The 72,089-nt window shown below is 35.9% G+C and overlaps 2 protein-coding genes across 3 annotated transcripts; one reads left to right on the top strand and one right to left on the bottom strand.

Moving 5' to 3' along the window:
- Positions 1–16,926: 16,926 nt before the first annotated feature.
- On the bottom strand, positions 16,927–55,139 carry LOC116178838 (protein gooseberry-like). Of its 2 annotated transcripts, XM_031498464.1 has the most exons (5): positions 54,919–55,139; positions 39,289–39,602; positions 39,126–39,240; positions 27,618–28,248; positions 16,927–17,144 (listed from the first exon to the last, which is right to left on the bottom strand). In XM_031498464.1, exons 1-5 carry the CDS (start codon positions 54,962–54,964, stop codon positions 17,042–17,044), a joined length of 1,209 nt encoding a protein of 402 aa, XP_031354324.1. In that variant the 5' UTR covers positions 54,965–55,139; the 3' UTR covers positions 16,927–17,041. The 2 variants fall into 2 exon arrangements, with proteins under 2 accessions (XP_031354324.1, XP_031354323.1); XM_031498463.1 differs by having other exon boundaries at positions 39,126–39,602.
- On the top strand, positions 22,493–23,377 carry LOC116178839 (acyl-coenzyme A thioesterase 13-like). Its single transcript, XM_031498465.1, has 3 exons — positions 22,493–22,680; positions 22,726–22,916; positions 22,958–23,377. Exons 1-3 carry the CDS (start codon positions 22,582–22,584, stop codon positions 23,109–23,111), a joined length of 444 nt encoding a protein of 147 aa, XP_031354325.1. The 5' UTR covers positions 22,493–22,581; the 3' UTR covers positions 23,112–23,377.
- Positions 55,140–72,089: the final 16,950 nt, after the last annotated feature.

Here is a 72,089-nt window from a genome sequence, read left to right as displayed (position 1 = left end):
TAGAAACGAGTATAGAGACACAGATCATACAATGCTGTACATAAGTTAGTATTACTCCACTTATTAAATGAAAATTAACAACAAGGAAATGGATGAAAATGATTCAAATTTAAATTTTCCCAAAAATACTATTATTGCCTTAACCATCTTAATTTAATCCACAATTACCACAATTAACTAACCGCTAACTTTGTATCAAAGATGTCGACACTACTCAGAAGAGGTACTGTTACAATCTATGGAACATTTGTGCGACACAATGGCAAATGAAAAGTAGATTTGTTTCTAAATGAAGAACGACTAATATTAAATGTAATATTGTTATGTAACGTATTGCAATCTTTTTTATTGTGTAAAAGGTCATGCAAGAATTTTACGGCACATTGTTTTATTCTCAATGCTAATGGCGTTAGGTCCAATCTTTCTAGCATATTGGCCTACGAGCAACCCCTTTCAGGGTAATATCCATCTTAACGAAAGCATACATACCTTTACTAAGAACGCTCAATCTTTTCCAAATTTTGAGTTTTTTTTACTGTTCCAGTTGTGCGAAATTTTGCCTATGATTACAACAAAATTGCTTTTAAATTTCTGTAATATTTTCTAAAAATTAAAGTGGTAGATTATAAAGGGCGTCCGACAAGAAGCTGGGTCAATTATTATACTGAACACTAAAACTTGTGTGATCACATTCGAACGGCAGATGTAGAGCTTTCCGATATAATCTTTTGAAATAGATGGGCTTTTGAGAAAATCAGGAGAAGTATTTTTGGTCCCCTAAGATATCGGTTAGGAAGCGCAATATGCGTTCCAAAACAGATAGTCGCCCTGTACGTGACAATTAGTGAAAATAGCAACGGGTTTACATAACAAGGGGTTGAACTTCTTCCCGAAATCAAATTTTTGGAACGTATGCAGGGTATTATAAAAAATGCGGGTTGACTAATATGAAACCGGCTATAAATAAGAAGAAAAATTTTTAAAAAAACATCTCCTAAAGTGACTCGTGACAGGCTCAAAAATTCCTGTTGTGTTCCGAATTTTCTGGCACCCGTCTACGATTCTATGTCGAAGATTCACTCTTAGAATCCGGGCATTATTTGAGGTCGATAAAGTTAGCACCCTCACTTTGGACAAATCAAGTACAAATATGCTTATAATTTAGGACGAATTATAGACTAATTTTTAGCCACAAATTAGAATCTGTACCAACTTAGTTCTGTCGGAAAACCGATTTTTAAAGTAGGGGTGCTCAAGTTAGCGTCCCCACTTTTCTCGATTGAAATTTTATTAGTTGCATCAAAAAGTGTGAATTCAAGACTAATTTGTACCCACATTAGATTTTCATTGTTTAAAGAATTTATACATTATTTTTTTCCAAAAAAAGGTAAATCTTGCCATTTTCCTTTTGTAGGTACCTCCCGTCGATGCCCCATTTTCAAGATATTCACACTAAGTAACGTCCCCCGACACTTCGTTCTGCAGATATTGGCAGTGAATGTTCTAACATCACTATTAGATGTGTCTCGGCCAGACGTTCCCTTTGCCCTTTATTAGTAACCTCTTCTCACACTTCTCGAGATATTCGCTTTTAAAGATTTGACATCACTAATGGATATATTTCTTACAAACGTACCAATCGCTCCTTGTGAGTACCCTCCTCCGACACTTGGCTCTAGAGATATTAGAACCAATCACGTTAAGGGATCGAGGATTCCTTTCGTTGAGACATTTCATTAGAATACCATGAAAGATAAAATAAATGTCTAACCCCCTCTCCCCATCATCTTAAAAAGGAGTCGTGGATGAAAGTTTTAGTGTGTAGAAACCAATTCCTTTCGATGAGTTACAATTTCCTCGCGGATGCAAACAATACATGTATAACAGTCTTAAGTCATAGTTATCACTCACAACAAAAGGGCTATAACTTTTGAACTATTAGCCCAATCTTGGAACTGTTTGAAATTATGGATTCTACAGGTCACATTGTATAAGAAAATTTTTTTTCCGGGTCGATCTGAGACAATTTTTTTTTCGGGCGTCAAAAAAAGGCAGTGTATAACCTTCCTTTTTTACAAAAAATCGACTACACCAAAATTTCTCGGGAAAACACTTTTTCTTATTAATTTTGGTGCGTAGAATCCAAAACAATTCGTACTTTTTCGATCAGACTTCTCAATCAAAGTTATAGACTAGAAACCAATTTCGAAAGAAAATTCAAAGGGCTGTAACTTTTGAACTATTAGCCCAATCTTGGAACTGTTTGAAATTATGGATTCTACAGGCCACATTCTATAAGAAAATTTTACTGAACACTAAAACTTGTGTGATCACATTCGAACGGCAGATGTAGAGCTTTCCGATATAATCTTTTGAAATAGATGGGCTTTTGAGAAAATCAGGAGAAGTATTTTTGGTCCCCTAAGATATCGGTTAGGAAGCGCAATATGCGTTCCAAAACAGATAGTCGCCCTGTACGTGACAATTAGTGAAAATAGCAACGGGTTTACATAACAAGGGGTTGAACTTCTTCCCGAAATCAAATTTTTGGAACGTATGCAGGATATTGCAAAAAATGCGGGTTGACTAATATGAAACCGGCTATAAATAAGAAGAAAAGTTTTTAAAAAAACATCTCCTAAAGTGACTCGTGACAGGCTCAAAAATTCCTGTTGTGTTCCGAATTTTCTGGCACCCGTCTACGATTCTATGTCGAAGATTCACTCTTAGAATCCGGGCATTATTTGAGGTCGATAAAGTTAGCACCCTCACTTTGGACAAATCAAGTACAAATATGCTTATAATTTAGGACGAATTATAGACTAATTTTTAGCCACAAATTAGAATCTGTACCAACTTAGTTCTGTCGGAAAACCGATTTTTAAAGTAGGGGTGCTCAAGTTAGCGTCCCCACTTTTCTCGATTGAAATTTTATTAGTTGCATCAAAAAGTGTGAATTCAAGACTAATTTGTACCCACATTAGATTTTCATTGTTTAAAGAATTTATACATTATTTTTTTCCAAAAAAAGGTAAATCTTGCCATTTTCCTTTTGTAGGTACCTCCCGTCGATGCCCCATTTTCAAGATATTCACACTAAGTAACGTCCCCCGACACTTCGTTCTGCAGATATTGGCAGTGAATGTTCTAACATCACTATTAGATGTGTCTCGGCCAGACGTTCCCTTTGCCCTTTATTAGTAACCTCTTCTCACACTTCTCGAGATATTCGCTTTTAAAGATTTGACATCACTAATGGATATATTTCTTACAAACGTACCAATCGCTCCTTGTGAGTACCCTCCTCCGACACTTGGCTCTAGAGATATTAGAACCAATCACGTTAAGGGATCGAGGATTCCTTTCGTTGAGACATTTCATTAGAATACCATGAAAGATAAAATAAATGTCTAACCCCCTCTCCCCATCATCTTAAAAAGGAGTCGTGGATGAAANGAATACTTTTCAATGTATCTGTATCTAGTATTCGCTTGTGCTGGACGTAAAAGTATTTAGTATTCAAATACCTTTGATTTGTGTAAAGTATTTACTATTTAGTGTTCAAATACCTGTTCTTGAACTGGATTTGCTGGTAATCGATACGCGATTGAGTGGGATGTGGAGATTCAGTCCTCTAGATTCATATTTATCCATTGACTTATTTAATAAGTCAATGTTTTTGTTCCAAAATAAGACCGAGAGATAACGATAGATTTTGTGCGATGATTTTTCAACGTCTGTCACCGCAATTTTCTCTTTGCATATGCTAGAACTGGCCTGTAAACGTATATCATACGTCTGTTGAGCTCTCCGTCCGTCCGCGATTTTGTTTCTCTAAAAAAAAATTCAAAAAGCTGTCAAATCGTTAAAGTTTTGGGTATATAGGGGTTACATAAAAAATTTCCACATAAATTCAAATAAAATGAAAGTTGGTTACGCCACTGAAATACAAAATCAAAAATATTTTAGAAACATGATGACGGCAATTGCGTACAATTTTCTTTATTCGATATCTTTTATGGTATGATTCGAAGGGTCTTAGATGCTACACCCTGTATAGCCCCCTGATCCAAATTGGATAATTTTGCATGTTTTACTCTTGGGTTTTCCAAAGGAAGTTCAAAATTGTAAGATAACTCCAATATTTCATACGCTATAGGATTGTAAGTTGATGAAGTTGAAGATTGCAGTTTTCGTAAAACTATAGAAATTACGTGGTGTAACATCCTAAAGTGTCGATATTACTAGGTTTCTTTAAATAATTTCAAAACTGACCCAAATTTAAAAAAAATTCTGAAATTTACTAATTCGAAAGTTACAACCGATCTGCGAAACCTTTTCGTGATCTCGAACAATCCGAAAGACAATTACCACTCCAACCGATCTCATATGACAAAAATCTAAAGCGATCACAGTCGCAGTTCTCTTGGTCCACGTTGGATAATAATATTTTGCAATTTTTGAACGTTTTCCAACATTGCATAGGAACTCGAAAATTTTAAGATTCCAAAATATTAGAGCTTGTAGCTCGTAGTAGCCCTAAAATTAGAACTCGGCTAATGCTGACGAGCTTTACATTTCTATGGGATTTACTCCTATACTATAAAAAAATACTCCTAGTTTCGAAGATGGAAGTTTCATGGTATTTGATCAAATATAAAACTTATGTATGGTTTGTAGTCAGGAAAAACTCGTGGTTGATCCATGCCCTAATGGGGTGATGAACCATACAGTCGTTCAGTCGTTCAGAATCGTTTATTTCCTGTATGGTTTGTAGATTACTAAAACTTAGCTCTGAGCGATTTCACGAATCCTGGCATTATTGGAAAAGTCATTTTAACTGTGTAATGTTCTTGAGACAACACTGTCGGGATTTTATACAAGCTTAAAGAATTCTCCAACTTCGGGAATTCATAATTTAAAGGACTTGGAGTTGTTAAAATTAAAAAAAAGCCAGTAAGTGAGAATTTTTTGGATTTTAACACCTTCATAGACTCAAAAAAATCTTGAATTTGTTGGTTAGAGGTTTGTTTTCAGTCTTTTAACTTGAACAATTCGAAAGTAATTCGAAGGATATTTATTGCTTTATCGACCGATATTATAATCCTTTGCTTCGGCTCAGATGGCCGCATATTACAGTCCCAGGCACTATACTAAATATAGCAGTCTATGAATGGGACCTAAAGGATTTAATTTAGCGTAACAAGTTAGAAACTTTTGAGAACATAAAGCCGCTTTAGTTTAGTCCATCGTTCCGCACAAAACCTAACAATGCAGCGCATAGCAAGTATAAATTTGTTGAAATTATTGCCTTTTATTGCGTGCACTTCAAGAGCGGGGGAGCGTGGAGCAATTTACCGAAAAAGTGAGCAAAAAGTAAACAGGCCAGGTTTAGTTCCGCTAAATTTTCTACCAAATTCGCCCTTTTCAAACCCGGGACCACATGTCCGTCGCGGTAAATCTCAAAGAACATAAAACGAAATCACTTCCTTGCGTTACGCCAAATTTACATTTATTCTTAGCCCGTTTAAAATCAAACGATGGAAATGGAAAGGGAAAAAATCGCAGCTGCCGTTGTGAAATCAGTTACAATGGTGTCAGAATTGTCCCTGCGAAACGCTACTTGCCAATGGGATTTCCGAATTAAAATCGGGGTCGTTTACGTCCCATTGTTGGTACGATTATATTTTAAACAGCATGGCGGATAAATTTATATCTATTACTAACAAAAACGTAATAGTTTAATCAACCTGTTATTGTCCTGAGCGAAATTTATATTTTCAATTGCTCGACTCTAACAATGGAGACGTAGGAAGTGTTAGGAAAGGAATTTAAGAAATTGTTCTATTGATTGAATTATAATAGTGCACGCTACACTAATAAAACTTTATTACGTTTTAGCTCGAGCATAAGTATAAAATATACAGTGTTGTATTTCATTTTGATGGTGGAACATAAAGTACTCAATTTAATGATAATCGATAGGTGTTAAAAATCAAACAGGTCTCAAGAGTCGTTCCGTTGTTAAATTGTATGGTAGAATAATGATCCTTTACGTAAACCGAAAGATATTCTAACATTGTGGTTCCTAGTGATCAAATGTTGACGAACAGTGTGCCCACAGTAACTTCTTCACACCTTGCGCTTGAAAATTAATTTGATTTACATGTTAACGTCAATAGTTGGTTATTGGCGGTAGAATAAATCTAAACTTGAGAGTTGAGATCTTGTCTAATTTTCTCCATTGGATCCAAAAGAAATCCCGAAACCTCGAGGAGAATCTCGTGGCTTGCTAACTCAACGTTTATACAAACGGACAGGCTCTCAAGAAAATGAGAACCCCTAACAGAATTCGAGTTTTTTTATTCAAAGCGTTTGAGGTAGCATAATAAATTTTGAACGCAAAATTTCAATCAAAACAACAATTAAAACTAAAATCGGTTGAGCAAAATGAAACAAAAGAGAATATTTTAGCAACATTAAAAAGAACCAAAAAGACAGATGTCAAAAACCGTGTATATCTGAAAAATGTGTTTCCAGTTTTTTGAGATTTTCTCGAAGTTTTCCTATTGGAATAAGACTTTTTGTTTTTGTTTATTAAAATATAAGTCTTCCCGAAAATTTTGCTACCCCGCGCACCTCTGTACGATGAGAAAAAATAGATTTTTTATCCCCTTGAAAACGAGGTGTTTTTTTCAGAAATCGTTCAACTCGGAAACGGTTCAACTTTACAGGCCCAAAAAAATTGTGTCCTTTTTTATCATAAAACAGCTGTTTCCTTCAAATTTCAAACCTAACTTTTACATTGAACATTGTCGTCTAAAATTAATAGTTTTGCCACAAATTGCAAAATACCACTTTCCACCCCTTTCAACCCCCGCGATTTCACCCGCGGAAAAATTCAGATGTTTTGATTATTTTTCCCCAATTTTGCAACTTGCAAAAAAAATTGCAACTATCCAAAAGAAATTAAGATTAGCCGAACAAAAACCACGTTGACAATTTTTAACGCAGTGTATCGAAATTTTGAAGTTTTTAGTCCTTAAGGATCACAAAAATAGTGGTTTTAAATCTCCAGATTTTATAAATTGTATAAAATGAAATTTCTTGTCAGTTTTAGAACCAAATCCATAATCTTGATACGTGAAATTTTAAATTAAATAATAAATTGAAAATATCTAGGCCCAAATCGACATTTGGTATCGGGTCAAACATTTGGTTTCTTGGGTCTCAACTTGCTCAGAGATTCTAATAGCAGAATTACGTAAGTTTAGTTGAACATAATAATTTCCGCCAAAAGAAAAAATTGTAAAATTCAAAGAAAAATTATCCCCCTCCCTCCACATATGTGTACATGTTTACATTTTTAGGCTTGCTGATTTCTGGTGTGATTGGTAGCTATTCTAAAACTGTATGGGTATTTGGTATTAAAGAGGTAATCGAAGAGATCATCGCTCGTACTGAAAAAGTATTGTATCTTAGAATATAAAACTTACGAATTTGGCGGCAATTAAAAATCATCCAACAGAGGAAGAAGTGTCTTAGGGTCTTCCAGTTTCCAATTGTTCATGAATTTCAAAATTTCTAATGTTAAGATTCTGAAATATCGCAATTTAAAGATTGTTATTGAAAATCTTCCAGTCTCTTATTTAGATTTAGAATCCGCAGACTTTAATACTCAATTTTCATGACAGTCGTGGAAAATCAAAATTTTAAGAGATATAAGGTAGTATGAAATACGTCTCAAACCCTTAACTTACTCTAAACCTCCTGCCGTTCTTAACCGATAATGGAGTTTAGCGAGCTATTGACTAAAATTCATATTTTCTACCAATTCGTTTACAAATTTATACATTTTGAGATCTTGTTGATACGCTTTCATTACACTAAAAAACTGCTTGCCTTAGAACTGGGGCAAAATGAATAAGAAATTCGTGACGTCTTTACTGGCGCTTTGAAATAACTTCCTTGCAATTTCAAGAATCTTTTGATGCTCATAATGAAAACCTCCGATTTGGTATCTGTTCCTACGTAAATGAAACATCTAAGTCGATAATTTTTAAATTAAAACACGCATAATTTAGCTTTCCTTCAAAGGGTTCTTTGAAATCTATTTCGCTTTGGACGTTTATTTTGCCTCAAGGCAACATTCTGTTCAACCTGATGAATTAATCCTTAACAGAAAGGATCCAACTAAATGCGCGAAATTTACTTCACCTTTTGGTTACCGTAGCATAAAGACCACTTAGGACTCTATAATTAATATCCCCGATGTCAATTAAAAATTTGAATGGTTCATAAAGTCAAAAGGATTTCTCGATCGCACCGATCGCAGTTCAACACGAAAGTATTAAAAACAAGACGATACTGGGGACACAATAATGGTATCAGTAACGAGGGTGCTACCTATTTTTCATAAAGCACAAAGCTCATACAGGGTGGCCCCTGACATCCGTGTTAATCAACATTGAAAAGAATATCCGAATACAAAATTTCCGATCAAAATTAAGCGTGAAGCGTGCAGACCGGCAGCTGAACACTAAATATACCATCTTTCTTTTTTCATCATTAATAGAAGCAAATACGACTATTTCTCTAACATTATATTTGTTCGCGTCATAGTAATTGTACGAAGGGCATGAGAAATTTCGTCTCTCCTTACATGGGCATCGTGCGCGACAAGGACGAGGCTATTTAAATAATGGAGACTAATAGTTTGCCTTTTTCCGTTAAGTTTGCGTACAAAATGTGGATGAAAATTATCATACGTTCTGGCTACGGTTTCTTTAGAAAACCTGTAGTTAAGTTACGACCTACTTTTCGTAGCTGCAGTACGAGATATGGGGGGTTGATTAGGGCGACGTCTTTCGGATATTGACGATTTTTTCCTGAAACAGGATTATACCTTGTCTTAAGTGTAGCAATTGTATTTGTTCTGCCTTTTTAGTGGGTTAAATAATCACATATTTTACACGTAATTGCTATGTCCCTTTAGACCTCAATTTTTGCAAGTTTTTTGCTACCTGTAGCGACGCGTTATTTCATTACGATTTGTTGCTGTACGATTACGACTGCTTCAGCTCTCACCTACTTAATTAATAAAATTAATTATGTCCGGGAAAAACTAGTTACAGGTTTTTCAGACGTCGGGAAACTAGAGCGTTACCTTCTATATCCTCTATACTGCCACTTTCCACGCAATTTAACCTTAACTAATTCTGAAGCTTTTTTCAATGTCCATTCAAGTACCGCTCAATATTAACTCAAATTACTTTTATGTTCACTATAAGCTTCCCTTAACAATTTCCTTTCAAGTACTTCTGTCATGCTCGTCTAACCGTAATTTCCTTTTCAACTTTTATCTTCACGTCAAATTCTTCCCCTCAAACCTCCCTCAATTTCTTTTTAGGTATCTCTCAAGCTCCGTTCAATTTCTCCAACCAAGATATTCTCGGGATCCTTTCTTTCAGGTTCACCTCAAGTTACTGAAGTTAAGTTTTAATGGGGTATGCTTTCCCGGCTAAGGGGGTGATATAAAACTTGAGAATCCTATCAATCGACACTTCAAGCATTTTTTTTTAGCACATTGAAGGGAAATTGATTTAGTAGAGGGTGCAGAGATGGCTAGATTGTAAATACAAAGATCTTTATCCTACAATTTTTTGAAAAGGTATATCCATGGTAAAACCAAGAGCATTTGGGGGTATGAATACTCCTCATTAAGGGAAGATTTGATGGTCTTTAGGAAAATTTAATGGGATTTTAAGAAACAGTATCAGGGGAATCCTTAATGCTGAACGTGGGCACCGCGAGGTTTGGGTACACCCACCAGTATGCGATGATCTTGCAATAGTTGTAGAGAAAGGAACGTTGACTCTTTTTTCCTTGGGGGCATGCGATGGGAAAACTACCATTCGATCGTCCACTACCACGAGAGTGACTTTTTGTGGGAGACCGTAGCAAGGATTCTATAATAGTTGTATGGAAAGGTACACCGCTGAGGCTATTCGATGGTCCTTTATGAAAGAGTCCTTAGGACTGAATGTTTTGAGGAGGAATGTATAGCCCCAATCGGTTTAGCTGTTTAGCACCCCACATACTTTGGTAAAAGAGACGGTTTACCGCCTTACATTCTACCCCAAATTCACTCATTCTCATATCAAGATTGAACGCAGTTCGTCTTGCCAGATTGTAATTTTTGTAAACGAAAGTTAGTCAGAGCTTTACGAGATATTTATTGCGCCATTCAAAGTGAATGTTTAAGTCAGATTAAAGAAGTGAAGTGTAGGCAGAAGTTTCCAGTACACATTAAGGGGAGTTTTTTAACCATCAAAGAGCCAACTTTACATCTGAAATTACAACGACCCAGTGTCTTCTAAATCGAGATTCATTCAATCAAAGAAGTGAGGTCTCCCCCCTCCCCCAGTTGGTTTTTGCGTTTGTCCGTGCGTCATTTCACGAAAAGCGCAGTTGTGAGTGCCTATTTCTATTTCAGGCTTACGTTACTGTAAATGTTCTAGAAATATCAAAATACTTAGGATCCGAACACACTATTAAATATTTTTAAAACGTTGTTGAAGCTTCTTACAAATAAAGGTTTTTGAAACGCCTCAAGGGTACGATTGCTTAGAATTTGTATTGGTGCCAAACAAAAACTAAACATTTTGAAAACTGCAGAACTAGTTTAGAAAAGATGAACGTACATTGCATCACTTATGTTTGCGATTTGTGACATGTGTGATATGACGCTATAACCGAAATGTTCTGAAATTTCCCATTTTTTGAACTGCAACTCTAAAATGGAACTTTTTGATTCTCAAAAATTACCAGATTTTTAAATTCCAACTCTTCCGTCCCGTAACTACTTCTCTTTCAAGATATTTTCTCTTTGTACTTCCGTGGGCGAACTTTTGGGATAAATACTCCGGAGTTTTCCCAACGTACATATTTCGAAAACGAATTTTGCTTCGGTGAACTTCCCCTTAGGCAGAGTTTTCTTGCAGGGCTGAATTTTCCTGCAGCCCTGTTATTAAAATCGCACGACTTCCTTGACCAAATCCTTTAATAAATTTACTTTACCAATGTTTTCCAACCAACCAGAACGTTCACATTTCCGTCCAATATAGGGCTCTGTGACAAAGGTGTAGGTAACCCGAAATTTGGAAAAATAGTCATTCAGAAAAATAAACAAAAAGACACTTTTAATGGAACAGCCTATATCTAAACTGATTTTTTTGCGAAAAGCTATAGTTTATTAAGTTGTGGTTAAGATCTCTTTGCGGCGTGGTAAGTAAATCACGTATCTAATGGCAACCTCGTTATTGAATGAAGAAGGAGTCCATCTCTCACGTTTTTATCACTTATCCATAACCAACCGTTTAATTTCTCAAATTAGCGAGGTACCGTAGATAATAGAAATTTAATGACAATTCGCTTTAAGCTCGCCTAATATTTAATCAATTACACGGTTTCTAATTGCCTCACAATCTTTTTGCTTCTAGAAGTTCTACGATTTTTAATTGCATTTTAAACTTCCGGTACCCAGAGACGTTCAACAATGGCATCGAGTTCTTTTACTTTCGAGGATTGTACCTGTACGCTGCACCGTTCGTGAGGCCTCCCATCGAGGTATTCCCCGGGAGACCTACAGCATTTTTATTGTCGTTCACAGGTTCCACCTCATTGTCCTTTTTATGTTGTCACCATTGTTAAAGTTTGTCAACTACACCACTGTCTACGCTTCTATATTTGGTTGTTGAAAAGTTAAGATATATTTCTTTTTAAACAATAAACGCACGCGAGTTTTATAGATGAGGTAGGTATGTGACAGACGGCTATTCTTGTAGGTGATAGAATACCGTTCGTCTCTATATCCTCAGTGGTGAAATCAATCACTGCATTAAATCTGCGGGGATTAGTCCAAGTACGAAATTCGTAACAGATAAAACTTAAACTGCGGGGGATGAAACCTTAAGTGCCGATTGTAGATCAGATTACAGTGGAGATCTCTTCAAAATACGAAGACGTAGAAAGGCAATGTGTAGAATTTATTTTGTACTTATGCACGTTTAAATTCTAGTCCTGAATTTAGATAAGAGCATAAACTCTGAATTCAGGTTATCTAAATTCAAACTTTGAAGCCGAAATTCTGCCCCTCCGCTTTAGCCTCATCTCCTAGCTAATTACTTCTTTGATAAATTGTTTAGATACTCACATCTACATTCAGAATCTTTATTCTTTACGTCAACCTTTCAGAAAAGTGAGGGTTTAATGACCTAGATCGACTGAGGACTGAGCATTGGCTACGGGAAAGGAGCTGTTAACGTAATTTTGTTTGTTTATTTACAAATAATCAACAATAAATTTACAACAATCGTAAATTGGATTAATTTATAACAGTAAATAACATTTATCATTCACAATTTATAACGTAAAAAGAGTGCATCGATGTTGAACCTGAACTGAATTTAATTACATACCTATATAGTAAACGACAATTGTTCTAGAATGTTCTTAGAAACATTCGGAACGTTCTAGAATAAAGAATTTTTCCTGGTAAGATTGCTCTTTACTCTTTATCTCCGATGATTAATCTTTCATTGGCGCCTCGATGTTTTTCGGGATTTCTGGAATATTCGTTACAGTGCCCCCTCTTAAAACTGTTGTGTCTCGCAACACGGACGACGGTTCTAGCGGATAATTGGGCGTAATTCACTTGCTGAAAAGACTTATTTCTATATCAAGTTTCTAACCGTGATACAATTTGCTCAAAATCTTGTTCCTGGTGTTCAGGACTCGTACGCAAAACGTCCTACGTGTCTCCACGTAACGCAGCTTCTATCCTGCTGTCCATCTAATTGTAGCAGCGGCGGCGACACCGTTATTTCGGTTTAAACGCCAAGAATAATGATGGAGTAAATCTGGGGGGTGGCGGTTATTTAGGAATAAGCACATAATTGTTTATTTCATTTGGGATTTTATTTTGGTACGAGCAGTCTTCTTTATTTACGTAGATTTGTTGTGTTCAATTGTAAAACGGGAAATTGCGTCAGGGACATCTGGTTGTGTGTGGTAAAACGTTTTGTTATCGAACGTAAGTTAATTAACGCTCGTGTTTTGGTGCTGATAACAAGAGAGCCACGTTCCTTCGTAGCTGGCGATATCTAATTTAATTGAAATTGCTGCATTTTTTTGAAAATACCGGAGGAAGGAGATTATTTTATTATGGAAATGGTGTCCCTTTAAATACTTGAGACAAGGTAAAAAGGGGGCTGCTGTTGTTAGTTCGCGACGGTTAGAAAGGGTACGTTTCTGCTATTTTTATTCGGGCGTTCCGTGTTGCCGATTTGATTAGTTGAAGACGTAGCTTGTATTTATTATTAAGCAAGTTAACAAAAGTTGTGGGAATTTTAAAGCGTGTTATCCGTATTCGGAAAAAATTAGTCAAGTTAAGTAGAAGGAGTTTTATGGCAAACATTTGGAAAAAAACTCTCAGTAATTTAAGATGTTTTAAATTTTTTCACTATCGACCGTCTGCTGCGGGGTACTATGCAAACATTTTCGGAAATTGAATGAAGCCACTGAGTCTCAATTTTTTTTTAAATTTAAACAATAGGGTTTTTCTTTACAACAGATGCCGGAAGTGTAGTTCCAAGTCTAGAAGTCTCAATTTTGATTTGTTTGACCTAGCTGGAAGGTATTTTGTGGAATACCTTAAAATTTTCCTATATATCGAATTGATTTCTTTGAGAGTTCCATCGTCCATCCCCAAATATCGAAAAACAAGCACTTCTTTTTTTGATTTCTTCTTGGCAACCAAAGCGGATAGAATATCTATGTTTTCGATTGTAAACAGGTTTTTTTGTTGACAGATAATGGTTTTAAACGATGATACGAATCGAAATTAATCAAAAATTAGTTTTTCAAAAATCAAAAAGAAAATCTAACTGCAATTTTACCGAGCCACATCATATAATTTGCGAGATGATCTGAATTCAGGGCCTGAAGCCACGAAGTGCCTAGGCATATGGATTTAAGAATACATAAAAGAAATATGTACTAAAATTACCATTTATAATTTTTTTTAACTACATCTGTTACGTTTTTTCAGGGTAATAAAGATTATTATTATTGTAATGAGAGGTATCTGCTTCTTTCCAACTTTTCCCTTTCGGTGAAATGTGAGAATAATCTAGAAATACCTGCGAAAACTACCTACACCTCTGAATTTTTTCGTTCTCTCGGTCTCTGGAAAAACTATTTTCCGACCTATTCAGTGATTTACATGTCTTTCTTTACATTAAATGTGGAAATTTTCTTTGATTAAGCCCAAAGGTATAAGTATAATCTTCATTTCTTTTTTAACGCTGATCTGGAGAACCGCTAAAACTGCTAAAAGTGCGGAAGAGGGTAAAAATATTTTGGGAGGACGCTTTGAGCAGCATCCAAAAAGCTCCAGGATGCTTTCCATAGTGCTCCAGGGCCTTATACGGAATTCCAGATTTCTTTATCGCATTGTAGAAATTTTCATAAAATATTACGCCATTTCGGGAAGGCCTAAACGCATAAACGACCACTTTTTAATACGAGCGCATATTAGAATTCACCTAGGTAAAACTTTTTTTGAAAGGGGGTATATTCAAAAGCGGTTTGATATAAAATAAAATAAATGAGAAAAATTGCATAGGTGTAAAAAAGACTTCAAAACAGTTTTCCAGAAAACAATCAGAGATATATTAAATTTTGAGTTTGGTTAATTTTATCTTTAATTACTATTTTTACTATAGTTGTTTTTGTTCATTATTTTAGTTTTTATAGTAATTTTTCTGGTTTTAGTGATGTTTACTTGATCGCCTCTATTATCTGTGTTAAATGTCCCGTAATTGGAAGTTGTTTTCTGTTGGGCATTACACTATTATTATTATTAAAATTAAAGACAAAGAGGGATTCAAGAAAACTATGAAATTGTGGAGACATTGAGAAATTCAATTGGTTGCGGGAGGGAAGGTCAACCACCCAACCCACAAAATTTCTTCTATAAAAACATTTTCACTTAATGCTTTTGGTGCTTCGTTTTGCTTATTGGATAATGACTGAGAAATGTTTTCAAAAATTGGAGCATTGGGCAAACAGTTAACAAGTTAAAAAGTAATCGTAAACGATTTACATAAAGCGCATTTCCACTTGCATTCATTTCCCATTTGTAAGATGCAACTTCTGAAAATCGTCAAAATCCGGCCACAAATATGAAAGATAGCGTTGCACATGGGCAATCCATTTTTGACGTGCTACTTCAATTTCAGTTTATAAGAAGAATTTCATTTCAATGCTTTTCTAAATAAGAAAGTTGGAACTGCGCATGCGCAAACCTAAATTTTGAAACTAATGTTAGATTTTCTTTTGTTCCAAGCGCCAAAGTATCAAATTTCACTTAAATGCTTCCATAGATAAAAAAAGTTGGCACTGCGCATGGGCAAAATAAAATTTTTAAACTGGCGCTAGATTTTCCTTCATTCCAAGCGCCTATGTATCAAATTTCGTTTAAATTCTTCCATAAATAAAAAAGTTCGCACTGCGCATGCGCAAAACCAAATTTTGAAACTGGCGTTAGATTTTCCTTTATTCCAAGTGCCTATGTATCAAATTTCATTCAAATACTAAAAAAAGTTTGCAATTCGGTTTATAAATGGCCGAGATGCGAAAAGGGCACTGTGAATTTTGAATCGATTCGACTCAACTTTTGGCATTGCGTATTATATGGCTAAGACTATGCCCATATTGAATTTCATGCAATTCAGTTCGTAACTAACGGAGATGTAAAAGCAAAGCAAAAGCAAACAAAATTATCGTGCACACGGACAGATAGAGGGACAGACAGGCACAGGAACAGACGGACAGACCAACAGACAGACGACAGACAACAATACAAAATTATAAATGATCTCTAGGATGGTTAATAAACGGCAAAAGTGTAAAATTATGGAACATGTAAAAAACGGTTTGTTGGTTTTTTTACAACAACTTTTTTAGCGATAAACGCAGAAAAAATTCCTTCCTTGGTGCAAGCCTCGACACCATAACAAACCAAATAGCGAAAAAAGTAGAACGATAGCTCTTAAGATAAAGAACTATAGTAGTAGCGTCGCAAATGTAGCGGACGGACGGACGGACGGACGGACAAAGTGGCCACAATAGCGCATTTTTTTTATTTTTGTGGAAATGCGCTAAAAAGCATCTATTATTGTAGTTTCGAGCTTACCGTGTAAAGGTCAATGATTTACTTACTGTCTTATTGTCTTCTAATCATGAATATTCGCTTGGAAGCATTAGGTGTTCCATGATATCAAGCCCCACAATTTGGTGAAAAAAAAATGTGGTGAAACACTTTCCTGATAATGTTGCATGAAAAGAATACGCATTCAAAATGTGGATAGAAATAATTTTGGTATGCACTTCGCAACGTTTTATACGTTTCGACCTATTTTCAGCTCGTTTTCACATTTCACCTGCAAAACGTCGGGAAACCTAATTATTCCTGCCGCAATTATTTACTGGATTAAGCACTTTTAATCCTCCGCAATGCATCCAATCTAAGTACTTACCTGTTCGCGTCCATCCATTTCAGTTTGAACTTCGCTTACGTATAATTCAAATATATACCTACATTAAATTTCCTTTTTTCTTGTTGCCATAATAAAGCTCTTAGGCTTAGGGACCACCTCGAATGATTAACTACCAAGTTAAAAGTCGATAAACAGCAGTTATTAAGTGTTTATTAAAGACAGCGGTTTAATATTAACTTTGATGGTAATCCCAGCGTAATTGCCTCTTTTTTCCAATCGCCTCGTCTCGTCTTGCACTTATTAATTTATAAAAAGCTGAAAAAAATTATCTGCTTACTAATGGTTTTCGAATTAAAATTACAACGCAGCTTCGATGTCTATTATTTACAAGATAAATATACTTAAACTTACATTGGCTTAAATATGTAAAAGGTTTTTTTTTCTAATCATCGAGAAAAGGTATTTACAATTTATTTTTTTTAATGAACACGACTTGCACACATTTCCATCGTACCGAAGTAGGGGTAGCCGGATTTCGCTTCGCCCGGCGAGTGGGCACCGTAGTGGCTTCCGGCGAAGAAACTGAAAACAGAAAGGAGCTTATTAATATTTGTGAATTACAAAGTGCTCATATGTTAGTTGCGCGAATTTCAAAACGCAGTGTCAGTTGTACTGAACAGTAACGGTCGTAATAGAGAGCCCTGCGGAATACCTCTGGCACGACATAAACTGAGTGAATTTACTAGAGTTACTGGGAAACGTAGAAAGATGGATTGCAGAAGGCAAATCTAATCCGTCCAAAAATCTCCCACCCATTTTTTCTCCCCTTGACTTTTAGAAGTACAGAGTTCTGCTCTTGCATTGCTCCATTTCTTTATACATTTTTGTTCTTCTGTTCAACATTCATACTATAGGCCCAAATGGAAATGGGCTTGCAATTCTAATTCCTTTAAAAAATATTTTGCACCTCCTCTTCCTGTTCCTCTTTCTTATCTTTTTGAAATAAAATGTTCAATCCATATAAACCTGTACACAAGTTCTGCAGAAAACTATTCATATTAGCGACTGATTCTTTCCAAAAAGAGTACTGAATCAGTTTATACCTCAAATGTCGAAATTATACATTTATTCGTGTTCCGCATCCAAATTTAAACGAACCAAAGCTGCCTACATTTAGGAAACAAAATTCGGAGCAATTGCAACGTTTAAAGTCGCCTCGATTGTATGATTGATGATGCAGGTACCCCTACATAGCCGTTACATCATTTTTCCATGTAAAAGCGGCATCGGTCCATACACAAAGTTATAATAAAAAGCCTAATACCGTATTATTTAGTCGTTGCACGATCTTCATATAGCATTCAATGATTGCGTACTTTGGTAGTAGAAATTTTATAAAAAAATTTAAATCTGCCTATGACCTGCCCCTTACCGGCCGTCCCGTACGAAATGATATCATTTTCGTATTGCAAGGACGAGGAGGACGTGTCTGCTCGACTGTATAATTGGCAGTTGCAGCAGCACTCAAAATAATACGGTAGTAGGTGCAATTAATTCGAGTCGGTCAGCTTAATGAAAGCTTACCTCATTTTACTTGACTTAAATATGGTTTGAGGTTATTTATTAAGAGATGTAATTAATTTGAGCAGTAATTCGATTTAATTGCCACTTCTGGGTGTTTGCGTTTTGGTAAATTTTATTTGCCAATCGGCCGGTCCCGAATATCTACGCGTTTTTAACAATTAAGATTGGGCAACGACGCTTCTAATTCACCATCCTAGTTTCGCTTCAAAAGTATCAGATATAATTAAACATTGAGAAGGTGCAATTAAGTGTTTGCAATTTATTTACTTAAATTATTGATCTGTTTTGTGTGTGTCTGTGAATGTATGCGTTATTACAGGTTGCTCAATTTTTAATTATACACTTAAAAGTGTTCTTTCTTTTACGAAATTTATAATTTTCTTAATACACCGTCTGGCATATCGTTTTAATGACATCTCCGAAAAGTTGAATTAAACCTTTCATTTATTTTTTCATTCCATTTCTTTATTTTTTAATTATCTAGTAAGTTATTTTTTACCGGTGATACATTGTCTTCTGTGTTCTTCTATGTCCATGTGTTATTAAGTTTCTTTTCCAATAATTCTGCAAATGCTGCGGTTTGTCTTTGTAGGAATCCCCTAGTTTATAAGTTTCCTATAATTTCGAGGGGATCTTTGAAGAGTATCTAAAAAATGTCTTAGGGATTCGTGAAGAATATCTGGGAATCTCAGACTAATTTCCTCTGGAATAAGAATAAGCTGAGAAACATGAAGAATTTGAAAAATTCTGTGAAACACAAGAAGTACCGTAGAAAAAAAATCGAAAGCATTTGCAAAGCCAGTAAAATTAGACCTGAAAGGACGCTCGCACGAAGTGACTGGAAATCATTTAAAAACCGTAATATAGTCTTCACAAGTAATCTGAGTTTGTACACCTCCAAGGGTTGAGCGTAACTTTCGGTGCTCAAAAATCTTCGACATTTTCGTACTTTCTTTAGTTTTCCACTAGTAACTCCTAAACAACGTATCCTAGCGAAAGCCCTACAAAGAGCCAAATTGAAGAGCACTAAATTTGCGTCGATTGACACCCCCAACTTTAAAACTGGACCAATTTATAAGGTACCTAGTAATCGACGGATAATTTTTCCCATATTCGCTAAATTGTACTATTTGACAACTTTCTGTCGTCTGTAGCATTCAAAGTACTAGTCATATCAAAACATTAGTTGGAAAATTCCAAAAAGAGTTTTGAAATATCCTAATAAATGTTAAAACTTTCTCGGCCTCTTTGACGTGGTTGGAGTCTCATTGTGCTGTATCCCATCATCTTTCATCTCTTCCATAAATTGGCTGCTAAGGTCCTCCTCTTCTTCCTCTAATGGATGATGGGTGGCGAATGCTTCTTCCCCAGCGTTGGAGAACGCCTGGACTTGCATTTTTAATAGAGAGGTCAGTCAAGCAGTCTTCCAGTCAGAGCTGGGCAGTATTAGATTTTGTAAATACTTTTTAGTATTCAAATCCTTTAAAGTATGCAAATACTTTGTAGTTAAATACTTTTATGGAAGCAGTATTTGTATTTGTAACTCAAATACTTTCACAAATATTTCGTATTCGAATACTTCGCAAAGTATTTGGATACTTCGTAAAGTAAGTATTCGAATATTTCGCAAGGTATTTGAATACTTTGAGAAGTATTCGAATACTTCGCATAGTATTTGAATATTTAACCTTCCTTTTTTACCAAAAATCGACTACTCCAAAATTTCTCGGGAATACAATTTTTTCTTATTAATTTTGGTGCGTAGAATCCAAATCAATTCGTACTTTTTCGATTAGACCTCTCAATAAAAAGTTATGGACAAAAAACCAATTTCGAAAAAAAATTCAAAGGGCTGTAACTTTTGATCTAGTAGCCCAATCTTCAAACTGTTTGAAATTATGGATTCTACAGGCCAAATTCTATAAGACAATGTTTTTTTCCGGTCGATCTCAGACAATTTTTTTTCCGGCCTCAAAAAAAGGCAGTGTATAACCTTCCTTTTTTACCAAAAATCGACTACACCAAAATTTCTCGGGAAAACACTTTTTCTTATTAATTTGGGTGCGTAGAATCCAAATCAATTTGTACTTTTTCGATCAGACTTCTCAATCAAAAGTTATAGACTAGAAACCAATTTCGAAAGAAAATTCAAAGGGTTGTAACTTTTGAACTAGTAGCCCAATCTTGGAACTGTTTGAAATTATGGATTCTACAGGCCACATTCTATAAGAAAATTTTTTTTTCGGGTCGATCTGAGACAATTTTTTTTTCGGGGCTCAAAAAAAGGCAGTGTATAACCTTCCTTTTTTACCAAAAATCGACTACACAAAAATTTCTCGGGAAAACACTTTTTCTTATTAATTTTGGTGCGTAGAATCCAAAACAATTCGTACTTTTTCGATCAGATTTCTCAATCAAAAGTTATAGACTAGAAACCAATTTCGAAAAAAAATTCAAAGGGCTGTAACTTTTGAACTAGTAGCCCAATCTTGAAACTGTTTGAAATTATGGATTCTACAGGCCACACTCTATAAGGAAATTTTTTTTCCGGGTCGATCTGAGAATTTTTTTTCGAGCCACAAAAAAAGGCAGTACTTTTAAGTTATTCAAATATTTGAGAACAATTTAGAAATGTTTAGGGAAAGTTTCCATTGTCACAAAATCAAATATAAAAATCCGATACATCTGAATACCGAACTCGATAGTCTACGTAACTTAAAAACAATAGGGGCCTTTCTTATATCCTTAAGACCATGTGTACCAATTTTCAAAGCGATCGCACGTTTCTAAACAAGTTATCATGCACACGGACAAACGGATGGTCAAAAATGGATCTGTTCCAAAATCGCTAGGATTCATTTCAGAAAGGCGTACGTATCATGTGCACGACGTACGATCGCTTTGAAAACTGGTACACGTATTCTTAAGGATATAACTGGTATAAGAAAGGTCCTGGTAGGTACCTCCTATATAATAATATAATAATAATAATACGCTTTTACTCCCCTTAAATTTGTATATAACAATAGAAATATAAAAAAAGTTAACCCCATACAAAGTATAACTTGATTTTTTAAGTAGTATTAACACTTTTATCTAGTATAATACCATTTTAAATTTTTAATGTATTTGAGTGACAAGTATTCGAATACTTTTTATAGTATTCGAATACCTTTGATAGTATTAGAATACTTTTTAAAGTATTCGAATACGTTTGAAAGTATTCGAATACATTCAAAAGTATTTGAATACTTATTTTTTAAAGTATTTGAGTACTTTTCAATGTATCTGTATCTAGTATTCGCTTGTGCTGGACGTAAAAGTATTTAGTATTCAAATACTTTTTGAAAGTATTCTGCCCAGCTCTGCTTCCAGTTACAAGCAAAGAGATTCAAAAAATGAATCTTTGGGGTATTTTATATTTGAGTAATGAAATTTCGTTGCAAATTTTCAATGGTTAATCCTTCCAAGCATTTTTTTTTTTTTTTTTTTGATCCATCGTTCCTCGAAATGGGGGTTGAAATATATTATGTTATCAAAAATCTCTAAACCTTCCCCATATAGTTTTATTCGTTGAAGTTTTTTAAAAATAACAGCGACTATAGTTTCGGCGTACTGCCATCATCAGGCGATGTGAAAGTTAACAGGAAAACGGTAAATTACAAACGTTGAAGACGAATAAGACGAACATGTTGTTTTTTTATTAATTATTAACTGGCCGAAGCCAAGTGAAAAAACCTGAAGGGTGGTTAAAACGGAAAGGTTGTCCTAAGTTTCAAGATGAATTAGCCTTGTTAAGACAACCAACCGGAGGGTTGAATTTGAAAAAAAAAAAAAAAAAAAAAAAAAAAAATTCAACCCTCCGGTTGGTTGTCTTAACAAGGATTGATAATAATTCGTCTTGAAACTTAGGACAACCTTTCCGTTTTAACCACCCTTCAGGTTTTTTCACTTGGCTTCGGCAAGTTAATAATTAAAAAAACAACATGTTCGTCTTATTCGTCTTCAACGTTTGTAATTTACCGTTTTCCTGTTAACTTTCACATCGCCTGATGATGGCAGTACGCCGAAACTATAGTCGCTGATATTTTTAAAAACTTCAACGAATAAAACTATATGGGGAAGGTTTAGAGATTTTTGATAACATAATACCTTCCAAGCAGTCAATACTTGCAAAGTTGCAAAGCCGTCTATTACAAAAAAAAGTAAATATTTTTGGAAAACAAGAAAGGAAAGGAGGAATTGTTTGGAGAGCAGCTATAAACGTAAAATTTGCGCGTAAACATTTGAAATAAACTTAGCCTTGTCCCCATTACTATCTAGGGATTTATCAGAAACTTACTGTTTGTGCTACGTATCAGTAATTTCGTCATGCCACCGAAATCGGTTTATGAAATTCGAAACAACTACGAAATAATGTTTTGGTTGACGAGAAATGAATCCGATCTGGAATGGAATCCGCAGATTCGGCACCCTGGAGGGCAATCAGTACTTTAGGAACCTAAAATCTGGTTACGACAAAATTCTGCAAACGGTACGTGGACATTAAAAATCTGGGTTCTCAACGGACAACTTCTAGATGAATGTAATTGAACTGCAAAATGGCGACGGTCTTGCGGAACTTACAATTTCCAAAGACCACGTCGGTCGTCGAAATACAGCAGAGGGTGGTTTCCTGACAGGTCTCGTCGATACGTTCACCTCTTTGGCGCACTTAACGCACAGCAACTGCTGCTTTCAGGCGAATGTTACCGCGGATATTCACGTGAGGTAAGCGAAAATCTCTGTGCTGATCTAGTTTTCGTTTTTAGCTTCGTGAGGGATATTCCTTTGGGGAAAGTAATACAGATTGAAGCCAAAACGGTTAAGTGCGGACAAAACCTCGCGTTTTTGGAGTGTAGGATAACCGACAAGGAGACGGGGGAACTGTGTGCAAAAGTACGTCATACGAAGTACATGTTGTAGGATGTTGATTAAATTAATTTAACTGACAGATTTCTTGAAATCGATTTTTGAAGCGTGTTAAATTTGATTTTTCGATTTTTTTTTGATTCCATAGTTCAAATTCTATCAGATTGTACCACTTCTTGGTGGATCTATGAAAAGTTGTGCTTTGGTTGAGTCAAGTGTGCTTTTTTTAATTGATAAACATTTTTTACGACGTCACATCTTTATAGTAAAATGATTAGGCTTATATTTGAGAGATTAAAGAGTTTTTTTGTGTGTGGGAGTATATGAAAGGAGGAGAACGTTTTGATATCTCTTCTGTGAGCATAGTTTTGCGTTTATAATTTTTTGGAATACTACAGGCCAGAAGAAAATGTTTCTTGACCTGCGATAATCTTTTTCTCGTCCCACTTTTGGGGACAGAGAGAATCCGCTTTGTTTTTTGCAGGTCGTTATGCTGGCTATACGTAGACAAGGTGCTCAAACGGAAACTTGTACTACAACAAAGGATTATATCCGAACCTCATGAGGTAGAGAGAGAAATCAGATCTAAAAATTTACGCAAATGCCACGAAGGAGCTCAGAGACATTGCAAAAAACCTATCAATGCTATTTTTTACAAATGGAACCACCGTTGGGACAAGCGTGTGCGTTGGAGAGGAGAGCTCTAAAACGTCAAAATAGTGGGTGGGGGGTCACTTATTACCCCAATGCAATACTTCCCTTACTAACGTGCAGTCGGTATTCACAGTCCTACAAACCAACTTAAAAAAAACCGATATTAACCACCACCAAAAATTCCCTCTAACTCAACAGTTACACATTGCAAGGGGTGTTTTGCAGCGCATTAAAACTTTTTAATTGTTTGATTAGTTACACTTATCACTGGACACCCTGTAAATATATCACAACCAAATTCAACTACAAGACGGATTATTTTAATGAAAAATAATCTCTTGGTCGGCACCGTACAGGGTGTCATTCTTATCTGTCATCTAGTATTTTTATATCATAAATTGAGTATGATTACAGCGTTCAGGGGCAACCATGCAGACATGAACAAAAAAATTTCACCCTTAGCTAAATTGAAAATTTCAAGGAAATTGCTTTCTTGTGTGGCACCGATCTACTGCAAGAGGTGCAAGGTGCATTTTATCTCTTTGATTAATTGTGCATAAAAGGTTCACTCACAACCCTGTAGATATGAACATTTAACCCCTAGCCGTTTTAATATTAGGTACCTAATTTTAAAAAAATGTATCCTCTAAATTAGCACTTATACTCTGCAAGGGGCGTTTCATTTACAGAGCATCAAAATTTTTGTTTTTTTAATTGATTATGCTTAAGGGGTTCTCTTACAACCTTGCACCACTAGACGTTTTGATATTACGAAATTTTTTTTAAACTCACGCACTTATCCGTACAATGGGTGTTTATTTAGCCACGCATCAATTTTTTTATTCATTGTGAGTGAACATAAAAATTCAACCCCAGAAATTAGGTATATTTCAGTGACATTTCTCTTGCAGATGTCACTATCAAGGGGTGCAGTTATACCATGCATTTGGTGTTTTTATTTTTTTGTTTGATAAATAAATAAGAAATGAACATAAAAAGGCAATCCCTAGCCCTTTTTAAATTAGGTAAGTTTATTAGTAGTAAAAATTCCTTCTTAGCAGGCACTAGGGGTGTCAACGTATTAAAATTTTTATTTCTTGGATTTATTTATTATTTATTAAGTTTAAGGGGTTCACTAGCAACCCTGTAGATAACGCCGTACCAATTCAACCACAATTTGTAGTCATGAACATAAAAATTCAACCCCTAGCCGTTAAGAAATTACGCATTAGTCCAGAAAACAGAGACAAATATTATATTTTTATTAAAATCCTGTCTAGCACTTATCAACTGCAAGGGTTGTTTCTTCAAAATTGTTAATTCCTGTGGATTACTGGCCAAGCTGTAGACATGAAGATAAGAATTCAACTCTTACCCGTTTTGAAAATTTCGTATCAGCATTGTAATCATAGGCCATTCATATAATAAAATTAATTACTTACGTTAAAAGTAATATAAAGACGACGGTTTATTTTGTCTTTAGGACTACTTTCCCCCGACAAAGCGTTTTCGTGATATTCGCTGTGAAAGTTTTGACATCACCAATAGATATATGCTAGGATATATGTCTTCCATCGCCCTTTGTGAGTACCTTCCTCCGACAGTCTGTTCTTGAGATATAAGGCATTATATACGATCTCGATAAGGAGTCGAAGAGGACGACTATTTATTGTTGGTAGAAATTAATTACTTTCGTTGAGACTTTTCATTAGAGTAGCATGAAGGATAAAGCCCGCTCCCCCCAACCCCCTCTTTTGATAAGGGGCTAGAATGAGGGGCGGTAGTTGATAAAAAACCTCCTTTTGTTAATTAGAATTGTTCCGTCTCTAACGTTTTGAAGGATACGTAGAATTCCAAAGAATTTTAGTAATTGAAGAATACGGAATATCAAAAATCAAATTTGAACATGTGAAGAACTGGACCAACATGAAGGGATCGAATCTGCTGAAATCGATGAAGGAATGTAGGAATAGGAATTACCATCTGAGGAAATTGGAAGAAAGTGAATATGAAAAATGCATTTAAGGATTTCGAGCAATCTTAATAACTAAAAAAACTTGAAAGTCAAAGGAATTTGATAAATCAAAGAATCCAGAGCGATGTAAGACCATATACCGAATACGCGCCCTGTGAAGGATCCAAGTAGGGGTAGAAGAATCTTAAACTTACTCTTAATCATATTTTGAAAACTCTAGCAGAGATGTGGAAGAATGCGAAAGAAGTGAAGGTGGTGTTTTAAGAGATTTTGAAAAACTTGAAGAAATGGACGAATTGGAAAAATGCAAATCTTCCGAACTCACTTTAGATTCCGTGATCGTGAAATACGATTACATAAATTTAATTCTTCAAATCCGTGCTTTAATTTTAAGATATTCGAGGATTGGTAGAATCTTAATTATTAATTGAGGTTGTGAAAACTTGAGAAATTTGAGCAATACGAAGAAATGTAGTTTGAAGAATTCAAAGAAGACGAAAGAACTGAAATAGAAAATATCCGAAACATCTGAAGGATCGCAAAAATCAGAAGGGTCCAGACCTGGGTCCAGATAATTGTGGCAAATGAAAGAATCCGAACAATGGAGAGAATGCGACAACTACGAAAGTAAAGAATTAGACGAACCTGAAGATTTCTAAAAAAGTACAGGGTACAGGTGGTTCGAAGTATCCGAAGCATCCGACAAGTCCAAATAACCTGAACTCTCAAGGAATCGAAGAAAGAGAAGAATTCGATCAATTTTAAGTAAATAAAGTATCTGATGGACCTAAAGATGGGAAATACTAAGAGAACTAAACAGGTAATTTAAATACCACGAAAAACTTAAGGGATTTAAAGAATATGAAACTGAATGGGAAGCATATTAAAAAGTAGAATTAAAATGGCCTAAAAAATCTTAAGAAACTAAAAACGATCAAGAATAATTCGAAGAATGAGACGAATCCAAATAATCGAAACAGGTGAATAAGAAGAAGGTGAGGGAACAGAAAGATTTAAAAAGACTCGAATACTCTCAAGAGTAAAGGAAGCCGAAGGGCGAAATGGAAAAATATGTAATGGGACATTGAAGAGTATGGAGCGTACGAAGAATTCAAGTAGTTCAATCTAAGAAATTTAAAAATCTGTTGGATCTAAAGGATTTGAAAGATTAAAAAATGGACGAATCTCAAGCTTCAGATTGAACATCTTGGCTGATTTCAATAATAAGAAGAATCTAACACTCTGGATCCCAAGAATTTGAGTGATCTGAAGACTTGAAGGCATAATGTACTAGTTCGAGGATTTAATAAAATAAACGTGTCACTTGATAAGGGGTGCATATTATAATTTACGGTAGGTGGAGGTGCCGGAATGAATGGAAGTGATTTTTGATATTTTATCAAAATAATCAATTTGCTAAATGCTCTTTCTTTGATTAAACAAAAGCCCAAGTTTTATGAACATATTATTTAAACAATAGCCACCCTCCTTACAAATAAGCAGTTTTCCAATAAAATTTTCAATCGGGGGTACGTGATGTTTAAAATATATGAAAGCAGTTCTACGAAAAAGGACTGAGGCCAGTCATGATTTGTGCTACTTATTGACTTTGCAGTAATCTAGCAGGCTTTTCAACCCGAAATTAATTGGCAGAGTTATTCATTGAAAAAACCAAAATTACTACAACTATTTCATTAGAATAGCGGTATACATGTACGCACAAAAAAGGCATTTCTATAAGTATTACGTAGTCATGCTTCCTTTACGAACTACATATTTTAATGTGAGCACACGGTACCCACCTATAAAGTTCAAAGTCACGTACAAACTCGAACACAAAGCAACAAATAACGTTTTAAATGAAACGTACGCGATAATTCTGAATGGTAACGTTACTCTCGAGCACTTTTCTACTTGAAAAAAAAACGTACCTGTAATTCTCATGCCAACTGCTTAAATTTTCGGCCATTTTGTTGTTGGATGAGTGTCGATTCCACACCGCGGACTGTTGGGTTCCTACCCCGTGTTGGTTGGGTGATATTTGCGACATGTATCCGAGCTGATTTGTGGGGTTCAGCACGTTGGGCTCGATCGATGTGGAATTGTAGGTGGTGTACGAGGGGGTGCTTGTCGCGGTCGTGTTGGTGGTAGTCGAAGAATGCGAAAGGGTGCTCGGCGGCGTAAGGGTTGACGCGCCGAGGGCGTACGACTGCTGCGGCCACGACGCCTGATTAAACGCGGGGTCGGAGTACTGATGCTGAACGGGAAAGGCGGATTGGAGGGACATCGTGTTAAACGCGTTTAATTGTTGCGAATTTAATTGTTTACGTAATCGCGCCCTTCGATTCGAAAACCAAACCTGAACGCGCGCCTCGGTCAGCTTGGTTTTCTGTGCGAGCTCCTCGCGCGTGTACACGTCCGGGTATTGAGTCCTGCCGAAAGCCCTTTCGAGGGCTTCCAATTGTTCACCGGTGAACGTTGTCCTGGAGCGGCGTTGTTTTCTTTTTAGCGGGATTCCTGGTTCAGATTCGGTGTCGCTTTCGTCTCCGGAACAGTTTGGACCTAGAAAAATTAGAAAATGTTATATTGAGACAGTAATCCTTCTTGGGATTAGTAATTAGTCGTATAGATTATAGTGGCAGTTATCAAACTTTCATACTTCAGGGCGCCCTTCATATATAATATATTAAACCATATCAATGTCCCCCTCCCCCTCCCTTCAATAACCAAAAATCAACCCGCGGTCTAGAAGCTAAAAATATAGAACTCGAAGAAGTACCAGAAGAGTAAACGCTCGGGAAGGCAAATGCTGTAGTAGGTGCTTTAGACCTTTTAGAGCTTTGTAGACTCATTCATTACACGTGTGTAGCCAGTTTTAGAAACTACATACGAAGAGCGATTTGGAAAGAGCTTACTGCCTTGAAACATAGATAATGCTTTAGACAGGGCTTTGAAAAAATATTTAAAAATCTTTGGAGAGGAGATTTGGAAAGGGCCAATACAATTTGGGAAATACGCCAGATGACTCTAGAAAGACTTTAAATATTTCTGAAAAGAGATTTTAAAGGACTAGGAAACCTCAGGTTTCTCGAGAGCATTCTGACATTTTCTGGCGTATCTTTAAGGATTGGAAGTCCTCCAGAATTTCTCATTGCTTATTTAACGATTTTTATATTCGTAATAAAATGTTTCTTCGCTTACATACCTTTAAAACGCATTTTCATCGCCTTTTCACGCCTTTTTTGGCCCATTTCTCTGAGCTGAAGAATGAAATCTGGGCATACAAAAAAAAACCGCTAAGGACCTAGGCGGTATTTCACTTTGGAAACCTTTTTATTGTCTCGAAAGCCAATTCGTTGCACTACAAGGCATTGATACACTTCGGAAAGCATTTAGCACCCTCTAAACTGTTTTCTAAGCCTTACCACAGATTTTGGATTCTTTGGATCTTCTGGAATTTTCGAGAGCAATTCAGGTTAGAAACGCTGCTGGCGGAAAGTTCGTTTTCTCTTATGTAAAAGGCGGCGAACGGCCACGTACCAAGTCACGTTTTCAAGAATACGACATTTTAAGGTGAACCACGTCCACTTTCCGGAGAATTTCCCCTCCCAGAAATTCAAGAATACCGACCCAGCGAGAGTTGCATGAAGAGAAGTTTAAAAAGGACAAAGGGACAGGGAATGTACGTTCGAACTCGCAGATCAGAAATCTCTGGGATTTAGTAACCCTTGAAGATGAGCTAGAAATCGTTGCATGAGCTTTCAAGAGTCTGTAATGAGTCGGAAAATATCTGGGAGAGAAGTAGTGTGTTCTGTAAAGGTAATAAGAAGTTTGGGAAGGTACTTATCGGTGTTCAAAATAGTAGCGCTTCAGAGTAGCAAGCTACTAAGTTTAAAAGCTCTGCATAAGTTCTCAAAGGTCTCTGTGAGGGTAGTGGGGTGTTCTGGAAAGCACCTAGAAAGTTCTCAATTGCTCTGTAAAAAAGTTCAAAGTTACTCGTAATCTTGGCACAGATTACGGGTAATTTTGAAGTTCATTATCGAGCCACATATTTACAACCATGGATCTTTTTCAGTTATGCTGTGAAAACCTGCTCAGAACTCTGCTTTGAAATTTTGTAGTGTTTTCCACCAGAGACACTTTTGATTTTTCTGGAGCTGTCTTATTTCATAAATCCCTAGGGACTTTCTAACCTAGATGAATCAAGAAAGATCAAAAAAGTTCTGGAAGAACACGCAAAGATGCATACAATGATTTTGAAATGCCTTAGAAGGTTTTACAGAACAATAGTGGAAGAAACCAGAAAAAATGTCAGTTTTGCGAAGAAGCGCTTAAATTCACGTTCAATTCTTAATTTCTTTTTCAATTTCTCTTTCAATCAAGATCTCGGTCTCCATTTATTTTCCTCAAAGTCCCATACAATCCTTCGTAAGTTCATTTCAAGTTCCATCAGGTCTTCCTAAGACTCCATGAGCTTTTAGAAAAGCTCTTTATAAGCCTCCCAGGTTAATTTCCCCATAAGCCATTGTCTGTTATAATCTGTTATCAAGCTTCCCTAAATATATATTTCATCTTTCCCATCAAATACCGCTCACTAAATTCCCTTTTAAATTTTATTTGAGTCCCCCCTCATGCACCTTTGATCATCCCCGTAAAGTCTCTTTAAATTTATATGAAATCTTTCTCAGGCTCTCTTCCATTTATCTTCGTGTTCCCTTTGGATCTTCTTCCCTCACGTTGGCATCCCATTATTTTGAGATTCATCTTGAAGTTTTTTTATTTCTTTTTAGACTTTCCTCAAATCTTGACATCTCTCTAAGAAAATCCTCTCGAACAAAAACACAAAAAAAAAAAAAACCTCGCATCTTCGTTAGAAATCCACCGAAACAGTTGTTGACGGACCGAAAACTGTGAATTCTTATTTTCCCAGTGGATAAGCACGGGCAAACTTGTTCGGCTTCACTTAGAGTTTGTGCTCTTTTTTCGTCTTAGTTCTTTTCTCTTCATCGTATGGTCTGTTTGGATTTTACCCGTGTAGGGTCGGGAAAGAATAACCCTACTGCAGAGACACTGCATGTCGTAAGAGGCGACTAACCAACTGTGGGTTGGCCCACGATAGATTTTTAAGGAGGTTTAGGGTGCCCAGTCTGATATGTTGTTTGAGAGGAATGCGTCGGAACAACTTCATACTGATTATGGTTCGTTATCTAGATTTAGTCATTTGAGGTTTTTTTTGCCGTAAATATGAAGACAGGGAATGAATCTGTGCGCAGGATGTGAGAAGGTGTTTTCTGACCACCGAAGAATTTTTTTGTGTTAACCCACAAAGATTATTTTAAGAGGACCGGATTACCTTCCATAAAGGAAGGAAATAATCGAACCCATACGGTATGTTTGAGGTATCTCACCTTCTTCGCAATTTTTTTCGTAATCTGTTGGCTAACGCATGGCACTTTAACTACTAGTTTGCGTTATAAACCTAATTTAAATAACTGACAACTGTAAATAATAAAATCGCAGGTCGTTATATAGTATCTACGCTTTAATTACGATAATATTAAATCGCTCTTTATTACTTACTAATAATACCTGCAGAACTATAAACGAGCTATGCAAATTTGATAAAAAATTTCACCGCGCCGTTTAGGTTTATGTATTACTCGTATATTTTATAAACGCTTGGATTACTGACTGCCTTAAAGAGCACTATAACTTGTATATCATTTGAACAGTTCTCTCTCATTGATGTAGTGCATAAACAGCCTTTTTTTTTATGACATTTCACTATTCTGGTGCATAATACATTTCCTTTTACCCTTCTTTTGTATTTTATTCTATCGTTCAAAATAAAGTAGAGAGCAATTTGGTTAATAGAAATTTCATTTCCAGTGCTGGAATTTCCTTAGCAAAAAAAGAAAAATTCAATTACCATTTCCGAAAAATCATATTAAAGCAAAGAAGGGCTTCGCCCATAACCCTCATCCCTTTCACATGGTACCCCCGGGGTGATTTTCCCTTTAGTAACCCTATGCTCTTTTTTGAGAAAACATCATCAGATCTTCTTCTAAGAAGTATTGTAGAGAACGTACCACCGGGTGGTCCTCAGCAAAGGAAGATTTAATGACAATTTCCGCAAAATTATATGAAAAGTATTAAAGGACTCGTAACCCTTTCCCATAACTATCATCCCTTTCTCATGGTACTCTCGTAGTTCTTGGTTCTAAATAATTCAAAATTTACACTTGTCTACAGCTCAAATGGCAATAGGTGGTCAAGTTTGTCGAATTTTGTATTTTATTTTATTTTATTGTTGGTCTTTATTTTTCAGCGGGCGCGGTTTCAGCCAAGGTTACTCTACCAACCGAACCCACCATAAATTTACAAATATCCACGCCTGAACCTGGATTCTAACTAGAGACCTTTATTACCGCAGTCGAAATTTAAAGATGATATATTTATTTCATTATTCTGTAACTAAAAAAGTCAAAAATTCCCTTGTTTACTGCTAATTTGGCAATAGGAGTACGAATTTTGTGGAAAAAATATTTGTTTTGCTTCTCTTTGCAACGCAGTCTTTCTTAGATAGTTGCGCGTATAAAATGCAATACATTACAGAATACAGTAAAAATCTTCACTATACACTGTGTGCAAAATAAGGATGTCCATCATGGGGGTCTTCGAAACAATAAAAGATACGAAGCTGGTCAAATTAGAGAAAAGATGTGCAATTATGCAATATGCTTTAAATAAAACTAGAAAATTTCGATTACTTCCGAAGAGATGCCAGACAAACCGAAATTTGTCAATTTCGTTTTGATTTTTTTATGTTACTTGCATAGATACAAAAAAATTAAAAATACTTTCTCATTCAATGCAACGTTTCCTTTCGGAGAAATCACCATCAACTTTAAAAAGTTATTCTCGATTACTTCGAACTCTGTTTTCTTAGAAATTCAAGAAGATTCCCAGATCGTCCAGAAAATTTCTAGTAAAGTAAATAGGAAGGAAGGGGTTTACGTTTAGCGATCGCGATTTACCTGCACAATTATTGGTCAGCTAATACAACGATGAGTAATCAGGCCGTCAAATTTATTAAATTTAAGAAACAAGTTTCAATTGATAACGATTAAACAGTATTTCTTACCAGTTTGGTTGTGATCGTGTTTCGGGGTGGATTATATCGATATCGTACAGTTTGATCTCACTAATTTTTGCAATATTAATTTATTAACCATTTTAGTGAATTTGTGCTGGGAAAGTGATCAACACTATTACATTATTTTGATACCATGTTCAACGATTCAACGACAAAAGTATGGAAATTTTAAGGTAACAGGTACAGATTACTCTAAAAAAAGTGATCTATTTGCAATTTTTAGGTCGTTATGAGATTTGGCTCAGCAACACTGATGGCCTCCTTCTGGGTATTTGCGTATGCCTGTACGTTTGCGAGATTTCGTGAGGTGGGGTATGTATTAAGCTTATAGCCATGGTCATACGTGTCAGAAGTTTATTTTGCGTAGAATTCCTGTTTATGAATTTTGTGACTCACGCAGTCGTGGCTAGGTTCCGTAAACTTGGGGCCGCATGCAATTCTAAGGCAAATATGCGTGCTTGAAATACAGAAATTTTGAAAAATTAAAATTTAAAAGTTAGACACACAAAGCTTTTTTAAACGTTTAGAGATTTTCGAATAACACGTTAAACGTGGCAGTGATTTTAAGCATGGAAAGTTTACATTTTTTAGCGCTCTTCCACAAAAATAAAAAAAAATGCGCTATTGATTATGTCCGTCCGTCTGTTCGCCCGTGTCCCTCCCTACGGTCGTGCCGCTACTAGATCTTTATCTTAAGAGACATTGTTTTACTTTTTTCGCTATTTGGTTCCTTATGGTATCGATGCTTGCATTAAGGGAGGATTTTTTTCTGCGTTTATTAAAAACAATTATCTTTTCAAATACCATAATTTTCCACTTTTGCCGTATATTGTGCTTCATTCAATACCTGAAGATGCTTCTTGTAAAATCAAATTGAAATGACTTGTCAAAGAATAGGTTGTGCATGCGCAGTACTAACTTTCTTAACTGTGGACGGATTTTCTGAAATTAAAAAAAAAGCAAAGAATGAATTAAATGCACATTAAAAAATAAATTGCACATACGCAGACTAAAAACACATACAACAATTATTCCGCATGCCCAGACCCACATTCTTTATTTCTTCTGAAATTTTAAGGTAGGATTTTTCTTGTAAAATGAAATTGAAGTATCATGACAAAACTGGTTGCACATGTGCATTGTGCAACGCTAACTTTCTTATTTGTGATCGAATTTTTAGAAAATTTTAACAGAAGTTGCAGAAGTTACATGGAAAATGAATACGCATGTCAAAAAATAAATTAATTAGGCTCAGATCAAATTTTTTTACTAGTGTATCCACTGTTTTTCGAAATTTTAACTGGCGATATTTTTCATAAAACGAATTGAAATTTTTTTTACAGAAGGTGGTACTTATAAAACTAAATTGAGCGCAAATATTAAAAATAGATTGCGTATGCGCAAATTCAACTTTTTTTATTTTTGGTATAAAAGGAAACTGTAAATGTATGCCAGAAAGTGGATTGCGTGTATTCAGAAGCTATGTCATAGCGCATTTCCACAAAAATAAAAAATGTGCACTTTGTGTGCCCGTCTGTGGGTTCGTTCGCCCTTCTGACCGTCCGGTCTCTATGACTGTGTCGCGTATCTTAAGAGCTACTCCTTTGTATTTGGATCGTTATGGTGTCGAGGCTTTCACCAAGGAAGCAATTCTTTCTGTGTCTCTTACAAGACAGACAGTTATAGAAAAAAAACCTATATTTTTGCTTCTCATAATTTTACACTTTTGCCGTTTATTGTGCTTAGAAATTTTATACGTTTGTTGCATTTTTATTTTTGGTTGGGCAAAACTTAAACATAAAACTTTCTCTATTTTTGCAATAATTTTGGATCAAATAAACCCAAAGTTTGATTCGGGAAGCGGTGAAATGCATTGATAGAGAAATATATAATTCGCTCTATTGGAAACCACGGTTAACCGTTTGGGTCATTATTTATCATAATGCAACTTTTTGAAAAAAATAGATTGCACATACCCAACTTTTTTTATGCGCAGATTTTTCTGAAATTTTAAAGGAAAGTGGTTCCTAAAAATATAAATTAAACGTACACCAAAAAAATATACTGCGGATACGCACACTAAAAGACACAATAAAATTATTATGCATCCACAGGCCTACATTGCTTATTTGTGAACCAATTCTTCTGAAATTTCAGAGGAAGGCACTCTTATTATTATTATTATTATTTATTATTTAATGAGTAAATTGAAAATGCATATCCAAAAATTTATATATGTATATGTCTTATTTTGAGGTGATTTGTGTTTCTTATAAAAGTAAACTGTAAGCCCATTGTTAATGTGGAAATGCGCTTTGTGGAAATCGTTTACAATTACTTTTTTATTATACCTGAATCACAATCTCCGTTTTAAACACTCATATGCGTGCGAAAAAGGGCCTTTAAAACACACGTGCTTTAAAGTTGCTAAGTAACGATACTTCAAGTATGACTTTTGAAACTGTCATCTGAATGAAATAAAAAATCCTCTTAGCTCGCTTTCTGTAAATGCAGAACATTTATTTGGCTTTTGTACCTATCCTTTGGTTGAAGCTTTCACAAACGCGCGTAATTTAGGGTATGCTTCCAAATCTGTTCCACTTTTTAATCGCAGCATTGCTTTAAAATTTTGAATGAATGCACCAAAATATAGAAGATTTAAATACCTTTGACATTTCCTTCATATATGCCAGCATTATGGATGCATTTAAGACTGTATTCGTAAGTAACTTCCTATTCATCCATGGAAACAACTTTTCATATTCTTTATAATAGGCTTTACTGGAGTTGAATTTTACACCTACCAACGTTTGTTTAGATTTTACAACAATCGATTTAATGGACGGTGTATTATCTTTTTCAACGGAAAATACTATAATTCACAAAGACGATGATTTTTATAAGTAAACGTCAAGTGACATTTCCATGGCAATCGTGAAATTACGAACACCCAGCCCACTTAATTAGACATGTATTCGAATATAACGTCAATATGACTTCATTGTATTTCCTATTTTTAAATCATACTGCAGGTATAATAAAAAATACTATAAGATACACGTGTATAATTGGTCTTTAAAGCACTTGCAACGTTAAAGGCACTCCGCTTTGCGTCGTGCCCTTAAACTCGTTGCGCGTGCTTTAAAGACTTGATTATACACTTGTATCTTAATATACTATTTAACTTGTCCTTATTTCGGTCAAGTTTGTTTCTTATTCTCAAACAAATTTTAAATGATAAACCTCTTAATACGATCTGGGAACCATAATTAAATAAGATTTTTGCTATTCTTCAGTGAATTTGACAGCTCATGAAAAACACTAACATCCGTATTGGAATATCTCTTAAAACCCATGGTTTTTATAAAAAGATGAATAAAACCCGAGATAAAAACCAATCTTGATTTTTTCCAATCTTTCTATTTTACGTTTAACTAAACTGAGGCTGATTGGATACATTTCATGAATTGTTTGCTTCTCCTTTAAGGATTCACTATGGTTTTCATTAAAGTATAATCACAGACTATTTTAATCTGTGGTGCCAAGTCGAAATTGCTTTTCATTCAGTTGATTTTCAGAAAATTTTACCATGAAAAAGCGATCAATAATTTGGGTTTGATCTTTGCCCAGAAAAAATTGATTTACGAACCGCTCTCTTAATACACCAATCCCCCGAGACCTCTAGATACCCCGAACTTTCGGTATATCCACATCATAAAATGAATTTATTTAATTTCAAGAATAAACAAAATTGTGAAAATTTCAATTTTAATATTCCGCGATTTTTGAATTTCTACAATTGCCAATCGTCCTCACCTAAAAATGTCGATCTCTTTTTCCAATGTTTCAAAATTCCAGTGTTTTAGTACTTCAAACTTGAAACCGAATTTGAATTAGAGATTTAGAGATGTTGGTCATTTGAGACAAACCTCTTCATTTTAATGAGAATATCATAAAATGAAAGCACTTTTGGGTTAACTCTGTGAGAGCTGGGTTCCTTTGTATCATTTAAACTTATCTAACAATTCATTTCATTTAACAAAAAAAAAACTGTCCACATAAGTAAAAATTATAGTCATTATTAACCCTATTCTAGTGAAATATATTTAGTGGCCATATTGACTACAGAACAGCATTAAACTTATTTTGTTACCCTCCTTATCCTCAAATCGTTTTTTTAAAATTTTATGTGAATAGGCAAAATGCCAGAAATATTAAATAGAATGTCATTTCCACAACCTCGCTTAGAATACCGTATTTACGTTCTCCTTAGAAGGGAGTTGTCTAGCCTAGTTTTATTGTAATATAAATAATTAGAAAAAAATCAAATGTTACCACCTTGTCACAATTTAATTAATATCGGGTAAAATCGAGATGCTGAACCGCGAAAAACGACACCCTGTATACCTAAAATATTGACTGTAATTTTTTTAAAGGTTTAAAGTTGGGACATTGATAGGCTAGTACCAATTTGGCTTTCTTAAAGTGTGATGCCCCGAGTATATAAACTACCCTGAAAACTGCTCAGGGCACATGGACAGAGAAGAAGCACCCCACAAGTGGAGAATATCAGCAAAAGACATCTTCGCAACAATCGAGGTGTTGGAATAATAAGAAATTGTTTTAGAGGATCCCACATCCCTTTAGGAAACCGTCATTATATAGTTGAGTTGTTTTTTACCCCAATCCTACAAAAATGCACTCGATATCCCCCTTTTCAAATAACTTTGAATTAACGTTAAGCTTTGTGCTTTTTTCAGTTAGAAAAAAATGAAAATTGCATGTTTTCTATGTGAGGTGTCAACCGATGGAATTATTCTTGTGAAAAGAGAGATCCTCTGTTTCCCAAACCCTCGGGAATATTTGAAAATTCCTCGAGATCGTCGGCTATACTTGCAAATCCTTAGAAACCTCTAAAAACCTTAATACTTTGCGGCTAAATTTTCGAAGTCTCAAGTCAAGATTGCTAAGCATAGTTTTAAGTACGTAAAGATTTCTTTATATATCCATGTCTTTGAGGCGTTGTTAAATTTCTCAAACTTTCATATTTTGGAAAGGCTTTCTGTGGGGATCATGTGATTACTGAAAGATTTTAAAGGCCTTGGGAAGCGTTTAGGAGCGCCTAATAACCTATCCGTCTCTTGGGCTTTTAAAATCATTAAATTCACTTAGATACCCTTGCAATGCAAGGGGATAAAAGGTTCTTTAAAATTTTTATTAAAAGTACTGAAGGACTATCGAAACATTTTGAATGATTTTTAACGCCATATTCCAAGAAGGAACTGAGAAACTTTAAATTAAGAAATTCAGAAAATTCGCTATTTTTGACCGAATCGGTTCCCCAACCTGATATTAGCTTCTGAGATGAGTTAACATCCGCTAACATTTCTTAAAAATTCAAGATGAATTAGAAATTACTGTTTCTGTGCTTTTAAATATGAAAAACTTTTTAAATTTTCAATCGAGCACTTCGACCGCTATTAACTTTGTCGATAGCGAGCACGATACGCGTTGGCGAGTAATCAATTAATCTTATTTAATTAATAAAAAAAATCAATAAGTAATTTATCGGTAATTTTCACAGTAAGTTGCAACCGAACATGTAACTGCAGCTGCAATTTGCGTTTGAGTAAATTGGCGTATTGCCGTTAAATTTTGCAATACCTTTGTCGGGCGCACCATAAGCGTTTTTCAGCCAATAATATGGGACATTTCAGATTTATTTCACTTGGCCACGGTGTACGAATGCACCACTGCGCCCCTGCGGGCTCAATTACTCGCTTCATAAAGGACTTGCACAAACAGAGCTTGGGGTACACCCCAAAAATCAATCACGAAAAATCGATCATCATCCTGAATAGGAAAGTAATAATCAAATGAGGTATAATTATGTAAACCTCTTCAATGAAGGCGAAATTTCTGTTGCGTCATTCTCTCGACTTGTGAGGTCCAAAAAATCAACCACGTGTCTTTTGATCAAAACTCTACGGACGCTTTCATAATTCAATTAACACGTTTGCGTATTTCGGGCCGATTTTCGGGAAGAGGTGGATAAGCTCATTAACGCGTTATATGAAATAACAGACCCGACCTCCGTTATTATCTGAAAATTATACTAAAATTAATTTTTAAATTTATATTGATTTTTATAGCCACTATACAGGTGTTAAACGTTTTTATCGCCACCGCCGCAGGTATAACGTTACAATTTAGAATGGTTTCGGAATCACGTTTCTCAAATTCTCACGCTTCTGTTTGTCGAGAAAAAAAGGGGCTACATTACCTAATATTCCGTCGATGGAGTGGTTCTTTCGATCGACCTCATCCTTCCGACCACCGCGAAGAAGTCGGCTGATTGAGCTTACAGAAGGCGCGTTGTTTTTATCACAAATACCTTCCTGAAAAAGAAGCGTGTCAATTTCTAATTCTCGCCTGAAATTACCAACCTTTATGAGTTTATCGCGAATTTCCCACGAAAATATGCCGGGATTTTCGCGTTTCAATTGCTCTATCCTGGTCTCGACTTCGACGGTCGCCACTCTCGGCTTCGAGCCGCCGATCACGCCGGGACGTATGCTGCCCGTTTCCTGGTAGCGATTCAGAATTTTGGAAACGCACCCGTGGGACACGCGAAGCTGCCGCGATATCACGCAGGGACGTACGCCGGAAGCGGCCAGTTCGACTATCCTCAATCGGATGTGGTTTGGAAGAGGTCGCCCGTTGATGAATACTCCGCCTAATTGGTTTACGCGCCCCTGCCCTAAAACAATAAGCATTGTAAGCAAAAACCATGGACTATCAGGGGATAAGTCTAACCAGCACCCACCGAGGGTCACTCAAGATTTCTGGAGGGAGTTTCTGGTGAACACAAGGATATCAAAATGGGAGTTGTCAATTTCCACCCTTGGTTCTTTACTTCTGATTCAAATCTAGAAAGGAGATGAAGAATTCAAAAACTGTATGTTTCGTTTTGTGTGTCAATATTACGTACTTGGTATTGAATTTATTTAAGCTTGAACATACTATACCATTTATACCGTGTGTCCTATTCTAATTGAGACTGCCGTGTATTTCAGCTGCTTTTAAAGACAGAGAGTTGCGGTTTTGTCGACCCCCTGTGCCACTTTATTCTGAAACTTTTAATATGACGAACAGAATCAATCTATCCACGTTTGTTTTAAAGGTACAGGGTGAAAACGAAAAGTATGACTTTTGAGACCTTATATTCTGCTACCCATGTGGGATAGAAAAAGGTAAACACTATTTATTTTAGATATTTTTACGTAGAATCCAGTGATGTAGTCAAAAAAATTTTTGAACCATCGTTTCTGAGATTTGACCCAAAGTTGCTATTTTTAAATGCAACACGCTGTATATGTTATCTAGTTATGCTGTTTAAAGTGTAGATCTTTTTTCTGACGCACATACGAATTCTTTTTAGATAATTTAAAATTATAAAGGACCGCCTTTGTACATTTTGGAATGTTTCTTCTGGTGACGCCCGGAGTTCATCAAATAAATTAAATTAAATTAACTTTTTTTTGTGTGACAGTCACGTTATATCAAATTTAGTTTAAATTTTGCGTAAATTAAAAAAAATCGAATGAAAATTGGGCCAATGATAGGAAGAGCCGACATCGAAGGAACAAAAAGCTATGAACGCTTGGCCCTGCGGTAACTTTTCTGACACTTTTGCTTAAAACTCCTAAAAGCCGAAAGCGGTCCCTAGGCTTACTGAGCATTGGGAGCAACCCAGGATGTGCCCTTTACTTGAAGTTTCTGTCCTCGCTGAGCTGGTCTTCGGACCAGGGGCGGATCCAAAATGACATTTTGAGGAGGGCAAAAGTACACTGATGGTTGGGTATCTTATTCCGGGGAGTGTACCCCACGTAGTCTACAAAAAATAGTCAGTGTAGGAAAAAAACGTTTCCAACGTTATATTATTTTTCGATGTAGAATAATAATATTAGTTTACCCTACACTTGACCCTTAAGGGACATTTATGTGAAAATCTGCATAGCATCCATATGAAGAATATTTTATATAACTCATTTTTTGATATCACCGCTAGTTTCTGCAAGAATTGACTGTCTCAAGATACATGGGCCACCCTGTATGTAAATTAATGAAGTGACATTCAAATATAAGATTACGAAATTGGTAGTCGCAGATTTTACCGCAACTCGCAAAAGAAATAACCGCTACACCCCAATTTTTCTAACTTTTCCAGGCACAGTTAAACCTTAATAAATCATCCCTAGGCGAAAATTCTTGCTTCAAAAGTATCGTATATAACCCGCTATTTAATACTCGGTCAAAAACGAAATTTAGCCTTCATTAAACTAATAATTCTTTGTGTCGTATTTGAATGGGCAAACACTCAAAAACATAGCTCCTTAAAAAGAATGTGGGTTACTATTTGAAAAAAAGTTCTAATACGGCAGTAAAAACTCATATAATATAATTTTAAAAAATATTTGACAGTTTGACATCCTTTATGTCTAATGTGTTCTATTTTGGTTGGGATGTGTATCTCTTTTAGGTGTCTGATAGATTCTTGAACTGCCCAATCCTCTAATGTTTTTGAAAGGGTAAAGGGACATTAGCTGTTTGGAAAGTTGACCAATTTTACTATAGCTACATTTTTTTGTAAACCGAACCTTGCCGAATTCCGAAAAAAATGATTACTTCGTCCTTTAGTGACCTTTAGGAGTGTCTACTTCACCTGAAAAATTATCTTTCCTACGGGTATTACGTTGTTCGATTGGGAGAGGTAATTTAAATAGAGTAATCATTAAAATAAGCTTTGTGGTGGTGTTCACCCTTTAGGAGATGGTATAGGTACCAGAGGGCTTTCGCTTTCGTGTAAAACACTGGGTACATTAAAAGGGCAAATCAGAATTCCTTCAGAAGTTCAAACAAAAGCCTCGCTCCAGTTAATCTGTAACAAACAGCAAGAAATAATTCCGCAAAAATTCAATTACGACAATGGGCGTACGACATTTTCAATTTGTAGACGCAATGATCATGAAATAGTAATTGCAATTTCAATGCCGAAATGTTACGTTAAACTAAACTCCAATTATGATAAAAACTTTTAAATTAAAATAATGGCGTTAGTGGCGTCATCCTATAAACAATAGTTTTAATAGTAATTATAGTAGCCAATTGGTACTTTATACACGCGAGTATCTGTGATTATAGCGGAACTGAAGGCAATCGATTTGTTACGTGTATACGTTTAAAGTTTCCTCGCAAAAGTTTCGAGCGTAAAATTGTGCGTGGAAAATGGGGAAAAACTGCTGAAAAGTTTTTTCTGCAAATTTAAGAGGAACGAAAGGGCAGTGGGCCCAGTATGTTTCCTACTGTAGCACCAGAGTGCCGACTTCATGGCCCTTAAGGGTTCTCCAGCCTCTACAACTGTAACGTTATGAACGACTGGCTAAGGTTTTCCAAACATTTCACGGAATTATCACTCATATGTGATCTGTCGTACCCTTGCAGGAAGTATATATGATCTTATGTGAAAACAATGTTTGGCTTATTTTCTTAAGAATATATGAAACATTCTGGTCTTAAAAAATAATCTTAGAAACCGCCGTAGAAAAGTATGCTGTTTATTATCCGGACTACAACTAATGTCTTTGGAGATACTTTTAGCAATAGTTCTTTAATGGCCGTCTGTCTAGGAATCAGCTTAGAGATATCTGAAGGCCCTTCGTAGAAACCTTGTTACAAAGTGTCCCCGTAATTTTCTTAAGATCATATTACTGGGCTTCTCAAATCATTATACCCAGTATAGCTTCTCTTTTAGTCCGTAAGCGCATTCCGTTCAAGATGCCTTTTTTTCTTGTGAAAGTTGAGCTTGAATATAAATTCATCTCTTTCTTCCTCCCAAAAAGATCCGTTCGATTACACCATGATTAGTTTGTCCTTAAACTTGACGATCAAGAGTCTTCACTTGTGTATTCTTTATCTCTTTATCTTCAAAATCTTGGATAGAGAATAGTTGAATATACCTTACGATGGCTGATGGCTTCTTTCTTCGCTTCAACACAATCTAGCCCCGTAGAATTTGTTTAAAATCAAACAAAGTTTCGTTTTTTTTTAATTCACCGTTCTAACGTGAGATAAGTAAAATTTCCTATATTCCTCAAACCCCCCGAATCAATATTTTTCCCCGAGTGCACTTCGCACGTACACCATAAAGGGGACTGTCGAACGTAAAACCAGAAGGTTGTGGAGTATGAAATACGCGGCATAAAAAGAAGATTCGATGGTCATTTATGAAAATGTATCACGAGAGTCGGCCGAGCGTTTTTAGAGGGTTAGAGGGGGGGGGGGCTATAGGATATAGATTAAGCGCCCCACACACGTAGTACACTGATAGCATGATGTGACGATATAAGAAAAGGAAGATTCTATCTTTATTTAATTTAATTTAATGGAAAAAAGGATTAGATGGTCTCTTGTAAAAAATTATCACGTGATTCCTGAACATTTTCTAAGAGATTATAGCAAGGCCTTTTGCAGTCTTGCTAGATATTTTTAAAAATTTTTCCGGAACCGTAGACATTATTTTTGAAAACGTCTGAGGAACTTTTTTGGGCTTTGAGAAACATTACCATTTTTTTTAAACATTTTTTGAAATATTTCATGGCAAAAAATGAGGTAAATTCAAGAAACTTTCTTAGAAATAAGATATGGAGTAAGTGAAACCCTAGTTGTAGGGAAAAGAACATTGAATCTTTTTTCGGAGGAAAGAAAGGTTCAATGGTCCGTTAAAAACATTATCACGAGGACGTAGCACCGGAATACCCCCAGGTACACCAATTATACGAAAATGTTATGATAGTTTCAGGGATCCTACCCCCAGACCCGCCGCCGCCGGTTTAAAATTTTTCGATAGACCATCATGAAAAATTGTCACGAAAATCCTTAGGGCTGAACGTTTTGAGAGAAAACGTAGTACGACGTAGGGGTACGACGGATTTTAGATGGTGCTTCATAAAAAATTAACACGAGACATTTTCGAAGTTTTTCATGGTAGAAAGTTCATTTTTTTTTGGAATTCTTGGAAATGTTCATAGAAATTGTTCAACAAATGTTAAAAGTCTTATAGCATTTTTTTGAAAACCTTCGAGCAAGTTTGCTAAACACCTTTCTACAGATTAGGTAAACTCAAGAAATTTTCTTAGAAAAAGGGAGATGGAGTATACGAAATCCTATTTGTAGGGAAAAGAACATTGATTTTTTTTCTTTGAGGTCACTCGATGGGGAAAGGTATGCCCAATGATCGATTAGAAACATTAACATGAGAGTTCATGGGGCTGAACGTTTTGCGGGAGGACGTAGCAGCGGGCTAGGGAATATGGAATATCTTTAAACTTTATATTTGCAATTTAAATGTGTGGTCAGTGGCGTACTTCTGCATGGTGAAGGGGAGCTTATTTTTTAATGACACCTACTACTTTTCATTACATATTCTAAAAGAATACACTTTTTTGTATAAAAACATAAATTTAAGGGAAACACTTAAATTAAGGAAAATAGTTGTGTTAATTAATTAGTTCGCGAGGAAAAAAGTTATTCTGTTGTTAGTATCACAAAGAAATTTTGAGGGATGATGTCCATGGTTGTTCCCAAAATGGGGTAGTGTGTAGTTCATGGTAATTCAAGCACAAAACCGATCCCCTTAGATTTAATAAAGTAAATGATGGTTTGCGACATGTTTCAACTATAAGCAGTCATCTTCAGGCGGACGTCAATTTTTTTTAAAACAGCAATTCAAAATGTTGTATTAAATTTGTGGAAGAGATTATTAATTGGTGGAGCAAAGCTCTGGAAGCTTTATAGGGAAGGCGATAGTGTCCGTCTGTCTATGAACATGATAACTGCCAAACGATTGGGCCAAGGGTCCGTTAACTTGACCCCTCTACTATTATAAAGTAATGCGCTCGTTATGCGCCCACATGCGCCATCGATAATACCTCTTACGCCATTATCGTTTTTTAGCAATCCGAAAATACATTTGGGATGGGTCCAGTATACATAGCCCCCCCCCCCTCCCACTACTTATTTTGTCGCTGGTATCTATGCCACCTGATCTAGTTATGAGCCCATTTGCACCACCACTTCAATTAGAGCTAGCGCCATCACGGTGAAGCTATGACAAATTTTCAGAAAGTAGGAGGGGGGGGGGGCAACTTAATGTTTTTCTATTTCTTTTACTTCCGAAGACATGTCAGAAAAACCGAAATATGCCGATTTTGTTTTTAATTTTTTGTGATGTTATTTGAACAGATACAAAAAGATTAAAAAACACTTTCTCATTGTGACTCCTTGGCTCTACGAGACACCGTTAAAAAATTTGAGATTTTAAAGAAATCATTATTAAATTTATGTTTTTATAGGGCCCGTAAAAAGGTACATACTGTGTAGAGTAGCATTTTTTGTTACCAATACAACGATGTACCACACAAAAAAAACGAAAGTTGGAAATTTAGTTTCAACAGGATGGTGTACCCGCGCACAACGGTAATCGTGCGAAAATACCTATCAGACGCAGTTTACATTTTCTATGAAATTTGTTTGTAAAGTTGTTGATGATATCTCCCAAACGAAACGTTGTATGGAAAAACTTTCAACGGTATCTTGTAAAGCTCAAAGACTTCACCAATAGATATGTCTCATCCAGCTCGTAAGGTTTTGACATCGCCAATAGACATATTTTCCAGACGCCCAAATCGCCTTTTATGAGTACCATCCTCCGACAATCTGTTCTTGAGATATAAGGAATTATTTATATCCGATCACGATAATGAGTCGTGAAGGAGGCTATGGTTGGTAGAAATTCCATTCGTTGAGACCTTTCATTCTATGGTTCTTTACGAAAAAAACTGAATGTTTTGAGGGAAAACGTACCACCGGGGGGGGGTCTAGGAGTATATACCCCCCGGTTGTACGTTCTATACCTTCTCGTGTTATTATAGACACAATCCTGGGCGGTTAGACAGAAGGTGCGATTTTATAAAGAAGCCTTTCGCCTAAAGACTTTCTCTTCTTAACAATGAATACTGAATGTTATAATTCAAAAACAAGTGCTAATTGTAATATGTTCTCTTTTCTGTAATAACGTTCTTCAAGGTATTGTCAACCGTTGTGTAAGATTTAAACAAGATAAAATGCGCCCTTGTTCTGGGCAAGTAGCAGAACTGCACAACGAAGGCAGTGATAATTATTCATTTACTTGCATCATCAATCTTCAAAGGTAATGGCCCTCCGCAAATTCGTTACTGTCAAGGGGCCTAATGATTTTGATTATCGGCGAGATCGCTTGGTTTCGGAGTTTTTCCAAGCCGCAGACCGATTAAAATAACAAATTCTCTTTTACGTTTTCGGCCGGCCGTGCAATAATTTAAATACAAAACCGCTTTACGGCCGAAGCTCCCATTGTGTTCGGTGCGTCTTTAATGCATTCGGACAGCTTTTTTTCAAAATACCGAATTGAACGGAAAATGTTTCAATCGTCCGTTCGCGCTATTGTGGACGAAGAATGGACCACCCTGTAATGTTTACTTGTTGAGCTTTTCGCAAAGTTAAGTTGCGCGTGTAATCTCGTTGACCAATGACGGGCATTGTCGATAATTCAATTCAAAAAATGCCTCGGAACCGAATAAATTTATTATTATTAATCCTTTTGTTGCTTAGAAGTTTATTATGATCAAAGTTGGTAAGGAAAAATTGTTGCCTCGGGCCATGTTTTTATTTCGTAAGCTTATGTCCCACGTTAAGCGCATCATCGCTACGTTGCGGCTCAATGTAATTTGATTTTTTTGCCTGTTTTCGCTGGGGACGTTTGAGGGTAGATTATTAATGCGATTTGCCAATTGAAGCTCGTTCAAAAGCTAACAATGCAGGTCTAATATACATATAGAACTAAAAATACGAGATGTACAGGATGTAATTATTGCAGAAACGTGAGCTGCATTTGTTACCAGTTATTTATTTAATTATAATGGAAAAGTAGCGGAACATCAAAGTCAACAATAAGCGTATAATACAATTTCGCAAAGTGATTAAATGGCCACCCCGGATTGAGAGTTACGGCATTGCTACTACTCGTATAGCACTAATGAATGATTTTTCAAAGTAATAAACTCGCTGCTTCCAAGAAACTATAATTAACTAACGACGACGCGTGAACATTTTCTGAAAAGTCTAAAATTATAATAAAGTGCCCTTTTAGTACGTTTCTAAAAAGCAATAAACATTCGCCTCTCTTCCGCATAATTAGCATTTATTATATGATACTTTTAGTGCCGCTTTTATGAAATGGCATCATGTATCAGGTGTAGTATCTGGTTGATGAAAACAGGCATTAGGGAGATCAAAGCAACCGCTGGTCGGGACCGGCTTTTCATTTTCTTAAATGTCCGCACGCCCACCTCGCATATCACACACGTAACACAGTCAGATGGTAAGGCAGACACCTATTGCTCATTTGGATTCATTTGTAAAAGTGGTGGTCACTGATTGAAAAACGCGTCACTTCCTATGACAATCAGATAGGAATTTTAATACAATTTTTTTTGGGACCACGGCGATTTATACATTTTTGAAATAGTCGCGGCGGTGCCGGGTACCCGTCTTAATTTAAGAGCGTTTTGTTCGGAAAGATTTAATTAATAAAACAACTTATTAAACAGCGGGTTTCTACACGTGTCAGTATCGTAAATAATGGGAGAACGCAAACGCTTGTATGGTAATAAGTAATAACCAATATATCCGAACCCAAAGTAACGGATATCTTTATAGTATACACGACACATTCCCCACGGTTTGCAAAAGGCTCTCAGTTTAAGGCAACATTGGTGTTTTGGTCACCATATGTGAACTAAATCATTGAGAAAATGTGCCCTAAGGGTCCAAAGAGTTGGTCATATTACAGTAATGAAGACTTAAGCTAACTTGCGTCAGGAACAGTTAAGGAGAGGAGTGCCTTAGATTCAAACATTTGATTAACTTTACACATTGTTTTTGCGTTAAGTTCCAGCTGTTTTGCAAACCACTTGCCTTTAAAATGATTTTGACACAAACATAGGATGTGTGAAAATACCTCCAATTCCCCTACGGTTTAATAAATGAACAGTTCCAGAAAAGGCTACTATTCTGGTAGAGCAGAAAGCTTTAAAAAAACTTTATTATAGTTATTTACATAAAAGTCAGGAAAATGGTACATTACTGGCGAGGGAATATTGAAGTGCGAGGCCCCTTCGGGGCATTTTACTGACGAGTTTTGTATTAAATTTTACCCGAAATCGTATTTTATATTATTATTATACATAAGTGGTTAAATTCGTATCTCTGTATTAGGAACCAAATTGTACAAGCTAATAACGTAAGATCATTAAAATCGGAACTTATAGCTGGTGTACCACAGGGTCCCTTACTATTCATATACTATATAATTGGTGCAATTACATCCAAGAGTGGTGATAATATTGTTATGTTTGCGGATGACACTAGTTATCTTTTTTCTGGTGATAGTATGAGTGAGGTAGTCGAGACCGCACAATCTTCAGTAAATCGTGTCGTTTAATGGATGAATAGTTCTCAATGCTAGTAAATCATTAATTATAAATTTCAATCTGCTTGAGATCATAAGGAAGGAATCTCTGTTAGTTAAAACAAGCAAGAAATCAATTCCTCAGGAGAAATGTACCAAATTCTTAGGCATCTATCTAGTAATTTGAAATGGAACACCCATATAGACAGTTTATCCAAAAGTTTAGCGTCAAGTGCCTATGCAATATTTAAATTAAAATCATTAGTATTTGTTTTTCGAAATAAAAGGGTCACAAACTTGAGAATGGATGCACAAGTTGGCACAAAATAGATGGAAATCTATGACAGAGTTAGGCAGTTCAGAAAAAGGGAGACGCCACCTTACGTATGCTTGATCTCTGATAGAGGTCGCGTAAGTACAGTAGAAACTGTAATTGGGCGCATGCCTGTTGAGGGCCCAAAAACAAGAGAGGGATAATAATAATAATAATAATAATAATAGATAGACACACACTAGATGTCACGTGGGAAGTGGGTTTTCTGGAATTAATTTGGACCTCGACTAAAATACTGATTTTTTTAAATGTTGAAGGCGCCTTAAGCAGAATTTGACGAGGGGTAGGGGGTGCTAATTCTTTGGTGCTTCTACACACAATAATTTTTGGATAGTTAAAAGAAAATTTTAAAAAAATGCCCAAAAATCGTCAATTTTAGGATTTATAGGAGAACATTTTCGATGATAAAATAGTGTTACTTTTTGTTCCCTTAAAAACTAGCTTAAAAATGTGATCACATTCGAAGGTTTTTTTCTTTAACAATGTAGAACAAAATCCTTCCCATTTGCCAACATGATATATTTATATTTATTTATGTTATATTTAGAATATTTTAGAAATTGTGCCAAAATGTCTTTGTATCGAATTTTTTTCGCTTATCCTAAAGTTCATGCGCTCTTCCCCTTGGACATTGGGGAGGTGAAATGAATTTCTGTCATAGTTTCGGTCCAGTTTTATATTGATTTCCGTCCTGTGATCAAATTGTTAATATTAAAGTGAATCTACGACTGCCATAGTTTTGATAACTTACTTAACTTGGGTGCATCAAAATGACACTGATACCACAGTTTTGCGCTAATTTGGACGCATGGAATTGGAACGTAAGTAATTGTTTTGTATTGAATTCTAAATTTACCATTTAAGTTAACCAAACTTCTAATGTTTCCAAGAAATTGTATGATGTTTAAAGGTTTCTTTAAATTAAAAGTGGAAGAAAGATTTGAGACACTAGAGAGAGATATTCAAAAGGCTATGAAAAGATAAAGGTTTTTTTCATAATAATGGGCCTTCGACTGGAAAGTTAATGGTGCTATCAACACGACATATTGATAACAGCCATTCTTAAGGTTATCGTAAGTGCCAGTTAACAGTTGCATGAAAATGCAGCTTTCCAAATGGTATTTTTTTCGTCGTAAGGAAAACGTTATTGCAGTAGACAAAAACAGCTTAAGTGCGATCCCTATGATAAATGAAAGAAGAAAGGTAGATCTTCTCCCCCAAGATCCAGATTTCGATGAGAGGCGGGACATGACTGGCCCAATAACAGCGAGTAGGTAACTGTAATCCACTGTAATCACTAATTCCATTAATTTTTGCAAAAAGCTATGACTTAGACATCCCCGTGGGGAAATGATTTTCTGCCTTGAATCGAAAAATAATTAATTAATAATATTCTATATTTAAAACAAGATCCAAAACGGAGTTCCGAAAATGTGTAAAAGTCTCCGTGTGAAATTCAATCAAACCCTTGTAATATTTAAGATAAGCTAGAAATCGGTTTTGAGCTTCATTGCTTCATTTTTAAGACATTTCCTTTAGTATGAAAGATCCAAAAGTTAGGTGGGAGAACGGACTAAATTCGACTGAGTGTCTACAATTTTGTGTTTACGAGCTACGCCTCTAAAATTCCCACAATTTGTCTCTAATTCCTTTCAACAAAAATAAAAGGTATAAATAATGTCCTTTTAGATTTTGTAAAAATGTTCATAGTGCCCTATTTTCGTTAAGACTGCAGTATATCTTTGCTGTTTTTATTGCTGTTGAAGATAAAGACTTGTGAAAGTGTAAAAGGAAAAGTTTGACTTTTGGCGATGTAATCATATCTCATTTAAGGTAGACAATAAGTAAAAGTGCCTATTTTAGATATATTTGCGTAGAAACTAGTGTAGCAAAAAACAAATTTTTACTGTTTTTAATTAGTAAGCCATGTATTTATGGAGATTTTGTTGGTTTATTGTATCCATGTATCGAGGCAAAAATTTTTTTTTCAAAATTTAAAGAAAGATCCATGGCCTACTACTTAAAAACCTTAAAAAATTTTATTTTTTATTGTATTTTTGGATTCTGCGTGGAATTTCGGGTCTTTTGATACCCACATGAAACATTTACAGAAGTCAAAGGAAGCAATACAACATCTATACATTAAATTCATTAATAGTATAAAATGCGGCGTCAGTAAAGGATTTTTAAAATCTAGTTTTCAAGGTATATTGTACGGTAAATATTTACAAAACTCCTGTGAGTTTTTTCTAATCTATAATGCTTTTAAGTCAAGATTACTACAATTTCGTGTGTTATATCTATGTATATCGGACCTTAAACAAAGTTCATTGCACGAATCTTAGCATATAGAATACAGTGTATACAAGGAAATTTCAACAATCTAAATCTAACAAACACATGTTTGCAATCTTCAATTCTTCTTCTTTGCAATATCGAAAAATGTCAATTTTGATTCACTATAAAATCTAAAGTAACAAAATGGTCATTTCATTTAACAAAACTGAGTTTTTAGGCTTTGAGATATCTTAACTTTGGTTCTCTATAGGTGTGGTCGTACACAATTTAAATTTTTTTAAGTACACTAAAAGAAAGCCCTGTTATTTCTCTATGAACTGATAAAAATGGGTTGCCATAAAAATGCAATAAAAAATAGGAGTTGCCATTTAAAATAACTAAGTTACTAGCTCCTTCCGGTATTTTATGTATCGTTTAGTTTGCCATGTAGCTTAGGGCCGGCTTTAGGACGAAAATTTAACATTTTAATGACATGGATCGAGATAAACATCTAACATTAATATATACTTCCAAAAATATTTAATTACTGCGATTGTGTCTATAACAACATAGGGACAAATGCCTCTAATTTGATGTGGCACCCACGTGCCATTTAAAATCCTTGAGAATGAGAGGGTTGCTGTGACACTCACAGGGGTGGAGTTTTGGAGTGTATTTTATATGATCCTTACACCTTAACAACTTCAAACCTACGGTCTATCTTCCGCAGTTTCAATTGTAACACGTAAAATCCTGTTTTTTTCCCGTTCGGAAAATCCTTTTTTAGTGCTCCCAAGGAACCTACATACCAAGTTTCAGCTTTCTACACCCAGTCATTTTGACATAACTGAAGAGTTTTACATACAGGATCCGGCAACAGTGCGTCGGCCTTCCTAGCTCACATCAAAAATATAAAAAACCGTGTGTGCAATTGTCAACTGCCCCACTTTGACTTTGATGAATCCTAGCGACCGTGTTTTTTGAATGTAAGAAATACCTTTGAGCAATAATTTTAATCCGAGTAAGGGCTACACTTTGATAATTAAAAAGTTGGATCTAGTAACACCGTAAAAATACGACACCCTCTACATACATACAATAATTTCTATAGATGCCCGGCCATTTATAGTTGACATTTACACACGCGGTTTTTTATATTGTGTCCCGTGCATCGACATCCCCTGTACTGATGGGTAGCGAGATTAAGAAGGACAGTATTAGTGTAATCCTAAAGGTATCAGAAAACCGAATGTACATTTAATCAATCGTTAAGCAGTACTAAAGGGCACTGCTGTTTGGTTATACCCTGTTGATACCTTAAAGGTATAAAAAGAACTGGTTGTGTATATATTCAGTACCCAAGGTGTACTAAGTACTACTGTTGTATATTAATGTGCTGGTTATCAATATACAGTGTACTGTCTAGCATCACAATACCGCCAGCCAGTACATCAAAATATTTTTAAAATGACAGGAAGATTTCTGAACCGCTCTTGGGTTTCCAAAAACAGGATGTCGTCCCTGGCACGATTTTTAAAAAAATCAGGCCGCCACTAGCTGAAGATTTAGGAAACTATGGCTTTTGTTTTGTGCAAGAACACGGAGGTTAGTCTTTTGTTAAGTTGGACTTTGGAGGGTGTCGCGTTTGAAGGTTACGCAAGAGAGGGTCAACAACCGAAGTCACAAAGATTCTTCCATAAGAACATTAGAAACTAATTTTACAGAGTGTCCATTTCTCGCCATAGGTTTAAAGAACTCATTTTTCTCATTTTCTTATTTTTTAGACGTCCTCTGAAATACGTTAACGTAATATAAAATCATAGTGCGTGTGAAGATACAAATTGATTGACAATTAAAAATCAAATGGGCGGCATTTCTTCGTCAGATCAAAATTTTCCCGTTAAAATTAAGAAATTGCAAAATTGGTTTTATGACAACTAACCGAGTTATCCCAAAGGTGGTTTCACTGTAAAATTTAGTTTTGACCTAACCTAACCAACCCCATTAGTGTATCCTAATTAACCACTGTTTTGGCGCAAATAATTGGCACCTTTTATTTATCAGTGGCGAGACCCTGTTTTTCCTCCTTGACATGTATTTTTGCCAGTTCGCCGGCTCTTGGAGACAGGACCTACGCTAGTTCAGAAGCCGCCCCTGTGCTTTTTGTCACATTGCTTAACTAATTTTACACGGAAACACTTTTTCCCTCGCTTTTTCCCAACTAAACAGAGAGGCACAAAGTTTGGGGGCTAGAGAGGTCCCAAAATGGTCATATTAGAGGAAACGACTCAAAGAGTTGGAGACCCCTTTAATGCAAAGATAAAGACATGGAAGGCTGGCCCTTCAGAATGTTCTGATTTTGGAAATTTTTTAATTATTGACCCCGATTTTTCAAAATGGTGCCACAATTCTATCTTGATGAAATTCAGTATGCTGGGTATTGCACAAAATTGACTTTAATGAACGAACATATGTTTCTACTTTAAATCCCAAAGAAACGCAATTCAGAAAAAATAAAAAAAGACACAAATCGGTTATGGGGAAGGGTTTGATTTAAGTAGTTAGTTTTTCTGCTCATTCCACTGATGATTCTGATGAGTTTCTTTGTTGATGTGTGATTGTTTTGTGCGTTATTAGTTGAATATGAACCTTCGTGATCGTTTTATGCAATCATTTGAAAGCGCAACGCGAAACTTTGGAGTGTTACTTCAAATTGCCCACCAAGCTGGCGAAGGACGCACAAAATAAGAATAGTTGTCAAGGGATTTCGCGTGAAAAATAATACGTGTTGATTTTTTCCAAAAGTAAAGGCGCACAACTTTCGTTTTAATTATTGTACAACGAAGCACTTTGCCCAAACCGAAATACGCGCAATAAAAGCAGGACGCCGAGTTAGGGGATGATAACCATTTTTAAATTCATTTACGAGGTGCAAATTATGCAATTACTTCAAATCTGATTAAAAGCTTTTAAACTGTGTGTGACTATCACCATTGCTCCCTTCAATATTTATATTTAAGGCGTATTCGTATTCGCACTAATCTACACCAATCCATTTAGCAATGCCCTTATGTCGACTATACGGTTTTTGCTTTGTCACCACAAAATATTTCGCAATGACAGTGAAATTTAACTGTACTATTGACGCATCAGCTTTTTGTACGCCCTTCATTTAGAAAGATTGTTTTTTGTTTTATATTTCGAAAAAGGCCGAGAATGTGCAACATATTACCCGTTATCCAAACTTTCAAATACCACAAAGACCAAGCCCCAGTGCGAAATTATAAGCACGTTGACAGTAATTACACGTAAAGTAAGTCGTCATTATCCTTAACATAAATAGCGGGCATAGGGACGTAACCACAAAAGCCACAGCTTTATGTAACCTCAAACTTTATCGCATTTACTTTTGAGTTTGTATTATCGCCTTTGGACTGAGGTGGTGAAAAAAAAGGCTCGCTTGCATTAGATGTGCCTTGCATAAAATTGCACTTAAAAAAAATCTTAATTGTTTCATTATGCAGGTATCAAAAGGCTATGTCGACCTATTACCATTACCGTACAGAGCGATTTTGAATACTTAATACATGGGCGTCGGTATCGAGATGTAAAGATAAGGTAATAATACAGATTTAACTCGAGTTTTACATGCATTAAGGGCATTAACACAGTGTAGGTTGCACCGCCAACGATACTTATCTCGAAAAACTTGACATAAGCCAACCAATTTTATCCGACACATTTCAGCTATTAGTTTTTTTTTCCTTCCTTTCGGCATTAAAATTCCCAGTATCAGATTTTGAGTAGGAAATATTGACGTCTGGGGATTAAATTATCGAAAGAAGCGGTTGCGTCGCGCTTTAACTTTACAACTCCCCAGGTCACACTAATTCATACCTTGAAATGGATAACCGGTGAAGTACGGTGCCATATTTAATGCCATTGACTAAATCACCTTAAAACACAGCACTGATGATGGTTCACAACTCGAAAAATCGCGCTTATCGGAAATTCTCGAAAAACCTCTCGACATCCACTCGCAGGTATAAAAGAAAACTGAACGGCTCGATGACCGTTGACCACCGTGGTACAGATCGCCTCGAAAGTGCCTGAAAGAACCCGCCTTTACCACGGGGCCGCTTCTTTTGTTATTTGGTTTTGGAATGGTGATTGGTAGGATGGTTAAAAGGCGTGGTTTTGGTATAACAACCGTAACCTTTTGGTAACCATAAGCGCCTACCAATTCAGTTTCATTCAGAAAAGACCACCTTTAATGGGATTAGTTTAAAAAACGCGCCTCTGCGATTTTAGAATTAGAAAGTTCGCTTACCATCAACACCTTTCGGTGAGAAAAATCGGCAAATTGAGTCGATGGTTATTGAAAACAATTAGTGAGCGCTTTAAATTAGTTTCTGGCAGACTACTCTGCGCTCATGTAACTAAATTTCCTTAATGTGTTTTATAATAGTCCCGCATGTAGTATACTGACGCGGACATAAAACGTTCAGGAAAATTGCATTATTTATTAGCAAAGTTCTGTACTGTGTGTGGGATTTCGCCATTTCCATATTAAAAGGAAATTGGTAACATGTTTTGCATGTTAATTTATGCGAAACTTGTAATTTGAAGTTTGTGCACAATCACGCGCCCCTGCAACGGATTTACACGGTGTATAGCTATTTGGGGATGAAACTAAAAACGTCATTAGTATACGTTTCTGCTGTGTGACAGATCACTTTTTGTGTTTAGGGATGTAGCCCTCGAAAAACTCTTGGCAGCGTTTCCAAAAAATGGTTTTATTAAGATCAAAACCGATCATTTTTTAAAACATTAAAAATTATTGTGTTTGGCTTAAATTTACTGAGCAAGTGGGGAATCGTCCATAATCTGAATTATAATTATTCATACCTTTTTAAAGGGAAACCCAAAGTTGTGATTCTCGGTCGATTCAGAAGAAAAGCGAAGAAGAATGATACTCTTGTCGATATTCATTGCGTTTTGAAAGATTAATGTAAAAGGGCTCCACGAAAGCGTTTTAAAAAACACTTGAAACAGCCATGAATAACAATAACACTAAAGTCATGTGTGCCCCAACGTATGTACTTATCGATTAATCAATTAATCAGTTAATTAATTCACAAACCATTTGATTTTTTCAGTCTATTTCGACTCTATTTAGATATGTCGATTGTCAATTTTGAGACATCTGATGCTGGTAACAGAATTTTTTTCTAAAATCACCTTCCAAAATTTGTGCCCGTCAGATCTTCTCAACTCGATCTCGACTGTCATCTGTAATTTCGGAATTACGACGTTGACTCATTCCAGAATTTTAACCGTCGAAATCACGACTTCAATTACCTATGCTAGAATTTGGCTTCGATCCCCCAGTCAGAACTAAGCTCTTCGTTTCTCCCAACAATTACGAATTTAACCGAAGTTTACCTGGCGTCGTTACCTCCTCCTCCACCACTTCATAATTGACGTCAACATTTTAGCACAGAAGGCAAGCAATGGCACAATCCAATCTTCGAGCATGTTAAATTCGTTCAAAGTTGGAACATATAACTGATAGTATGGAAACTTGAGGAGTGGAGGTACTGGTACATGTTGAAATCACACAAAAACCACAAGTAAAGTAAAGGGTTTCGGCAGCAGAGCTGTCATCATCAGTAAACAACTGGCAACTGTTTCTGGTTTCTTCGGCTACCTTTCTAGACGTTTTGAAACACCTTGTGAAACCATTTCCAAAGCTTTCTATGACGTAGCCTTTTCGGTATTTTTTAGATCTAGTTTGGTTCGCTTATTTTATTTCTATACCCGTTATAAAGAACATAAAAAATCTTTAACAAAAGAAAAATCGTTCTTTGCCAAGCACATCCTCAATTGCGGCCATTCGTTTCGATATAGGCGACGGCATTTTTACAAAAAGGACTCGATCTGGACTTTTTGGAAGTAAACGCCGTTCACAAACGATGTAGAGAGTTCTCAATTGTCCTTGAACGTTCTTTAAGAACTTGCAACTCCAATTTTATCTTAAGATAATGTTTCATTTAAAAATACTTGGAAAGTTTTAACTAGTTACAGTCGCCTGTCGAAACATAAATTTCTTAAAATTAAACGGACATGGGGGAGGTTTAGAATACTTTCAAAATTCAACCCAATTCAAGCCACAGCTCGCTCACAGAAGTTGTTAGGACTTTTTTAGGTTTTTTTGGACTTCATTCGGAGCTTGCTAAACCACTAGAGTTTAAAAACTCTAGTCTCTAGATTCCTTCCGTCAGCCTTTTCAAATCTTTGGAGATCAGGAAAAGACGTCTAATGCTTTTGAGGGTCTTTGATTGCTCCAACACCTTCAACCGCCACTTATAAGTCGCTTGGAAAAACAACCCAATTTTTAATTATAGACTCAACCCGATTAATTACCCAGCGGAACTACACATTTGAAATAGACAATTTACTTGAAAAACTTCTTTCCGCTAGATAAATAAACAAAATCGAGGGACAGTTCTATAATACTACTTTCTCAAAAGAAAAAAATTACAATAATAATCCGGCGTCGGGATGTGACGAGTGACGACCCCATCGCCCATCATCTCTTGGTGATGTAATCAGATACGCAGGGCAAGGATTAGCATGCGGTAGAGAGGTCTCACTCCAACGTGACTCAATTTTGTCCTTTGCCGTTTCATACACATTTTATCGCGTCGTTCACAAACTACCCACGTAGATTACAAAATTTTAAATCTTATACGTCAGTTTGCAGTGCTATTTTCTGTTTTATCATTTAATTTATTGTGGTATTTTTAGTTTTCAATGGAATTTTACGTCTGTAACCGAGGGGAATTAATCGAAGGTTGCGCCTTAGTTAATGATAATTTCTCCCAATATTGTTCCAGTTTTTCTCGAGTAATTCTCAAGCTTTTTTTAAGTTCCTTTCGAGCGCCTATATCAGATTAAATCTAGGCTCATGGTACAAATTGCAAGATTCATCCAAACTTCAATCTCGAACCTTCAAGATTCGAAAATCAAGATTCAAATCCAGTTTTCATTCAATCGTCCAAGTATAAGGCAACAATGTCAGCAAATCATAATTTAAATTCAAGATTCCAATTTATAAAGTTAAAAATGTTTTTTGCGCGATCGGTCATTTCTGACTATTTACCATGGGTGTTTCCATGACAGTAGGTAGAATTTACCAGTTGCTATGATTACGACGACGTCAAAATTACTTACCGATCTAAAAACAGAACAGCAAAAATACTTACCGACGCCTTTTTAAAAATCAACAGTCTTACATTACATTTAATCTTTAATTATTGTTAGGTACATTAAACGTACAATTTGTGCTGTTGTTTCCTATAGCAAGACGCTCATAAAGTCATAAAGGAAGTTCAAAGCTAGTAAACTACATCAGACACATGCACATTTTTATGAAATTATTAACTTCAATTTTGACAAATAAACTGGTTACCTAGTGATATACACCATACCACTTCGATCATTTCGATTTATTCTGCTCGTTAATTTCTTAGTGCATATTTATATTGGTTGCATAAATTTAATTTCGATCGCGCAAAAAATGTTATAAGCACGTCGAACGTTAAGGGTTACCGTTCTCAGACAATAATTGGAGTCGTCGCTTCGCTCCTCCTCCAAACAATTGTCTTCGAACGGTAAAAATCCCTTACCGTTCTCCATACTTAATATACTATTAATTCACACCTTATGATTTATGTATTATCTAAACTTCAAGCAACTTTAAGCATCAATCAAAACGTCAAAAATGGACAGTTTTTTGATACTTTGACACGAGTGGGCTTGTGCGATTCTTCCCAAAAGCTTTTCAGCTCTTCCTTTTATGTCTAAGGATATGTGTACCAAATTTGTGTTCAATCCGTTCAGCCGTTTGATCGCAAAAGAGAGTACAGACAGCCAGGCCGACAGACATCATCGAAATTTTCTTTGATTCGGATTCCTGGTGCTTCAAGAGATGTACCTCCGTCAAAAAATGGGAGACATTATTTACCCCGATGCTTTACTAACATGCGGGTGGTAAAAACACGCAATAATATCATTGATCTGATCCGAAAATTTTAAAAAATAGTTAGAAACTGAGAAATTCAAATAATCTGATGGATCAGAGAAATCTCTACAATTTCAAGCATTCTAAGAACCCAAGAGGAAGATTTTGAAAATTTTGGAGAATATAAACATTAAAAAATGATCAAAGTCCTCGTGTGAGATCGAAGGGACTTCAGCGCATTTTTGTGTGGCAGATCAGTGTTTTATTAGCCAATATTGACTCCACCATCAATAAGATCTTGCCGAAAGCTACCACGTTCACTTTGTCGGTACCATTTTCTCACTTACCGTGCACTCGCAATTCGCGTTTGAAGTTTTGACTCCACCATCAGTAAAATCCTTTGGGGGTTACCATAAATTCCCTTTGTCGACACCCACTTCTGATCACCCGCAACAATTCGGATTTGAAGTTTCGACTCCACCATCAGTAAGATCTCGTCGGGAGTTACCACATTCCCTTTGTCGATACACAGTTCCGACGTCCCGTTCATTCGTAATTCACATTTTGGTAGATTTCGCTAAAATGCCGGCATAAAATCGTATTAAACTTTTGGGTACTTCACATAGCTCGACCTTCTATTAGTGACACGAGAAAGAGAGACCGCGATTCGCGCTGTAAGAAACTTTTGGGCGCCCAAAGTCGACTACCCCTCGAAGCGCGCCGCGCAAAAGGTGGTTTATTTCGCCCCTAGGAAAAAAAACTAAATTTCGCCACGCAGGAGTTGTGCGCGTTGACAAGATCTTCCCGACGACACCAATTTGAAAACAATCGGAGAAAAACTGTAGAAGAAGATAGATAAAAACTGAAAAATCTCCAGGTTAGTATAATACGCTCGGGGATGGCGTCAGTCGTTGTATGGACCAATTTTTCTATGCCAGCCATCGGTCGAATCACTACAAATCTCCCCCCCATTAACGGGCTTTTACGATTTTTGGCTTTTTTTTACGGGCTACGTTTTAAGCGTAGATTTTACAAAGCCAGCCAAAAGCAAAAATTTAAATTTTTACAACAAAATTTTGCAAAAATGCGCTAAAAACTTCAACATTTGAATATTGTGCAGTAGATAATCTAAAAAGAAGAATTAGGCAAATTCAAAGCAAGAAAAAGGAAAGGACTCGAAGTTTTACAATATTCTGAAAAATTGATTCAAAGGAACTTTGGAATCCAACAAATTTTCAGAATTAAAAGAAGCTTGTGCATTAGAGGCATTTCATAAATTTAAGGAGTTGGAATATTGCGAAGAAACGACGGAATTCGAATAATGTAGAGGATCTTAAGGTACTGGAAATAAATTGAAAGAAATGGCACTCTAAAGCTCAAAAACCAATTGCGCCTCTCGTTTATTCTATTTATTATTACCGCCTATTGAAAAGCTTTCTGTGTTTGTTTCTTTCACTAATTTTTCTACTTTTTTTTTCTATTCAGAGGGTTCCATGTATTGTTGGAAGTCTTCATTGTTTGATGCGTATGAAATTTTAATTTTTAATAACTAAGCTTTTGTTTTATTGGAAATAATCACAAAAATTAAAGTAGGTATCAATTACAACTCGTGCAGATAAAGGGCATTTTTTAAACCCAAATAGTACTCGTATAAGAAAAATTTTTTTTCGGGTCGATCTGAGACAATTTTTTCTTCGTGGCTCAAAAAAAGGCAGTGTATTACCTTCCTTTTTTACCAAAATTGCACCAAAATTTCTCGGGAAAACGCTTTTTCTTATTAATTTTGGTGCGTAGAATCCAAAACGATTCGTACTTTTTCGAACGGACTTCTCAATCAAAAGTTATGGACTAGAAACCAATTTCGAAAGAAAATTCAAAGGGCTGTAACTTTTGAACTAGTAGCCCCATCTTGGAACTGTTTGAAATTATGGATTCTAGGGGCCACATTCTATAAGAAAATTTTTTTTCCGGGTCGATCTGAGACAATTTTTTCTTCGTGGCTCAAAAAAAGGCAGTGTATTATTACCTTCCTTTTTTACCAAAAATCGACTGCACCAAAATTTCTCGGGAAAACACTTTTTCTTATTAATTTTGGTGCGTAGAAACCAAAACAATTCGTACTTTTTCGATCAGACTTCTCAATCAAAAGTTATGGACTAGAAACCAATTTCGAAAGAAAATTCAAAGGGCTGTAACTTTTGAACTAGTAGCCCAATCTTGGAACTGTTTGAAAAGATGGATTCTAGGGGCCACATTCTATAAGACAATTTTTTTTCCGGGTCGATCTGAGACAATTTTTTTTTCGGGGCTCAAAAAAAGGCAGTGTATTACCTTCCTTTTTTACCAAAAATCGACTGCACCAAAATTTCTCGGGAAAACACTTTTTCTTATTAATTTTGGTGCGTAGAATCCAAAACAATTCGTACTTTTTCGATCAGACTTCTCAATCAAAAGTTATAGACTAGAAACCAATTTCGAAAGAAAATTCAAAAGGCTGTAACTTTTGAACTAGTAGCCCAATCTTGGAACTGTTTGAAATTATGGATTCTACAGGCCACATTCTACTCGTAGTTAGTTAACAAATTCCAGGACTGTTGGACTATTCTCCTAAAAGTAGGACAAAACGCGAACAATAATAGCACATTTTTTAAAAAATTTTCTTTGTACTTTGAGAAAAGCTTTCCTAGAACAAATTCGGTCATGAAATATTCTCCACAAAGAAAGCTCGACACTTTAATAAATTAAATGGGTATGAATGATCAAGGTTAGGGAATCCTTGGAATCGGTGTTGTATTCTGGTTCTGTGACAAAATTAAAACTTTAGGTAGGCTTAAGTCCGAAATAATTTTTGCTGAAAGATTCGTCCCGGGAACAGGCCTTCCCAAAATGAATACGCCCCTTCTTGAATGCCTTCTTCAAAGAAAAACGCACGTTAAAAATGGCTCGACCAAAAGGGTTAAAAGATTAAGATAATTCATCCGTAAAATAAGAGACCAATTTAAAATTCGGCCCGGCGAATTCGCTTCACCCTCAAGAAATCTCGCCTACAGGTACCTAAATTGCGTCCCGAAATTATTTCCCCTAGTTTTCCCAAAAAAATTACCCCGAAAAAATATTATCCTTACCGCTGAAATATTCGCTCACCAGGAACCTCTTCGAAGGGAAAATGTACCTACGTTGAGATAAGCTTGATCCCAAAAGGTCGGAATTAGCAAAACTCGGCTTTGGAATAAGGGCTATGCACTGAATTCCCCTGCTTAATATTTAAATTAAAATTCACCCCAAGTTCTCGAGTAAGCTCACGTCCATACTAATCGCGACCGGGAACAATCTTTCTCCGAGGAAAATTTTCCCCCTTTGGGATGCTCGTTTACCAAAAAAATCCAAAAAAATATACATTCCGAAAGGTTCAACCTCAAGAATTAAAATTCGCCTTTGGAATAAGTAATCCGCCCCTAGAGATGAAACATGAACGCTTGTAAAGTTGGCACTCACAGTGGTCCCTAATTTTATATTAATATGGGTATCATTTAGGACTAATTAAAGACTATTCGTTGCCAGAAAATTAAAATTTGTACCCGCGTAGTTTAGGCAGAAAACCTTAAAGTAGGGGGATAACAGCCCCACTATTTAACACTAAACTTTCCACCAGCGAACTTAACAGTTTGGAATTCTACCCAATTTAGTTTCCCGATTGTTGAAACAATTATTGTTTAATTATTTCAATAAATTATTAATAAACGATCACAATTCTTTTGTGGGTAGTCATTTAGGGGGGAAGTTTACACGGGTGAAACACTGTGATAACAAATGGGTCGGGAGCCGAATTTTAAGGAGCATACAATTTACTCCCTTGTTAGCATCACCAACATTTTTGATATGGCAGGGGTTTCTCGTCTCGCTCATGAACCCCCGAATATTTTCTATCCAGAAAACCAGCAATCGAGATATTCCCTATCGTATTATTCACTCTCTCAAAATTCACCCCCCTCCTCTCCCTCCATAACATTTTCCGCAAGTATATTCGCATAACTTGAGGTAATTTAATAGTTGATATGTAAACACATAGGACGCTCCCAAGTAAATTATCTCCTTTCCGGTAAATTTAGCCTCCCCTTCTGCGTAAGTGCACTCCTCAAAAAGCGTTGCTCTCAACAAAAATGTAGAAATACAAACAATAATTATCCCCTAGGGCCTAGGGTGACTTTTCTTGATCGAAGATGCTGTCGCAGTCGAGTTGTTTCATGTTTGGGGGTTGTGAGCGAATCCTTCTTCATCTTTGGGATATTAACTTTCTCCAATTTTATATAACCTTCTGGTCTTGGAGTCTTATCAGAATATTTTTCTTCTTGGGTTGAAGCCAACTGAAATAATCATTTTCTTCCTACGTCAGTGAAGGGACAAAGGTTAGGCAATTATTTGTTATTGTTATGAGAAACGCGTTACAGGTTTTTGGTTTCGTAACATCCTCCATATCTTATCTTTAGAGTATTCACGAGTCTTTAGAATCTTTAATTTCTCAAAATCCCCTTAACACTGTTTCAGAATCCGTTATTAATCTCCCCGCAATGTTGAACCTTGACTTCGAATCTCTATAGAAGCTTTAGCACATTCGGAACCGTCACGACAAAGAATTTTCGTGCACCTTTGGCGTGGTCCCTTACTAATTAAACGAAAAGATAGCAGTAATTCGATATGTATATAAAAGGAGACCCATTCCAATGATACATTTTCAGATCCGTCGACTGCCGCTGTTTTGTCCTATAACTTACTGACGGCTTAGATGTAGTACATCCCGCCACAATTATCGTAATTCATTATTTCAAAAAGTAGTACATTGAAAACACTTAAAGCATTAATGTTCAAACTTTAGAAATTTCCTCGGAAATAATGATCATTATCCCGGTTATTAGTTTACTTACTACTCTTGTAAGTGTAACTTTGCCCGACATAAATCTCATTTTTCCATTTATTATTTCCAAAACTTTTCGAATACCTACCTCGTCCTTTTTCATCGGAGAGATCTAATTAGGGCTCTTTATCCGGGAGGCTTACGCGTTTTTGACTCAATTACATCCGGATCTAGGCGCACCTGAATAGACTCCCATTATAATTGGGACGTAATTATTAATCTGCAGCTTCAGCTCTTCACAAAATCAATTAATGTTCCAGGGCCGGGTTTCGAAACTATTACACAAGCGGCGGCGGTGAATTAGGTGCCAGGTTGTCAAAATTTAACAGTTACTTTCATTGATCCCCGAGTCTTAAATGAGAATCAATAAGCGTTGTTGGATTTGAATATTTGACGTAACCTTTAAAATTAAATCCTTCACGGCACAATAGAGGCGGCTTCTTTTGAATTTGATATTGTATATATGTATACCTGGGTTGTCTTGATCTGTGTTGTATAACTTATGCATACTACCTTATATAACAATAGCCGTAATGCAGCCTCTTAGAATGTTGTTAAACACATTGAAAATAACGTCGACGTACGTATAAATTAGAGGATATAGTTTATAATTTTTTTTTCTTTAAACGTTTTACATGCAATAAATTCATTTGATTCGCTTATTCACGCCTGATGGTCGCGCGGAATTGTTTGTAAACGTAATAACAAATTATTATCCTCTCGTGTGTTTGTGAACTTTATAATCATTTCGAATAGTACCTACTCCGATACACTTGTAGTCACTCGAATCGAAGTAATTAGAAACTACAATTATCACCTTAGATTTTTTGGTTTCGTCCTATATCCATGTAATTACTTTAAAAGCCAATTGTGTCTCTCATCTTCACCTGTAAAAATCATCTAATAGAAGAACGAAGCGAGTCTTTCCTATCCCATTTCTTTTTAGAAATGTCACCTGAATATACGCAAGTGCGGCTACCTTTGTCAATAATTCGGAGAGAAGAGGCGTAGGGAGTTCCACCTAATTGGATGATAGAACTCTACCTTGGCGAAAATCCTGAAAGTGATCAGCAAAATTCGTAACCAAAAATCGCGCCTAAAAAAGCCACATAAGCTTAAATGACACATGAAAATGTCCTAGTATGAGGATGATTTTTATGCATGCCCCATTTTCACTGTGAAATATGGTGAATTTTGGAACCCTGTATTTGTGGAGACGTGTACCTAAGGTTTCTTTCTCACTTCAAAACCTTTACTATTTGAGAGCCCCTTAGTTTTCAGACAACGGGATGCCAGAATAACCTCCTTTCGCACGTCGAGATCTAGTGGAAGAATACCCAGAAGTGCCTCCATGACGGTTGTGGGGGTTGTTCTTATCGCGCTCGTCCAGCCAGGCAAAGCTACTCTTTGCACATGATCAAGAATCAAGACTTTTTATTTGAAGACTTTGCTGGGTCAACTGCAGTCTATCTAATTATACATTCTAAAAGGCTACATTTTTAAGATAATGGTGTTCTCAGCTCAAATTTGTAAGTAAGGACTGTGTCACCTGTTTACAAATTAATTATCCCTGAAGAGTAATCAATTAACCAATCGCTTGTTTTCGGTTTTAATACATTTTTGAGTTGTTCTTAGTGATTTACACCTGACATCATGCAAGGTTTTAACAGGATCTTCATTATTCAATTCGAACGAATTGACATTTACAACCTTTCTAACCGCGTTCACAATGAAAGGGTAAATGCATCATTTATTTGCGTACTTTTTTTTTTATTTGTCACGGATTAAGCTAATCCTGGTAATGAACTCGCCGCCGTAGTGTAAAAACAAATGTAGAAGTAGATTGAAGGGACCATAACTCGATAATTAAAATATCTCTTTATAGTCTACCGTAGTTTAAAAAAATGTATTCTTGTGACCTTGTGCGAGATGAGAATAGGTGCATAACAACACATATAAATAGAAGATAATTATATTAAATTCTTAATTGCAATTCCTCATTATAGAGACAGTAATAAAATTAAAGTTTACGACGCGTTTCTTAAAGTGGTTTGCCATATAACAAACTAATAAAGAACATTTTTTAATTGATTAACTTACAATTATACGGCGTGAGAATGTGCATTTTTTTTAACTGTGACGTATCCAATCGCGCGATATAGTTTTTACGTTTATTTTCACACCTTTTTTCGTTATGGTTTTGTATTTTAAAATCTAATTTACTAAATTTCGAATATTTCAGTGAAAATCTAACAGTTGTGCTACAGACAGACTGATTAATCCTAATGATCAAACTGATCTAAGATCATGTGAATGCTAATAATATCCTTTCTAGCATATCAGTTGCTAGAGCCTTGTTTTTTGCTGCTTCTCCGTGGTTAAATTGTCATAAAATCGCTCTAAAGTACATATAATTTTCGGTAAAATACACCAGTAGGTGTAGAGTTGAATTACAGCTAACTTTTTTATCTGACCCCGTATACATAGATTGAAAACGTCAGATTATTCAACAATCAGTATAGAGAAACTTTTGTAATAAACAGTTTTCTGTATCTTTTTTAACTAAAAATATATAGGTAATTCTGTTCCCGCGTATCTCTTATGTTAAAAAGCACATGGCACCTATATTATTTTTTTGATAGCACTAACAATTAGGGAGGTACCGTATAAAAGTATCGAGAATGGGACACCCTGTACAACTTTAGGGAGACTATTTGGCACTTTACAGAGTTGTTTCCTTTTTAGAGAAGCCGCCTAAAATTGGGAGATTTAACAGAGCTCTTGAAGGTCTTTTTTAGAATCTTATAGAGGAAAGTCGCCTATTATCGCATACTTTTTGAAATTCGTTGATAAAAAATACTAAATTTTTCATAATCACGTCTACCTCTGGTAAAAGAGTTGCGGAATTTCAGTTCTTGAGTTCTACAAACCCATTCACCTATAACGCCACAAAACTTTTCAAAAATTTGAAAACATGTTAGCCATGCATTTTTCAGAATCTCAATCTAGGTAGCATAATATCGCACAGTGAGTGTTCTTAATATCGCACCATCCGATATTAGGAACATATTGTGAAAAAAAATAGCACTAGCCAGATAAAACCTTTATTAGATGACAGCAACTATATTTAACAAAATCTTTGGAAAAAAACAGATAACATTCGTAAAAATCAGTCTTCTAAGGAAATTATATATAGGTACCTCTTAAATAAATGTACAAGGGGTTAAAAGAAAATAAATCACCTATCTAAACATAAATCACAAACAAATCCTTCAATTATTCCGGGTGTCTCTTGAGGAATCCCTTTAGCCACTTCTTCCCAGCACATCCCTTGCCCTCAGAAAATGGATGTTTTAAACCATTTCTTATGGCCAGTTGAAATGATAGTCTTCTTATGTCGGAGGCAGTTAGTCCAAAAGAGTTTTTCTCCAAGTCAAGGCAATGATCAGCTAAAAGTTTTTCTAGATAATCAGGTAAAGCCGACTTTTGCCCAAGCTTTAAAGCTATCTTCTCATCTACAGGTTTCTCAGACTTTACATAATCTCTTAAAGTACTACGCGGTACACCAAATGTTTTTGACGCTTTCAAGTAGCCCATTTCTTTATGCCTAACTGCCCTAACTGCCAGTTCCATGGAATTTGTATCCCACGTTTTTCTTTTCGTAAGCTCTGCCATCTGAAGGACAGAACATTATTAATTGGAAGGCAAGTAGTTGATAATTACACTGTATCTAACACATTACACCTCAAACAACTTGGTAGACGTCTCCTAATATCGCATATGCGATATTGAGATACCACCACTATGCGGTTTTAGGAGACATAACCTTCATAAACTCACTAAAGAATTGAGATGAAAAAAATGAATAAAGGTTAGCAAGTTATACATGAATAGAAAGCCTGAAGCATCCTCTATTTACTGATGTATTACAAATTGTAATTCAGACTTACCTTTTCGAACTAAGCAGTCTGCATTAACATGCTCTCAAATATTCTGACAGCCACTGGCGGAATAAACGCAGATTACAACTTTGTGTCAACGATTTGAGAACTGTAATATTCACAGAAACCTTAGCAGGTACTTCACTAATGATTAACATATAAACCGATAGATGGCACATTTTGGTTTTTAAAATAACTGACTATGCGGTATTAGGAACCTATGCGATAATAGGTGACTTTCCTCTAAGTTAATTCCAGAGGGTTCGTGTGCCTTTCCAGAAGTATCTAGGCCCTTTCTACAACTATCTAGGTCCTTGCCAGATCGTTGTGAACACTTTTCAACATTTCTAAATTTTTTCAATAGACGAGCGTAGAAAGTCTTGGAAATAGCATGCTTCTAAAAGCTGTGGAAGGGCAAACAAACGCTTTGGAGAACTCTAGAGAACACATAAGATACTCGTAGTGGAAGGCTTTTCGGATGCTGTATTTTTGATCCATCTGTAGAGTTTTCAAAATAACTTTAGCTATTAATAGGCCGTTTCTAGAGACAAGAGACTCTGGAAATACTTACCATGGTCTTATAAGTGCTATTAAGTTAAGGGTTAATTTTGACCCGTCATACCAGTTGAGGCCTACAAACATTCAGAAACTCTTGGTTGACTTGGATTCCTTCTTCCAAAGCTCTTTGGATAAGTTTCCCAGTTTTATGCCCTGTTAGATCTTTTTATACATTTCCTTGAGCCTCGTAGACTTATCTCGAAAGATCTAGAAAGTCTTGAGAAGGGTGCATGGAAGTCCTTCTAATGTCTTCTCTTTCTAGACGTTTCTAGGTTCGTTTAGAAACCTTTACAGAGCGTTTTATGCTCACTTAGCCTCGAAAGCTCCAGAATAAACTTAGAACCGAAAATCACTATATGCAATAAACAAATTTCTTCCATGAGCATTTGAATCTCCTCATTCCTCACATACTACATGCAATATTTCCGTAATGTAAACGTGGATTTTAGTAGAAAAACCTTCACCACAAAATTTTTAACACTTTCGTCGCCTTTTTTGCCAAAAAGGACCAAATAATTGTTTACTTGACGAACAAAAAATGCACCGTTATCTCTCTCATAGTTTCTTAGGATACAGGGAGTCTGTAACGGTTTCTATTAGTAACAAGAATCATAAATAGGGAAGTAATTTTTGCGCGCACGCATCCATTTTCATGTTTAATTTAATGGATCGATTTGCATTTAGTAAAGGGTGCTACTGTTAAAATTTCAGGTCCATAGTCGATGGTGTACGTCTGTCTGTTCGTCTGTCCGTCCGTAAATTGCCAAACGTTTGAGCCGATCCGGTTCAAACGTTGTACAGTTGATCTATATACCACATGTAACAGGTCTATTGATAATAGGTCAAATCCAATGACCCCGTGGTTTTTTCTTCCTGCAGCTTCATATTGCTTTTTCTTCTCCCAGAGTCCTTGTGTTTTCTTGGCGATAATTTTGTGGAAACGATTTTTTCCAAAGATGAATTTTGCGTATCGCGTTTTCGACTACAATTTTTCCTATAGTCTGCTTCCACAATTTTGAAATAATATAGTTTCGCTTCCCCCCTGATTAACCTCTCTTCTGGTAGCTACATTGGCAAATTTCTTCGAGAACAAATTCCTTAGGCCCGTATTCGGAAGCTCTCGTCGACTAACTTCCTGCTAGCCCTTAAAACGCACAATTATAGCTGAACCCCGTTAGCCGATCTAGGGAATTTTGTTCCTTTTCTATTTTCTTTACCATTTTACCGATGTAGCGACGGGTAAGAGGCCCTACAGTGGCTATAGGACAATCTGGTTCGTCGAAAAATGGATAGTTTGGGAGATATGGGAGATATAGAGCAAAAACTAAAAAAAAAGTCCAAAAATTTCGCGGTTTTTCGTGGGCTACGCTTTTTCCACAACTTTTAGATGGTGTCAAAATTGGGTATACACTACCCAAGTGGGTCCAAACAACATAGTAAAAATCAGAGGTACATCATGCTTTGTTGATTTATTTGTCGGTTTTGGCTGGCCTACACATCAATCAAAGAAGCTCGGTGAATGTTCCTTTCGAAAAATTTATGTTTCGATAAATTGTAATTCGACAAAAAGAGTTCGGTGAGCTTTCTGTTACGGGTAGAATTTATCTAAACTGCATATTCTTAAAGGATCTTTGCTGCAGACAATTTCTCTATAATATCCGTTATGCTAAATCCTTACGAACATGAGTTATTGTTCTTGTGTTGTTTTCTGAAGGAATACATTCAGGATTTCCACATTTCGTGAACTATCCTTACAGCCGGGAGTTCTGCACATGTATCGTTGACGCTTTAAAACCTAATATAACCACTTGAGAGACTTAAAAATATGTAAGTTTATATATATATATATAAACATCCATACAATAGCTACAGTGCTACCTCACAAATTTGGAAGTATTGTTAATGTAAGTGATCGATCCCTTGACAGTTTAATGCTATTATCATTACTAAACTGATCATTTGGTCGACTTAAGTGCCAAAAGTCCTTTGGGAAAGTGCAGAATTTAAAAAGTGATAGTCTTGGAATCTTTTTCAAATCCGTAGGGTGCTGACTTATTCAAAAATGCCTTGCGCTTTTATTGCGGAATCGGCAACAGGTGGTATTGAAAAAAATAAAAACGCATAAGCATAAGCGAGAGAGTACTATAAAATTCGACAATGGTCGGTGTTGGGTGGTAAAAGACGCCGGTGCCCGAGGGGAACATTAATGGGGCATTCCGCAAGAAAAGAAAAAGTATAACATGTCAGGTTACGACCCTATTAGAACTTTATCCCTTATACACCGTCGTGTTCCGCCTCAAGATTAAATAGAGTATACGCTGTTAAATTTAAAGCGAATTCGTGTAATTGTTGCCGACAATGCATTTAACGCGAAATAGAGCTTATGAAAAATTAATTTAATGCCACAATTACCGATTTTTTTTCAATTAAAACGCGATTTTCATTTAATTCAATTACGCAATTAAAACGCAATTAAACATCGCACGGGAATTGCTTAAGCGCGGACACGTTAAATTTACAATTTTCCTAGAAACGCATCGGCCTTTCTCAGAAATATATTTCAATTTGCCTTTAACGTTGAATGGGCAGGCTTCACCATATCTAATCTAACGCGCAGTAGACCGTTGTTGGTTCTTTGTATGAATGGTTAAAAATCTGGAAGACCACCTGGTAGATCCTTTTAAGGTTAAAAGAATGTGGCAATGTGGATCAATGACACATTTGCAAAAAATTATTCGCTTAATTTCCATATTTGAAAATGTTCAATTTTTAATACCAATATTTACATTCTATTTTCGAGGGTACAAAGCTTCTAGTTATCAGTCTCTGGAAAGTAATTCAGGATTAAGTATGCTTCTCAATGTCTCATCGGCCAAATATGGCAAATTCGCTCTTCACATGCCCCCCATTTTGCACATTTATCAATCTATTTTGCTGCATTAGACACCAAAATGTCTGAAATATAATGCTCTACGACATTTGTTGATATGCAAAGTTTGAATTAAAAAAATTTTTTTGTAGCGCTAGATCGCCATTTTGAAACTGTGGGGGTGTTGCACACGTTAAATCATTTATTCAAGAAACTTTCGGCTTTGCGAGAGTTATTAAACGCACTTTTGCACGTTCAAGATACGGGGGTTGTTAATGTTAAGCGACAAATTATTGTTTTACAAGAATTTTGACAGCGCGAATGTTGTACGATTTGGAATGGGATAATTTGAAAACAAATCTCGGCTCAAGAGGATATTGCAGTCTGAGAGACGAAAATTGCACGAGATAAAATGTACTGAACAAATTGCAATGTTCATAAAATGCATTACCTATACCATTCGCCATCTGTTAATTGCCATTTCGGCCGTAAAGTTTATTTTCGGATATCATGTAATTAAGCTAATCGGTTACAGATACTGAGCATATTCAAGGAACAAATGTTATTGCTGTGGGAATAGAATGGAGTAATGGGAGTCGTGCTGATTTCACCTTTAGGTGAACTTTGGTTTTCGTGAATTCTGCCGTGCTAAAAAATCAAGTGATAAGATCAGAGTGCATACATTGGACATATTAACTCTTTTGGTATTGAGTCAATCCCTTTATAGATTTTTTAAACGGTTGCCCATTACAATCATATTTT

This window comes from Photinus pyralis, unplaced genomic scaffold, assembly GCF_008802855.1.
Source record: "Photinus pyralis isolate 1611_PpyrPB1 unplaced genomic scaffold, Ppyr1.3 Ppyr1.4_LG8, whole genome shotgun sequence".
Classification (NCBI taxonomy): domain Eukaryota; kingdom Metazoa; phylum Arthropoda; class Insecta; order Coleoptera; family Lampyridae; genus Photinus; species Photinus pyralis.
Note: the sequence above shows the minus strand (reverse complement) of the source record. Positions and strands in the feature narration are given on the sequence as shown.

Bases quoted from the DNA above. Each gene is read 5' to 3' on its own strand.
- LOC116178839 (XM_031498465.1), top strand. From the start codon at position 22,582: ATGAATCCGATCTGGAATGGAATCCGCAGATTCGGCACCCTGGAGGGC. The intron at 22,681-22,725 runs GTACGTGGACAT...GACAACTTCTAG, and splicing joins ACGACAAAATTCTGCAAACG to ATGAATGTAATTGAACTGCA. The intron at 22,917-22,957 runs GTAAGCGAAAAT...TTTCGTTTTTAG, and splicing joins ACCGCGGATATTCACGTGAG to CTTCGTGAGGGATATTCCTT.
- LOC116178838 (XM_031498463.1), bottom strand. From the start codon at position 54,964: ATGGCATTAAATATGGCACCGTACTTCACCGGTTATCCATTTCAAG. The intron at 28,249-39,125 runs GTAATGTAGCCC...TAATTTTTCTAG, and splicing joins CTCCATCGACGGAATATTAG to GTCCAAACTGTTCCGGAGAC. The intron at 17,145-27,617 runs GTACGTTTTTTT...TTCTGTTTTCAG, and splicing joins AGTTGGCATGAGAATTACAG to TTTCTTCGCCGGAAGCCACT.